At 42.0% G+C, this 70,468-nt stretch overlaps 6 protein-coding genes across 7 annotated transcripts in view; 1 reads left to right on the top strand and 5 right to left on the bottom strand.

Annotated features, from left to right (window-relative positions):
- Positions 1 to 6,351: 6,351 nt before the first annotated feature.
- Positions 6,352 to 7,856, bottom strand: kcns3a (potassium voltage-gated channel, delayed-rectifier, subfamily S, member 3a). Its single transcript, XM_053502897.1, has one exon. The coding sequence runs from the start codon at positions 7,825 to 7,827 to the stop codon at positions 6,352 to 6,354; it is 1,476 nt and encodes a 491-aa protein (XP_053358872.1). The 5' UTR covers positions 7,828 to 7,856.
- Positions 7,857 to 12,518: 4,662 nt separating this feature from the next.
- Positions 12,519 to 36,320, bottom strand: wdr35 (WD repeat domain 35). Its single transcript, XM_053502956.1, has 28 exons — positions 36,092 to 36,320; positions 35,717 to 35,834; positions 34,200 to 34,271; positions 33,649 to 33,741; positions 32,659 to 32,787; positions 32,309 to 32,442; positions 32,055 to 32,220; positions 31,785 to 31,930; positions 31,578 to 31,703; positions 30,256 to 30,441; positions 30,133 to 30,165; positions 29,040 to 29,100; positions 28,544 to 28,688; positions 27,470 to 27,539; positions 26,971 to 27,024; positions 26,239 to 26,348; positions 25,858 to 26,074; positions 25,401 to 25,481; positions 25,015 to 25,151; positions 22,230 to 22,433; positions 21,984 to 22,130; positions 21,660 to 21,792; positions 20,917 to 21,027; positions 20,121 to 20,285; positions 19,485 to 19,625; positions 18,804 to 18,960; positions 12,904 to 13,144; positions 12,519 to 12,706 (listed from the first exon to the last, which is right to left on the bottom strand). Exons 1-28 carry the CDS (start codon positions 36,113 to 36,115, stop codon positions 12,556 to 12,558), a joined length of 3,552 nt encoding a protein of 1,183 aa, XP_053358931.1. The 5' UTR covers positions 36,116 to 36,320; the 3' UTR covers positions 12,519 to 12,555.
- A 1,573-nt stretch (positions 36,321 to 37,893) lies between these two features.
- matn3b (matrilin 3b) lies at positions 37,894 to 44,798 on the bottom strand. Its single transcript, XM_053502896.1, has 4 exons — positions 44,580 to 44,798; positions 39,694 to 40,269; positions 38,708 to 38,836; positions 37,894 to 38,036 (listed from the first exon to the last, which is right to left on the bottom strand). Exons 1-4 carry the CDS (start codon positions 44,761 to 44,763, stop codon positions 37,894 to 37,896), a joined length of 1,032 nt encoding a protein of 343 aa, XP_053358871.1. The 5' UTR covers positions 44,764 to 44,798.
- A 1,061-nt stretch (positions 44,799 to 45,859) lies between these two features.
- Positions 45,860 to 49,017, top strand: mtres1 (mitochondrial transcription rescue factor 1). Of its 2 annotated transcripts, XM_053502484.1 has the most exons (5): positions 45,897 to 45,915; positions 46,992 to 47,040; positions 47,157 to 47,602; positions 47,748 to 47,820; positions 48,511 to 49,017. In XM_053502484.1, the coding sequence occupies exons 3-5, from the start codon at positions 47,172 to 47,174 to the stop codon at positions 48,691 to 48,693; spliced, it is 687 nt and encodes a 228-aa protein (XP_053358459.1). In that variant the 5' UTR covers positions 45,897 to 45,915; positions 46,992 to 47,040; positions 47,157 to 47,171; the 3' UTR covers positions 48,694 to 49,017. The 2 variants fall into 2 exon arrangements, with proteins under 2 accessions (XP_053358460.1, XP_053358459.1); XM_053502485.1 differs by lacking the exon at positions 46,992 to 47,040 and having other exon boundaries at positions 45,860 to 45,915.
- A 1,770-nt stretch (positions 49,018 to 50,787) lies between these two features.
- Positions 50,788 to 56,173, bottom strand: bend3 (BEN domain containing 3). The gene is made up of 4 exons (XM_053503015.1): positions 56,092 to 56,173; positions 54,158 to 54,212; positions 53,628 to 53,800; positions 50,788 to 53,409 (listed from the first exon to the last, which is right to left on the bottom strand). The coding sequence occupies exons 2-4, from the start codon at positions 54,207 to 54,209 to the stop codon at positions 51,199 to 51,201; spliced, it is 2,436 nt and encodes an 811-aa protein (XP_053358990.1). The 5' UTR covers positions 54,210 to 54,212; positions 56,092 to 56,173; the 3' UTR covers positions 50,788 to 51,198.
- Positions 56,174 to 67,056: 10,883 nt separating this feature from the next.
- The window catches only part of pdss2 (prenyl (decaprenyl) diphosphate synthase, subunit 2), a 31,066-nt gene continuing 27,654 nt past the window's right edge, over positions 67,057 to 70,468 (bottom strand). The window contains exons 7-9 of the mRNA XM_053502902.1: positions 70,234 to 70,362; positions 69,950 to 69,985; positions 67,057 to 67,642 (exon numbers count right to left, since the gene is read on the bottom strand). Of these exons, the coding sequence (XP_053358877.1) occupies positions 67,487 to 67,642; positions 69,950 to 69,985; positions 70,234 to 70,362 (321 nt within the window). The 3' untranslated portion in view covers positions 67,057 to 67,486. The remainder of the gene's footprint in view (positions 67,643 to 69,949; positions 69,986 to 70,233; positions 70,363 to 70,468) is intronic.

Raw genomic sequence — 70,468 nt, 5'->3', positions numbered from 1 at the left:
CATTTGTTACACAATACAGCACACTAAAGCTTTATAATCACCATGATAATTAATCACGACGCCTGACGGAAAGCTACTACAGGGACAGGATTAGCTGTAAGCGTTGGTCGTTTATTGCAGCGACAATGAAGTGTTATGTCACTTTTACACCTCGTCAAATCCAACACACTTGTGTGTGGATTATTATCCCTTCCTCGTTAAAAAATCCATTTTACTTAATCACATCAGCAATTAAAGCACGTGCTGTTAACCGCTGGAGTATAATGAACCTCAATAAAGAAAATCAAGTCTTTGCAGATAATAAAAATGATAGTTAACTAGAATTATACAACCGCGTTCATATTCTGCTACATGTGCATCTAGATTTAAAGATTAAATGCTCAAAAAGAGCAAGATTTTACTCGAATATATTGGCCATGTAAACACAACTGATGACATCATTGGTCTGAATCTGAATCCCACACACCAACTTTAGAATAAAAAAAAATTAAAAAATGATATTCCACTCAAGTGTTCCCTACTTTAGGTTACTTTTTTGTGTAACGGACAGCTGGCTTCTCTTTTTTTAGTCTTTATTTAAGTTTTACGAAAAACTAATGATAATTAAAAAAAAAACAGAAACAAAAACATTTATCTGCTATTGCTTCCTGTCACGTCCTCAACACTCCATTCTCAGCTAGCGACAGGACACGCTAACCAATTTCCTACGTGTGAGATGGGACTGACATGATGAGTAAATGTGTGTGAGAGTGTGTGTGTGAGAGTGTGTGTGTGTGTGTGTGTGTGTGTCAGAAAGACAAAATCAGTACACCACTCTGTTTCAGAAACACTATCACTTTCACCATTTTAGAATCAATGTAAAAGTTTAGCGCCTACGTCTAAGTGATTAGCATCCTTAATTGTGTTGGGATTTTCTTTAAAGGGTGACCTGCTATGAAGGTTTTGGTACTCACGTGGACCTCTAGTGTGTGTGTGTGTCTGTTTGTGTGTGTGTATATATATACACACATATACAGTAAAACCTCAGATTACAAGTAACGCAGCTTACGAGTGTTCTGCAAGACGAGCAAAGATTTTTAAGAATTATGACTTGAAAAACAAGCATTGTCTTGGTTTACGAGCACCGAGTATTATGTTTCACGCATGCGCTTCTTGTTTTGACCCCGAGCGTCACGTGATCACAACTGAGCCAATGGTTTTTCTCTCTCTTGCGCTGCAGAATCGTCTCCCCTGCTGGGTCTTAGTGCTCGCCTCTTACTGGTATAATCAACATCCGTGCACGCGTACTGTTTACTATAACACTGTGACCCTGTGTGTGTGTAAAACACACATTTTATTTTGTGTTCGGAAGTGGGTGTGTACAGCGTGTGTAATGTTTCTTTTAACACATGTGTGTGCGCGCGAGTAAAGCAAAAGAAATTCTCAGAGGTTAAAAATTAGTTTTCTTCCTCACCGCGATGTGTGTGTGTGTGTGCCCAAGCGTAATTTGACACTGTGCTGACTATGTGTGTGTGTGTGTGTGAGTGAAGCCCCCTTCACAAACACACAGAAATTAAGGCGAGAGACACACACTCTGCTCTTCGAAGAAACTCGCTAATCTTTTCAGAGGTGAGGTGCTGGTTTATTTGTTTGTTTGTTTTACTTTCCAGCAGTGATTCTGTTAGTTTGCGCTCACACGAGTGTCATTAGTGATGTTTATTGCTAATTTTCAGATAAAACAGTGTAGCGGCAGAGAGACGTTGATTTATGATCGCTGTTTATGTAAGTGTAGTCCAGTGCGGGAGATGCATTGTGGGTAATGCAGTCCGGTGTGTGTGTGTGAACGCGAATGCGAGATGTAAGCTAGGATATAGAGCCTGAGTTTTGTTCTTCAGTAGTTTTTTTAGTTGGATTTAAGTGCAGGATCCACACGAAAGTTTGTACTATAACCTGATAATGCAGCAAATAAAAGAACGGGCATCGACCAGTTTGTCCATCTCATCACTACACCAGCATGGATTAACAGGCTGTTACGCTGTCGCAAGCAACATTCAAATAAAGCGGAGAAGCTTTAATAATTTAAAAGAGAACAAAAGTCTTTCAGTTAATGTGTGCGAGTGTGTTTAAATGAGAGGAGAAAGTTTTAATGTGTAAGATGAGAAGGGGGAGATAGGAGGGGCTGAAAGCAAGAGTCTCCACTTACTCTAGCCTCACACACACACACACACACACACGCACACACATACACAGCGCCTGCGTGCACAAAGGGAAACTGCCGGGATTTATTTAAAAGGTAAAGTGCAGGTTAATTTGTTTAATTTTTACTTTATATTTTGTATTAATTATTTTTATATATTTATTTTTTTGGGCTGTAGAAGGAATAATTTAAGTTTCCATTATTTCTTATGGGAAAATTAAATTTGGATTACGAGTGTTTTGGAATACGAGCCCACTTCCGGAACGGGTTATGCTTCTATGATCCGTAGAATTACTTCTAAATTACTTCTATGTAATTTTACTGCACATACTTGTTACTTTAACTTGAGTATATTTGTAAAGAAGAAACGCTACTTTCACTCCGCTACACTCGACTTGTTACTTTTATAACCATTTAGTCTACACATGCAGCCGGTAGATCTACCACATGACTGCGTTTCACCAATCAGACGCAGCAACAATAATCACATGTAGTCACATGACCACACACCAACTGGAGGCATAGGGGGGGAAAAAAATTTAGCCGACATCCCTGGCATCATATACAGTACAAAGCATGTTTTGTTTACACAAAGTGCAAAACAACAGCTTCATACTGCGGTGTTTTTTCTGTCAGCATATAAAAACTCGACTTCTAACCTGAGGAAACGTGTCACGGTCTGTTTAGCTGTTTCTCTGAATGTTGCAATATTAGCATATATAATTATTATAATTATACTATAATATACATTTAATATAATATACTGTATATACTGTGTACTGTGTATATACAGTATATGTTGAAAGTTATATTTATTAATAGTAATATAATTATTATATATAATTATTATAATTTCTAAAAACTTTATTGGACATTACGATTGAGACAGTTACTCCGTACTCGAGTCGTATTTTCACTGAATACTTTTTACTTCTACTTCAGTAATATTATTTTAAAATACAGCTACTCTCACTTGAGCATGTTCTGGCTACTCTACCCACCTCTCTGTACATACATGCAAAAAAAAAAAACATAAACCACATCACCTTCCTCTTTTACATTTGTACAACATGCTAATTTATTTTTCTAGATATGGGACATGTTAGTTTTTCCATCTTTTTTCTATAAAATCCATCAATTCTTTACAGTATGAAAGTTGTTAACTTGTTGATTTGCATTTGCATTGTGTAAAAACTAATATTTTGTTATTAATTGAATAACTGATATTAAAAGCGGGCTTAAATGAAATGAATTTCTTTATGGAACGAATATCTTTACGGGTCTAGGGTTACTGTGTAAGTACTGCTGTTGCTGTCGTGTCTTTCTGGCTGGAATTTGTTTGTCTATTTATTAAGGTGTGTGTCTATATATTTGTGTGTGTGTGTGTGTGTGTGTGTGTGTGTGTGTGTGTGTGTGTGTGTGTGTGTGTGTAACTCAGCATCTCTAACACCGGTGCACGACACAAAATCAATCTCTGCGGGAAAAGATGAGTGGACACACAGTGAGAGAAAGAAGGAGAGTGGAAAGAATGCTTATGAGGAACATCACACACACACACACACACACACACACACACACACACAGACAGACACAGTTTTCACCAAAATTAACCAATGAACCAGAGTTAAGAACAGTAACTATAGACCCAAAATATATATATTTTTGTCTTCCTTAAAGAGGACAGGCGAGACTTCCGTCCCTCAGCACTAAATGCGAAGTGAATGGCTGATTTATGGGCGTCAACGCGCGCACACATCTATCGCGTTTGAAGCCGCATGTCCACCCACGTGCCTCTGTCTCGAGTCTGATGGCAGTTTGTGACGTTCAGACTTATCTTCATCCACTAACAGCCCACCCTCCATCCCTCCATCCCTCCATCAGAGCAGGGGGAGGGAATGAAATCTGCCTGGAGTGCATTAGCGTAATGGTGGATGGCTCGAGTTTCTTCTCCTGGAGCCGTATTATACATTTTACAGCCATAATCACATCGCGGGGCATCGTTCCTAATTGGGCTGATGTTTACTCCAAGCAAAACAGCCACCGCAAAAGCCTTTGCAAACCACGTCTTTTTTTTTTGTAGCCATCCTTACAGGAAAAGAAACTAAAATTAGCATTTTTCCATATGAACATTGGCTACAAAAACGTTACTTTGTTTTCTCACTTTTAATTTAGTCTCATAACTAAACGCTGGAATGTCATGGGCGGCCATTTAGACAAGTGTTTCCTCAATGGAGTTTGCCATAGCTCCACCCACTAGACCACGGGACAGTCATAAAGTTCGATAATTTCCATATTTAACTGGATTTCTAATTAGTTTTGAGGTTTTAAATTTGGTGCCAATGTCACAAAGACTTGTTGATTAAAGAGGAAAACTAACAAACACTTACGCACACTTTTGATTGAAGCCAAAAACGCATAAAGCCTTTTGAAGACGAAGACTTGTTGATTAGAAATCTACAAAAAAGTTACAGATAGTTTTTTGAAAATAAAGACTCATAAAGACTTATGAAGAGTTGATTGTGTTAAGACAAAGACTGACAAACTTGTTGAATAAAGATCAAGTGCGAGTGTCACTGACCAGATGAGTAGCTGCGGGTATGAATGAGTACATGAAACCTGATGTTAGTTTCCATATAACTTTTTTTTTTAAGCTAGCGATGATGTCAGAGGTCACCAGTAACATTATCGCTTGGGAAATATGATAAAGCTGTCGATCATATGTTCTCATTAGAATATCAAAAAAATTAAATATCAAACCCCGCCCACCTGGGCTTGGAACACCTTTCATGTTTCCGCCGTTTGATTAAAATGACACTAACATTTGATATAGTAAACACTTTTATTTCCCACCAGGTTGTCCTGGACAACACATTATCAAATATTCATTGCACTCTGGTGGATTTTGCATAGACGGACCTGGACCAAAGCCCAAGGTCAAGGTCAAAGTCATGATTTGAGCAGGTTTTAAAGCTTCCTTCCAACACAGCTGTGAAAACCTCAGCTCGCTCTGCATGCACTCATTCCATCCAGACGTCCACAGAGGAGACTTGAGCAAGGTGCCGTGAAGTGCGTTTCTGCCTTAATGTTTCTGCTCCCCCACGTGTGGAAGAAGGAGAGGCGTTCTATTCGGATCAGACGGATCGGACGTCAGGATGAAGTGTGTATTCAAACATTCACAGGCTGAAAGACGGACACGCTCTGACAGCTTCGTCGTCCTGAGAACTAAAGCGGAAAATACAAGCGCTTCTCACATTCCTTCACTACTCAGACGAACATTCAGATTTGTATAAGAACATCCACTTGATCAGATTTGACTTTGAACTTTAACCCCTTGAACGTACTCGCAGTGTCCACTTCACCTGATTCATGGTATTTAATTTAAAAGTCCTAATTAAACTTTGTGGCAGAGATCTGACGAAGACTGAGGCTCGGAAACACAATTACCCTACATATTTTTCTGCGATTCGACATTAAGAGTCGCCAGATAAGCTGAGATTTACCAACAAACTGTTTATCATGAAGCTAGCTAGCATGCTGGCTAAAGTTTGGTGTTCGCTCATAGAGCAGATTTCAGTGTGGGGGTGGGGTGTTGTTTATTTAACTATGTGCTTGGAAATCGTTCCGATAAACACAAACACATTTTTTGTGCAGTTCCATGTTACAAAAAGTGTTGCAGTAAGCTCGTTAGACTCCTGGCTAATCTCATGGCTAAGACTTAAACCCTATAAAAGCATCTGTTTCTTAGTTGCGCACTTCAAAGATCTGAGATTCTTTCGTTTTATGTAGATTAATAATCTCATTGCAACACAAATTGTGTAGCATGAAAAACATTGTTTTAGGTTTGCAATATACGTAATTGTGTGGCAATTGTGCGATAGCTAGAAGAATTTAGCAGGTGAATGATAATTTGGCTATTATTGGCAGGTTTAACTAATGTTGCTAATTTATTATATGGTTCTCTTGAAATGGAATATTTTATGCAAGCTCTGCCTCTGATTACCCAAAGATTCGCTCTATTTGAGAATTATTGATATAATGCTAAGGGAAGTTTGGGATTAGCGCTGTAACCTGGCTTCTTTCTGATTTTAGCAAGAGGTCTTTTGCCTGTGTGAACACTGTAATGACACTAACTAATTTGTAAACGCTAGGAATTGATAAAAAAAAAAAAGCTAAAGTCATGAAGTAACCCAAGTTCCATCTTCACTGTCCTGATTGTCTTTATCGTCCCTTTCACTTCCTGTGCTACTTCTGGTGGACAAACTGTCCAAAAGTGAGTTAATCGCATTACCGTTAGCATAAAGATCGTTCATGCTGAATATAGGAATCCCTGGAATAGGAATTTTTAAGTTGCTTTCATACTGATCCGACTCCACCAGAGCTTTCTGTCTCTCGTAATACTTAGAGAACTTGTTGAAGATGATGGTGATGGGCAGCGCCACCACTAGGAGGCCACACACGATGCACAGAGTCCCGATGAGCTTCCCGGCTAGCGTGACAGGATAGGTGTCTCCGTATCCGACTGTAGTCATGCTAATCGTGGCCCACCACCACCCGATGGGTATCGTCTGGAGCTCGGATTCATCGTCATCTCTCTCTGCGAAGTACACGAGCACAGAGAAGATGGAAATCCCGACGGAGAGGAAGAGGACGAGGAGGCCGACCTCGTGGTAGCTGTGACGCAAAGTCGCCCCGAGGGATCGGAGACCCACAGAGTGACGCGCTAACTTCAGTATCCTAAAGATGCGCATGAGCCTCAGGATCTGCACCACCTTCCCGACGTTCTCCAGCTCCTCGCTTTCCTCGGCATCTGCTGTTTCCAGTGCTAATGTGGCATAAAACGGTATCACCGAGACAAAATCTATGATGTTCAAAGCGTTGCTGGCAAACTTACGGAGGCACGGCGCTACCACTAAGCGTACCACAAACTCGAAAGTGAACCAGAGCACGCAAAAGGTCTCAAATGCGGCTAGAACCGGATCTTCCATGGCTCTTTCGTTCGCATCCACTTGGTGGAACTCGGGCATGCTGTGAACACACATGGCCGCGATGCTGATCAGAACCACGCTCAGAGAAACCACGGCTAGCAGCTTAGCTGTGAGCGAATGCCCCGGATTCTCCAACCTCAGCCACAGCTGCTTACGCTTCTCCGAGCACCAGGTGCCTTCAAACTTCTCCACGTCCTTATCCAGCTCTGAAAGCTCCTCCATGGAGGAATCAAAGCTCTCTTGAAGCTGCTCATCCTCGTTCCGGTCCCAGTCGTGATCCTTTTCACCTTCCTTCTGCTCGTGGAACTTGTTGCTGCAGCATGAATCCAGGTAAAGCTCCTTGATGCCCCAGTACTCGAGTTCCTGGCTGAAGCTAAACACACAAAGCTCCTCCATCAGATGGATCTTACCTGTGTGGTAAAAGTTCAGCACGTAGCGAAAGAAGCGCGGGTTACGGTCGAAGTAGAATTCGTGCTCGTTCACGCTGTAGTCGTCGCATAACTCCAGAATGGCCGACTCTGAGCTGCAGAGGAGCAAACGTCCGAGACGAGTGTGTGGGAAGCGCTGGAGCAAAGAGCGAGAGACTTTCTGCTTGAAACCTCCCACGTTCAGGTTGAGGAGGTTCTCGTCCGGGCCGCATCGGTGCAGGATCTGCCCATACACCATGATGGGACAGAGATGAAATCAAGGTTGTAGCTACGACTCCATCACCTGAGAGATAAAGCCAGAAAGACAAAACAGTTCTGAGCAATCGTGCAGAAGAAATTAACTTAACGTCGTATCGGAGTATCTTCACCTCGGGTGAAGTCTCTGAATATTATTCATAATTAGAAGTGCAGCATTTGTACAGTAAAATAACCAGGTCATACTGCTAGAGACATGTCTTTACAAAAACATGGAACAGACACGTTAAACAATGAGACGTTTATGGAAGGAGTCTCCAGTGTCAGCACTTTGTAACAATCAGAGAGAGTGAGAGAGAGAAAGAGAGAAAGAGAGAGAGAGACTGTTGAGGTGGCAAAAAAGGAGCTTGTTGTGTTCTGAAAAAATGCAAAGAATAAAAGTCTGTGTTTTTTCTGAGTATATACAGTGAGGTCCATAAATTTTGGAACAATGATGAATGAAAACATTGAAGATGTGAGCGAAGTCAAGTCTTTAATTCAAGCGGTTTTGCAAAAGTGTGACATTAACTATTCAGGAATTACAGACATTTTTACGCGCACACACACACACACACACACACTTTTGGTGGCTCATAAATAATGGAACAGACTATCATTTATGGACCTGGCTGTACATTTCAAAATGTTATCACATCTTATAACTTTTTCACAAAAAGCATTTGAGTGTGTGATACACACCAGGGAATAAAGATTAGGTTTAAAATGGCATAAATACTTAAATAGACATATTTAATTATTATATTAAAGATTAATATTCATGATAGTTTGTTTTAAAAATGAGACTTTAACGTGTAGAAGCATGCACAGTCCTGTAAAGTTCAGAAATGTCAATTTTAAAAATAAAATCGAAATTAAATTATTATTACCTTTATTACCAGAGTGTTATTGTGTATCTTGGGGTACGAATCTATGAACTGTAATGAACTCCGAAGTCTCAGGTTACATTAATCTGATCCTGAGCTCTTTCTATTTTTGCTCCACTTCAGTATCTGATTGCAGTGTAGAACTCCAGCGCAGCAAACACACCGAAAAGAGTGCAAACAATCAACTTCAGTGTGTTTAGTGTGAAAAGAAGGAGCTCTGGGGAGAACTTCCTGACGCCGGCGGAGTGGGACGCCGTGTGCGACTTCTGCCTGGAGTCTGACTGCACTGTAAAACTCAAACCACAACAAAACCAAATCCTGCTAATGGATATCGATTCCTCTGTGAGAAAGACAAACAGAAAGCTTTTTCACATCGTCGTGAGGGTTTGGGTCGCGTCCTGATCGGTCCTGAGGGTCTCGTCGCTCAGCTCACGAGTAGGAGTGGGTTAGTCTTCTCTCTCTCTCTCTCTCTCTCTCTTATCAGTAGTAAGTTTCACATAAGCATCAAGTGAAAAAAAAAAATATATATATATATATATATATATATATAAAATACACTAATCATGGGTTGTATTTAGAAAATACAGGACATGTCATTTAAAGTTCAAAAAAAGGTTCATGTGATAATAATAATAATAATAATAATAATAACAAAAATAATAAATTACCTTTAGCTCAGTCCATCAGGTCCATCCCCGAACCCTTCCTCCAGCTCCATCATCCCAGAACTCCTTACACAGACACACACACACACACACACACAGAGAGAGAGAGAGAAACACAGAGACAGACTGATAGTGAGGTGCTCTGGTCCCGCAGCCACCACGGAGCTGCTTTTGCGCATGTGCGTCACCCGTGAGCGCTGTTAGAAGCAGCAGCAGCACGTGAGCGCGCTCACTCGCGCCGGGAACGCGCATGGGGACACTTCTGACCAAAAAAAAAAAAAAAAAAAAAAGCTTAAAGATATTGGAGATAAGGAGGAAAAAAAAAAACATGTGAAAGCCAGAAAGACTTTATATGACTGAAGAGAAACTCGTGTCACCCCCATAACACACACACACACACACACGCGCAAACAAACACAAAAACATAGGATTTAACAACTTTGACGGATTTAACGACGTTGTGGATAGTTTCGCCGGCGATCATCATGCACATGTTGCCGAATGCTTCCGACATCTTTGTGAAGATCTTCCTGATCTCTTACGTATTGCAGCGTGACTGTAAACTCGCTGGATCATGTCAGACGTCACCGTGACAGATTCGCCCGGTTTCACACAGAATTTCATGTCCGCTTTTTGTTCTAACTTGCCGTCCATGATGAAATAACAGACATGGTAATGTACATGGTCAGAGCAGCACCAGTTGCACGGCTCAGGGTGTACACAGGACGATGTCTTTTAGCACACTGACTTATGAAGGTCGACGCCCCCTGTGACTGTGTGTGCAGCCTTGTGCTGCCATCTGTTGGCTTGTTACAGAACTGCCTTTAATTAGAACACCTTTTCTGCTTTAATCCGTGTATGGACAGGTGCATATGGTCTATTTGTATCTCTATCAGGTAAAGGCTGAGATTGTCCGATTTAAACTTTTGGTACCACCTCAGTCACTTTTCAGAGGGAAAACGACTCTTTAGTTCCCGTTTTAACTCTAATGTTTGGAAGCAGTTTCACTATATTTAAGAAAAGCAGACAAACTGCTTTAAAGGAAAACATTATCTGTCATTCATTAAATTACATCGAGCTTTATTCCACCAGTAGAGGTCACTGTAGTCCCAACGTTCCCTGATTACGCAGGTTTACGCGACGACTTCATCATGATCATCATCAAGCACGATTATGATAATTAGAGTGGCATTAATTAGTGTGCAGAAAGATGATTTGCTCTTAATGTCAATAGACAACACACGTGTGTCATAACATTTATCACCTCTGTGTTACGTAGGAAATGTTACTTTAAAAAAAAAGATATAAAGACAATTATAGATACACAATTGTTACAATTTTTATTTTAAAAATTTGTTTAGAAATTAATCAAAGCACACATATAATCTACACACACACACACACACACACACATATATATATATATACACACACAACAAACTGTGTGCTTAATAAATTTCTGTCAAAATGATTTAATTTAAAATAAAAAAGGACAATTTGATTTAGTTATGCTGTAGTTTTTTGTAAGTGTGCAGGTTATAGTAACAAATGCAAACTTAAATTATACATAAATTACTTAATTGAAATAAAGACTTTGAAGAATCCTTATCTCTAATTAGCTAATCATAATTAGATAGTAAGTTTATTTCACAGTCAATAACGCGTTTATCCTGAAACAGACAACTTAACTCTGTATATTTGCGACACACACACCTGGTCATTTCCTCCACAAGAGGTCAGTGTCGCTCCTCTAACGCGCACAAACACCACAATCTGGCTTTTTATACAGAATAATTACATTTCAGCCACTTTAATGTTCTTATAAATCACGTGGGTTGTTTGTTTTAGACACTGGATAAAGCAAACGCAGTTTATGATTATGAATAATAAAGAAAACAAAAACACAACACAACACTGTTTTTCCTTTACACCGTAGCGCTCCGCATGCTGCTAATCTCTGTTAGCTACATTAGCATTATAGCTGGAAGGCAAACACAGGAAGCTAAAAGTTAAAAGTGAGGCTGAGATTAAAACGAGAGAGAGAATCTGTACATCAGAGTTTATTCTGTAAGTATAAAAAGCTTTAAACAGGAGATACAAGTAAAACAGAATACGTGTACAGTACAAATCATCGTGCCTCATTCACAGGAGTGTCTTTTTTAAAAAAAATTATCACGCACTCAACAACAACTATTTTCCAACACAATTCTACAATGAGAATGTTTTGTATATAAACGGTTAAATAAACGTGTGAGCAGATTTTACACTCACACCAGTGACTCTTGTGCAGTCGAGTTATGATTTCACCTTCATATGATCAGAGACAGAGATAATGTTAATGAGCGTATGATCTATGATCTGAGGATACAGTATGGAGTGTTTATGTTCTGTATTTAATAATCCTGTGGGGAGAAAAAGAGAGAAATGAAAAGAACACACAGAACCTCAGCACAGCGAGTAAAACAGGTTCATGGAACGATTCGTGTTCTAGAGCTACTGATAATAACCAGGCTGATTGTCCACTGCATGAAGAATCAACAGAGAGACAGAGAGAGAGAAAGAGAGACATGGAGAGAGCGAGAGAGAGAGACAGACAATGGGGGCAGAAAGTGAGACAATGGGGGCAGAGAGAGAGAGACAGAGGGAGAGACAGAGGGAGAGACAATGGGGGCAGAAAGTGAGACAATGGGGGCAGAGAGAGAGAGACAGAGGGAGAGACAGAAAGGGAGACAGAGAGAGAGACAGTATCAAATGGGAGGAGGCACAGACAGATATGTAGACAGAGAGATATTATTAGCAGAGAGACAGAATCAGGTAAGGGGGGAGTAAGACACAGTCAAACAGACAGACAGAGTGACAGGCCGTATCAAATGAAAGAGAATTGACAGACAGACAGAATCAGGTAAAAGAGGAGTGACACAGCCAGAGACAGACTGAGAGACAGTCCGTATCAAATGAGAGTGAAGTGACAAACAGACAAAGAGACAGTATTGGCAGGAAGACACTCACAGAATCAGGTATGAGCGGAGTGACAGAGAGACAGAGAGAAAAACAGACAGACAGACAGACAGAGTGTCATGTGAGAGGGGAGTGACATACAGACAGAGAGACAGTATCAGGTGAGAGGGGAGTGACAGACAGACAGACAGACAGACAGACAGACAGACAGAGAGAGAGACTGTATCAGGTTAGAGGGGAGTGACACAGGGGACAGTAGCTGTAGTTGGTGATGTCCTGCTCGTGAGCGCAGTGTTTACACACACCACACATCCAGAACTGATAATCAGAGATACTCCGGCCTGTCACGATACATGTGGGCGGTTTCCCCTCCGCACTGAGACAGACAGACAGACAGACAGACAGACAGACAGAATGTGTTAGTCTCAATGCTGGTATCACTGCAGAGACAAAAGTATTTTTTGTACAGAGCTGAACTTGTTCCTTGTTAGTTGTTATAGCCTGGAAGAAACGTGTGTGTGTGTGAGAGAGGGGCGAGGGGCTTGGGGGGGGTGGGGGGGGGGAAACACATACCCATGGTCTGTGCTGTCCAGTTGGCTCTTGCGGTTGTCTTTAGGCGGATGTTTGGTGAAGATCTGCAGCGCGAGCTCCTCGTACAGCTGCCTCTGCTCAGCGCTCAGGCTCTCCAGAGACTCCAGCTTGATGAAGGCGCGAGAGCAGGTGGCGAAGGCGCGGTGAGCCGCCGAACACACGGCCAGCAGCGAGTAGATCTCCACGGCGGGGATGATGTCGTCGTAGTCACGCAGGTGCAGGGCTGGAAGGGGACAGGACGGACAGGACGGACAGGACGGACAGGACGGACAAGGAGAGAGAAGCGTCCTGTCTTAATGCTGATCAGAAAACCGTACAGCAAAAAATCCTGGATTTATTTTAGAGTGAAAACTGCAGTAACACCATGAAGTCGTCAGGAGAGAAATAATCGGAACTTTAGTGTCAAATTTATGATCTCCATAGAGTGTTTGCTTTTTCGACCACGGCGCACTTTCTGCGCCATTTACACCACTGGTTTCTGTACAGTCATATGGCAGCATTGTGTGTGTGTGTGTGTGTGTGTGTATACACACATGTGTATTATGCAAAGTTCCCGTGGAGCACAATGAAGCGCTACATGGAAAAATCATGACATAAATCTGAGCCGCTCTGACACACAAGAGCTACGTCTGTCTCAGAGAAGAGTAGAGATGTAACCTTAAGGAGAACATGTGTGTGAGGAGTGTGTGAGGAGTGTGTGATGTGTGTAGGGTGTGTGAGGAGTGTGTGATGTGTGTAGGGTGTGTGAGGAGTGTGTGATGTGTGTAGGGTATGTGTGATGTGTGTGTGATGTGTGTACGGTGTGTAAGGAGTGTGTGATGTGTGTACGGTGTGTGAGGAGTGTGTGATGTGTGTAGGGTGTGTGAGGAGTGTGTGATGTGTGTACGGTGTGTGTGATGTGTGTACGGTGTGTGAGGAGTGTGTGATGTGTGTAGGGTGTGTGAGGAGTGTGTGATGTGTGTACGGTGTGTGTGAGGTGTGTGTGATGTGTGAGGTGTGTGTGATGTGTGTACGGTGTGTGTGATGTGTGTACTGTGTGTACGGTGTGTGTATGGTGTGTGAGGAGTGTACTGTGTGTACGGTGTGTGAGGAGTGTGTGATGTGTGTACAGTGTGTGTGATGTGTGTACGGTGTGTGAGGAGTGTGTGATGTGTGTACGGTGTGTGAGGAGTGTGTGATGTGTGTACGGTGTGTGAGTAGTGTGTAATGTGTGTACGGTGTGTGAGGAGTGTGTGATGTGTGTACGGTGTGTGAGGAGTGTGTGATGTGTGTACGGTGTGTGAGTAGTGTGTGATGTGTGTACGGTGTGTGAGGAGTGTGTGATGTGTGTACGGTGTGTGAGTAGTGTGTGATGTGTGTACGGTGTGTGAGGAGTGTGTGATGTGTGTACGGTGTGTGAGGAGTGTGTGATGTGTGTACGGTGTGTGAGGAGTGTGTGAGGAGTGTGTGATGTGTGTACGGTGTGTGTAATGTGTGTGAGGAGTGTGTGATGTGTGTACGGTGTGTGTGAGGAGTGTGTGATGTGTGTACGGTGTGTGAGGAGTGTGTGATGTGTGTACGGTGTGTGAGTAGTGTGTGATGTGTGTACGGTGTGTGAGGAGTGTGTGAGGAGTGTGTGATGTGTGTACGGTGTGTGTGATGTGTGTACGGTGTGTGAGGAGTGTGTGATGTGTGTAGGGTGTGTGAGGAGTGTGTGATGTGTGTAGGGTGTGTGAGGAGTGTGTGATGTGTGTAAGGTGTGTGAGGAATGTGTGATGTGTGTACGGTGTGTGTACAGTGTGTGAGGAGTGTGTGATGTGTGTACGGTGTGTGTGAGGAGTGTGTGATGTGTGTACGGTGTGTGAGGAGTGTGTGATGTGTGTACGGTGTGTGAGGAGTGTGTGATGTGTGTACGGTGTGTGTGATGTGTGTACGGTGTGTGAGGAGTGTGTGATGTGTGTACGGTGTGTGAGGAGTGTGTGATGTGTGTACGGTGTGTGAGTAGTGTGTGATGTGTGTACGGTGTGTGAGGAGTGTGTGATGTGTGTACGGTGTGTGAGGAGTGTGTGATGTGTGTAGGGTGTGTGAGGAGTGTGTGATGTGTGTAGGGTGTGTGAGGAGTGTGTGATGTGTGTACGGTGTGTGTGATGTGTGTACGGTGTGTGAGGAGTGTGTGATGTGTGTAAGGTGTGTGAGGAATGTGTGATGTGTGTACGGTGTGTGTACAGTGTGTGAGGAGTGTGTGATGTGTGTAAGGTGTGTGAGGAATGTGTGATGTGTGTACGGTGTGTGTACAGTGTGTGAGGAGTGTGTGATGTGTGTACGGTGTGTGAGGAGTGTGTGATGTGTGTACGGTGTGTGTGATGTGTGTACGGTGTGTGAGGAGTGTGTGATGTGTGTACGGTGTGTGAGGAGTGTGTGATGTGTGTACGGTGTGTGAGTAGTGTGTGATGTGTGTACGGTGTGTGAGTAGTGTGTGATGTGTGTACGGTGTGTGAGGAGTGTGTAATGTGTGTACGGTGTGTGAGTAGTGTGTGATGTGTGTACGGTGTGTGAGGAGTGTGTGATGTGTGTACGGTGTGTGAGTAGTGTGTGATGTGTGTACGGTGTGTGAGGAGTGTGTGATGTGTGTACGGTGTGTGAGGAGTGTGTGAGGAGTGTGTGATGTGTGTACGGTGTGTGAGGAGTGTGTGAGGAGTGTGTGATGTGTGTACGGTGTGTGTACAGTGTGTGAGGAGTGTGTGATGTGTGTACGGTGTGTGTGAGGAGTGTGTGATGTGTGTACGGTGGGTGAGGAGTGTGTGATGTGTGTACGGTGTGTGAGTAGTGTGTGATGTGTGTAGGGTGTGTGAGTAGTGTGTGATGTGTGTACGGTGTGTGTGAGGAGTGTGTGATGTGTGTAGGGTGTGTGAGGAGTGTGTGATGTGTGTAGGCTGTGTGAGGAGTGTGTGATGTGTGTAGGGTGTGTGAGGAGTGTGTGATGTGTGTAGGGTGTGTGTGATGTGTGTACGGTGTGTGAGGAGTGTGTGATGTGTGTACGGTGTGTGAGGAGTGTGTGATGTGTGTACGGTGTGTGTGAGGAGTGTGTGATGTGTGTACGGTGTGTGTGATGTGTGTAGGGTGTGTGAGGAGTGTGTGATGTGTGTACGGTGTGTGAGGAGTGTGTGATGTGTGTACGGTGGGTGAGGAGTGTGTGATGTGTGTACGGTGTGTGAGGAGTGTGTGATGTGTGTACGGTGTGTGTGATGTGTGTACGGTGTGTGAGGAGTGTGTGATGTGTGTAAGGTGTGTGAGGAGTGTGTGATGTGTGTAAGGTGTGTGAGGAGTGTGTGATGTGTGTACGGTGTGTGAGGAGTGTGTGATGTGTGTACGGTGTGTGAGGAGTGTGTGATGTGTGTACGGTGTGTGAGGAGTGTGTGAGGAGTGTGTGATGTGTGTACGGTGTGTGAGGAGTGTGTGATGTGTGTAGGGTGTGTGAGGAGTGTGTGATGTGTGTACGGTGTGTGAGGAGTGTGTGATGTGTGTACGGTGTGTGAGGAGTGTGTGATGTGTGTACAGTGTGTGTGATGTGTGTATGGTGTGTGAGGAGTGTGTGATGTGTGTACTGTGTGTACGGTGTGTGAGGAGTGTGTGATGTGTGTACGGTGTGTGTGATGTGTGTACGGTGTGTGAGGAGTGTGTGATGTGTGTACGGTGTGTGAGGAGTGTGTGATGTGTGTACGGTGTGTGAGTAGTGTGTGATGTGTGTACGGTGTGTGAGTAGTGTGTGATGTGTGTACGGTGTGTGAGGAGTGTGTGATGTGTGTACGGTGTGTGAGGAGTGTGTGATGTGTGTACGGTGTGTGAGGAGTGTGTGATGTGTGTACGGTGTGTGAGGAGTGTGTGATGTGTGTAGGGTGTGTGTGATGTGTGTACGGTGTGTGAGGAGTGTGTGATGTGTGTAGGGTGTGTGAGGAGTGTGTGATGTGTGTACGGTGTGTGAGGAGTGTGTGATGTGTGTACGGTGTGTGAGGAGTGTGTGATGTGTGTACGGTGTGTGAGGAGTGTGTGATGTGTGTACGGTGTGTGAGGAGTGTGTGAGGAGTGTGTGATGTGTGTACGGTGTGTGAGGAGTGTGTGATGTGTGTACGGTGTGTGAGGAGTGTGTGATGTGTGTAGGGTGTGTGAGGAGTGTGTGATGTGTGTACGGTGTGTGAGGAGTGTGTGAGGAGTGTGTGATGTGTGTACGGTGTGTGAGGAGTGTGTGAGGAGTGTGTGATGTGTGTACGGTGTGTAAGGAGTGTGTGAGGAGTGTGTGATGTGTGTACAGTGTGTGAGGAGTGTGTGATGTGTGTACGGTGTGTGTGATGTGTGTACGGTGTGTGTGAGGAGTGTGTGATGTGTGTACGGTGTGTGAGGAGTGTGTGAGGAGTGTGTGATGTGTGTACGGTGTGTGAGGAGTGTGTGAGGAGTGTGTGATGTGTGTGAGGAGTGTGTGAGGAGTGTGTGATGTGTGTACGGTGTGTACGGTGTGTGTAAGGAGTGTGTGAGGAGTGTGTGATGTGTGTACGGTGTGTGAGGAGTGTGTGAGGAGTGTGTGATGTGTGTACGGTGTGTGAGGTGTGTGTGAGGAGTGTGTGATGTGTGTACGGTGTGTACGGTGTGTGTGAGGAGTGTGTGATGTGTGTACGGTGTGTGAGGAGTGTGTGAGGAGTGTGTGATGTGTGTACGGTGTGTGTGAGGAGTGTGTTATGTGTGTACAGTGTGTGAGGAGTGTGTGAGGAGTGTGTGAGGAGTGTGTGATGTGTGTACGGTGTGTGTACGGTGTGTGAGGAGTGTGTGAGGAGTGTGTGATGTGTGTACGGTGTGTGAGGAGTGTGTGAGGAGTGTGTGATGTGTGTACGGTGTGTGTGAGGAGTGTGTTATGTGTGTACAGTGTGTGAGGAGTGTGTGAGGAGTGTGTGAGGAGTGTGTGATGTGTGTACGGTGTGTGTACAGTGTGTGAGGAGTGTGTGATGTGTGTACGGTGTGTGTGAGGAGTGTGTGATGTGTGTACGGTGTGTGAGGAGTGTGTGAGGAGTGTGTGATGTGTGTACGGTGTGTGTGAGGAGTGTGTGATGTGTGTACGGTGTGTGAGGAGTGTGTGATGTGTGTACGGTGTGTGTGAGGAGTGTGTGATGTGTGTACGGTGTGTGTGAGGAGTGTGTGATGTGTGTACGGTGTGTGAGGAGTGTGTGATGTGTGTACGGTGTGTGAGGAGTGTGTGAGGAGTGTGTGATGTGTGTACGGTGTGTGAGGAGTGTGTGAGGAGTGTGTGATGTGTGTACAGTGTGTGATGTGTGTACGGTGTGTGAGGAGTGTGTGATGTGTGTACGGTGTGTGTGAGGAGTGTGTGATGTGTGTACGGTGTGTGAGGAGTGTGTGATGTGTGTACGGTGTGTGTGAGGAGTGTGTGATGTGTGTACGGTGTGTGAGGAGTGTGTGATGTGTGTACGGTGTGTGTGAGGAGTGTGTGATGTGTGTACGGTGTGTGTGAGGAGTGTGTGATGTGTGTACGGTGTGTGTGAGGAGTGTGTGATGTGTGTACGGTGTGTGTGAGGAGTGTGTGATGTGTGTACGGTGTGTGTGATGTGTGTACGGTGTGTGTGATGTGTGTACGGTGTGTGTGATGTGTGTACGGTGTGTGTGAGGAGTGTGTGATGTGTGTACGGTGTGTGTGATGTGTGTACGGTGGGTGTGATGTGTGTACGGTGTGTGTGATGTGTGTACGGTGTGTGAGGAGTGTGTGATGTGTGTACGGTGTGTGTGATGTGTGTACGGTGTGTGTGATGTGTGTACGGTGTGTGTGAGGAGTGTGTGATGTGTGTACGGTGTGTGTGAGGAGTGTGTGATGTGTGTACGGTGTGTGTGATGTGTGTACACACCCGTGTTCATGGAGGCCTCCACGCTGCCGCCGTAGAGCTGTCTCTGAGCCAGCAGGAAGTAGTGATAGGCCTCAGCTCCTCGCCACGCTTTATCCACCATGTGACTGTCGGCCGAGGCGGCGTCCTCTTCTAGTAACCCAGTCAGAGCCGAGGTGGCCTGACGAACACACACACACACACACACACACACACACACACACATCTTAATCTGGACTACAAATAACCCTTTTTATCTCTAATTACTACGTCAGTATTCAGTGTAATTGCCGACATCCCGAGTCGTAACCCAGCGTGCGTCACGCTGCTGTAGTAAAATAATCAGTGTGACTGTGGTGTGACGCTACTCTTGAGTAATTTACTATTTAAGTAAAGTGTCAATAAATTAAATGTTTAAAATAAAAAGTCACATTCTAACATTTCTTTTCTTCGTACATTCGCACAGATACACACAGTTGTTCTCTCTCTCTGCGCCCGTCTCTTTACTCTCTCTCTCTCTCTGATGAGGGTCCACGTCTCCGTCTCCGCTGTGACACTGGAGACTCATTCCATCAATATTAGAAAAACTTCAGCTGTTTAATTCTGTGTTTGAGCTGTTGCTATAGAAACGATAACTCGACGATAACTAAAACTAATCGGCGGGTTCCGCCCACTCAGGTCACCGGGTCATGAGATCGGCATTACCTCGGATTTCCTGCCCTTGGCTCTGCTCTGCTGAGACTGTTTGAGCTGGCTGTGGTAATTTTCCACCAGCAGGGCGGCGAGCACGTACAGCTTCTTCACCCTCAGCGGCCTCGTCCGCTTCCTCGCCTCGTCGTCTGCGATCTGAGTCGACACACGAGAGCTTCCTTAAAGATTTAATACAAGTTTTTTTTTTGTTTGTTTGTTGTTTTTTACAATAAAATGAACTGATTGAACTTGTTGTTGAGTTCATCAGGCTCTCGCTCAGGGAGAACAGCAGCCTCTCTCCCTCTCTTCCTCTCTCTCTTCCTCTCCCTCTCTCTCTCTCTTCCTCTTTCTCCTTCTCTCTTCCTCTCCCTCTCTCTCTTCCTCTCTCTTCCTCTCCCTCCCTCTTTCTCTTTCTCCCTATCTCTTTTCCTCTCCCTCTCTCCCTCTTCCTCTCTCTCCCTCTGTTTTCTCTTTCTCTCTTTCTCCTTCCCTCTCTCTCGCCCTCTCTCTCACTCTTTCTCTTGCCCTCTCTCTCCCTCTTTGTCTCTCTCTCCCTTCCTCTCTCTCTCATCCTCTCTCTCTCATCCTCTCTCTCTCATCCTCTCTCTCTCTCACCCTCTTTCTCTCACCCTCTCTCTCTCTCTCTCGTACCTTGAACATGAGCTTGGCGGCGTCGAGGAAGTGATGAGCCTTCCTGTAGAGCTCCACTGCCTCCAGGGTCTTCCTCTTCTCCAGCAGGTGTGAGGCGTACTTGGACAGCAGGGGACCGATCTCCTTCATGTTGTGGTCTTTAGCCAGTTCTACAGCTTTGTTCCACTGAATCACACACACACACACACACACACACACACTTTAGTGTTGTTGAAATAAGGAGTGAGGGAACAGTTACAGCTCTCCTCTGACACTGGAGACTCCTTCCACATACAAACTGTTCACGTCCCTGTAAACGAGCCGTTACTATAGTAACACTAACGCGGGTTGCAGCTGCGCCATCGTCAGAGCCGAGTTAACGAACTCCCTCGGCCCGCTCTATAATCAGGAGTGTGTCATCACGCCTCGGTGCCATGGAACAGGAAGGAACGCAGCACTGCGTCAGGGGGCGGGGCTGAAAAATTACACAGCACTACAACCAGATGTGAGTGTGTGTATGTGTGTGTATGTGTGTGTGTGTGTGTGTGTGTCTTCATCTTTAATGACGAGTTAGTGTTCTAATTCTAGAGTCTGTGCAGCCGAGGAAAAGCTGCGGTTCTAACCAGAGTCCCGCCCCTTTACCGTCGGGAGTGTGTTAGTGGTGGAGGGGCCAAAACTTTTGCACCTTACCCTCTACTGCTTCGTGCATACATGGGTGCTGGATTAAAAAGCTGCTAAATAATGTACAACATAAGCAGCTATTGCTTTGTGTGTGTGTGTGTGTGTGTGTGTGTGTGTGTGTGTGTGTGTGTGTTACCTGGTTCAGGTGCACGCAGGCGTCCACTGCTGCTTTGGGCCGGTTACACCTGAGGTAGGCGCTAACTGCCTGCTCACACATCCCCACGGTGACGAACATCTGCCCGATGTCCTGCAACACACACACACACACACACACACACACACACACACACACACATACTTGTCAAAAGCAGAAGACTGTATTCTTTGAAATCCTGTAGAACAATACACGGCAAAAGTGCAAAAGTTTTAGCCCCCCAACTGACAAGGTAGGAATCTGTATGTGGATGCAAAAGTTTTTGCCCCCGTCTGTTTCTGGGCGGAACAGACACTGTGTGGGAAATGAATGACGCATTCCTTCCATCACACCTCCTTAAATTATGACTTCCACATCAAAATCAATATGAATATATATTAATTAGACGAGTCGAATAAAAACCCTGATCTATTATTTTGCATTGTTTTTCGCAAAAATTAGTGGATCGAAAGTGTATCATTTTCTTCCTATATAATCTCATTTTATGTCATTTGAAGCTACGATATGATCCAGCACTTAATGTGAAAAACATCGACTTAATTTATGTCGCACTTTGAAGGTTTTCGTTCGACTCCCCATCATTTGTTGCGTCATTGTGCGTTACCACCACTAGAGGGCAACAGAAAGCATTCTGCGGTCTTGACAACTGTATAAGCTAAAACATTAAAGATAAAAAAACCCGTTTAAGGTGAATCCTAGAGACAGCTGGAGCAGAATAATGTCACCGGCAGCAGCTTGTGGTTCTCCGGTAGACCGTTAGCGAGACGCTCCAAACCGGCGTAATCCTCCAGCATGTAGTAACACTCCGCCAGTCTCTCCTGATTACGACCCTGGAGGTAGTACTGCACCGCATTCAGCCTGAGCAACACACACACACACACACATGTGAAAGAGTTTAAAGTTTAAACTCGAACATCTTCAGCACAGAGGAGTTTACACTTGTGGTTTACACACTTCTTGTGGTTTCTTACGGACATGACAAGCTGAGATTTTGTGTCTTATTAACGTTTTCTTGAGAGAGAAACAAGCAGACAGGCTGCTTTTAGTACCATTTCTGTCTGTCTGCGAAATAATCCCCGATGGCGTTGTAGGCCTGTTCCTGCAGAGCGTCGTCGCTGTCTCCTGACCCGCTCCGTAACAGCTGCAGAACCCGGAACCAGTCGCCCAGCTTAATCCTCAGACTGATCGCCAGATCCCTGAGACAGAGAGACAGTCAAGAGAAAATGTATAAGGAATCCTGACCCCAGGTGATGTGATGTTAAAGAGTGTGTGTGTGTGTGTGTGTGTGTGTGTACCTGCGGTCCATATCCAGGTACATCTTCTCAGCCTCCTCGAAGCGACCGAAATACGCGGCCACCTCGGCCTGCTTCATGTCCTCGCTCTGCAGCTTGTCCACTCTCTTCACCAGCTCGATGCCCTGATAATCTTTACAGCGTACGAACGCCTGCTCGGCCGTCTTCAGCTCCAGCTTCTGCAGCGCCGCCTCGGCCAGGAGACGCCTGCGCCAGGAATTAAACACGTGATGAGATGGTGTGTGTGTTAATGTTTCCCTGGACATCTCAAAACATCTGGGAGTTTTTTCTTCCTCTTACACTGCAGCAGTGTCAAAGATTACACGGTTTTGTTTTTTGGGTAAATATGTACAGTGGAACCTCGGATTACGAGTAAAGTGGTTTCGGGATTTATTTTTACTTTTTTTTTAAAGTAAAGTGCAGGTTAATCTGTTTTATTTTTACTTTATATTGGTTTATGGTTTATTGAAATACAAGCCCGCTTCCAGAACGAATTATGCTTGTAATCCAAGGTTCCACTGTATATGGCCTGTGTTTTCATTTTTGCATGTACATGAAACAAGACAGGAAAATTGCTTTTGTGGATTTTAGACAGAAACAACCGCCTGGGAGTCGCACTGTTACAAGAAGTTCATCAACAACTCCTGGGTGGTGAGACTCGAGAGCACCTCAGTGCTGTGACTAAAGCTCGGACAACACTCGTGGTTGACCTCTGACCTCCGGGTACGAACCGCACTCCTGTTTAAAAGAACATCGTTTGTGCTTTTCCAAAATACAATGATTCAGAGGACACACACACACACACACACACACACACACGCACGCATGCTCTTTCAAACATTCCTGCACACCTCAGTTAGATGACCTTTGCCCTCGTGGAAACTTTGAATCTTTGAAACACCGAGGAGAACGTTAGACTCACACTTTCTTTAAAAAGAGATGTGATTTCCTTTCATACAGATATGAGAGCTTTTCCAACACACACACACTTTACACTTTACATTACGAGATAGGAGATGTTACAGTTGCACAACTGTCTGGTGTGTTTCCTGGGCCTGAGTGGACGGAGTGTATTCTGAGAGGCGCTTGGTTTTTCCCCAGGAAGCTCCGAAATTCCTCCGTGTGCTGTGAGAAGTGTCGGGAGCATCAGAGCGCTGGAGAAAGGAGGAATTCTCAAGCATCACCAACACACACACACACACACACACACATACACACACACACACCGCCGACATGCCACACAAATCATCCCTCATCTTCAGGCGCCACAAACGTTCACACAAGACACACATAGACTGAATGATCTTCCTCCTCCTCCTCCTCCTCAGTGACTCCACCGTGAACACGGTTCTTCCTGCCGCTCCGGTTCCGTCACATTAATCTTTTACTGAAACACAAACGTGCTCCGTGTGTGTGTGTGTGTGTGTGTGTGTGTGTGTGTGTGTGTGTGAGAGAGAGAAAGAGATGGAGTTTCCTCCAGATGGAGCGTGCTGCGTTCTCATTCAGAGACGACGGTGTAAACTCGGAGCTCGCGCTCTCTACACACTGCGTCATAACGACTGGGAATCACGTCACTGAGGGAGGAGTGCGTGCACGGCACCGCGTACAGTCCAGCGCGCACACACACACACACACACACACACACCTGTGAACACACACACAGATGACATGGTTTTTGAGTCTGTGGGAAACTCTCCTGCACCACACACACACACACACACACACACACACACACACACACACTACACAATAGGACTGTTTGATTTCTCAGAGAACTGCTTTCTAAATGTAATTAGCTAAAAAAATTTATAAAAATGTAATTATATTAAATTATATTATTATATATATTTTGCTAAAATCGTGTCAAAATGACACAACTTCAGCAAAACCTGTTATTGAAAGGATCAGTTACTTCTAGCAAATTTTCTTTTCCAAATTTCAATAACAAGATTTAATTACACAATGATCATTAATTAAAAAGAATAAAAGTAGATGACTGGATTCGTGAACATGTTTTTATCAGACGTTCCTACAGTACGTCAGGTGACCGTCAGGCATTTACACAGTTGGAATTTACAGTCTACAGAGGCCACACCTCCTTTAACCTGACTGACACACGCGGAGGCCACACCTCCTTTAACCTGACTGACACACGCAGAGGCCACACCTCCTTTAACCTGACTGACACACGCAGAGGCCACACCTCCTTTAACCTGACTGACACACGCAGAGGCCACACCCTGTCCATTTGTACCCCGTCTCGTGCCCTAAGTCTCCTGGGATAGGCTCCGCCCCCGTGACCCTGAATACAGGATAAAGTGGTATAGAAGATGAGTGAGTGAGTGAGTGACATGTGTCACAGGGTTTTTGGGAGAGGGAACTTACAGTAGCGCGGCGATCAGCTGAGATACAGTCAGGGGGAACTCATTTGTAAGGCAAACGCCACTCACTACTTATTATATAAAATAATAATTTATGTAGCAGTGCAAGCCAAGGGACATATTTACAGATGTCCTCAGATATAAATGTTCTGGTCCTCGGTTCGGGATATATTGACTGATATTACAGGGACTTAAATTAAAAAGGACCCACTACTTTTCCACCTGTTCAAATCAAAAGAGGATTTAGTTCATTGCCCTCACTGCTGCCAAAAAGGTTTCAATTGTGGATAGACCCAGCCATACCAAAAATTAAGAATTACAAAAAAAAAAAATAATAATAAAAATAGCAGAAATACACACAATCAAATAAACTAAATAACACAATGACAGAGACAGATCCACCCTACCAGAGTCGGGGGTGAGGATTGTCCTCTATGAACTGTGAAGCGTCCTCTATCCCCACTTTCTCAATCAGCGCTCTGCTGTCTCTCAGAGAACGGATCTCGAAGTTGATCAGGTAGTCCTTGTTTGGCCGATCAGGGTTCTACAAATAACACACACACACACACACACACACACACACACACACACAGTCAATCATAATGATCTCCCCTGAACATGTGACTGTTTGAGAAGGAGAGCGGTACAGAGCGAGACGCAGCGGTGCTTCAGTGCGTCACTCTGTCCAGCTAGCGATACGTATCTAACGATCGCCGCTAGTTAAGGACTGTTTACGCTCTCTGCATGGCTGTGTGCTGTACCTCTGATAACACACACCCCTCTCCGCTTTTACCTTCATGATTTCATCCAGCAGCACAGACTTGATTTCCAAATCTTCAAAGTTACAGATGAATCCGGATGTCTGAATCGGCTCCTGGGTTCGAAAAGCAAAGACTACAGTCATGAAGAGGGAAAGGCTGTAACAGCAAATGCATGTGTGTGTTCGTGCTGAAGATAAAAATCTGCAGTTGAACCCATTTTTTTTCATTACGCTTTTCATGTGAGTGAGACGACCTGGACGCTCCATCTGAGTATAAACTTCTGATTCCCTCCCTATTTAATATTTATTGTATTTAATCCCGCCCCCTGCGCTATGATTGGCTACGTGTTCTCACTCCCAGACACCTGAACATTCAAAAAGCCAGATTTTGTAATATATAAACACGAATCAGTATCAGAATAAAAAAAATAAATAATAGAATCGCTGATGTGTGTACTGTATTATGACGTCATTGTGTCTTTGTCCTGACCTCTGGGTCCAGATTTCTGAAGACGTACATCCTGGTCTTTTCCATCATGGCGAACAGGTCGGGGTTGTCGTTGGCCCACTTCATATCCCACACGTCCTTGCGCTCGAATTTGGACGGGTCTCCGGCCGAGGCGCCTTCCTCCGCTTCCCCGGACGAGCCGCGCGGATCGACGTCCAGGAACGTCAGCACTCCGGTCATGTCGATGACGGCCAAGCGGCTGGAGAGGGACAAAAACGCGATACGATGCTCTAGCTCCGTGAATCTGGACTCGTTAGCTCATTAAACTTTGCAGAAACATGATCCTTTTAAAGCATTTTACAGGTTCTGTATTGATGTGTGGCGACAGGATTACCTGCGGCTCACGTTTAAACCGTCACACACCTGGAGTTGCAGTTCAGAGAGAGCTGATACGCTCGGCAGCTCAGAGAAAACTTCTGCGCCAGGCTGACGTTGGGCAAGAGGTATTTCTGCAGGATCCCTGATTCACGACCCTGTCCACACACACACACACACACACATATACACACACACACACACACAGACAGACAGACAATTAACATGACACAGACCGACTTTAACATCATGTCTAACAAAAATAGGTGCTTTACACATATTACCCAAGATACACAAATTACACGTACACTTTAAACACCTTAAGCAAATAACACAACAAGCAGTTATGCCGATTTCACAAAAATTCACGCATTTTGCACTAAAAAGTTACATATATTGCACTTTATCCATATTCCACATAGTAATGACAGGTTGTTGTCCGTGCACCACTGTGATGGCTGTCCTGGGTCTAACAGTTCACACACACACGAGTCATTGGGAGGACGGAGAGGGCCGCGCGTAGCTAACTTGCTGCTCCAGATGTGTCGGAGTGGTACGGTTGATATCGAATCCTATGTAGATTTATTTCCTCTAGATGTAAATTGATGTTGGTTGAAGTCAGACGGCGAGACTTACTGTCCTGTGACTCTGTACTGGTTTTACAGACGACTGCGCTGGGAGCTACTGGCCCATAGAGGTTTATGTTGGTGATGGTTGGTTTCTTGAAGTCTTTAGCTGAAATAAACACAGCATCTGGATATTTGTTCATTCTGTACGTACCACTATGAGGGTTCTGTCTGACGCCGTGATGCAGCAGATCGGATCTCTGGTGGCCTGGAAGGATACGTATATAAACACACCTACATGACAGAAGCGTATAACACACACACACACACACACACACACACTCTGAACTGTATTATGATTCATATCTCTCATTACACAGAGCAGGATCGATATTAAACCTCATATTAATCACATTAGTGTCCTTCTTCAGCTGGATGTGAAGTGGGCGGGGCTAATCTTGCTTACGTAAGGCCAGTTCCTCCCTGATATATTTTATGCTGACTGTTTGAGTGCAGATGAGTGTGTGTGTGTGTGTGTGTGTGTGTGTCTCGTGTACTAAGCGTGTGGTGTGATGACTTTTTAACACTAATCCTTTGACGAGCAGATGAAACTGCATGAGTGCTAATGTGAGTGTGTGTCGCTTTCAGTAGCACATTAGTGATTCTGGCAGTGTGTGTGTGTGTGTGTGTGTGTGTGTGAGATGGACACTCACTGCGAAGGCTTTGGTGAAGTCCAGCGCCCCATCAGCTGTGCCACTTGGAGTGTCATCGATGTGGTAAACCCTGTGTGTGTGTGTGTGTGTGTGTGTGTGAGAAGGAGAGAGGGAGAGGGAGTTTGACACACATGTTATAATATTACACCGTTACATCATTACACTCTGAAAAGTGTTTGTAAAATAAAACCGCAAAATACTGCTGACTAGTTAATAGACATGAGAGAGAGACAGTGAGAGAGAGGGAGAGAGGGAGAGAGAGAGAGAGAGTGGGAGACAGAGGGAGGGAGAGAGGGGGGTGGGTGATGGAGGGAGAGAGAGAGAGTGGGAGAGGAAGAAAGGGAGAAGATTAGATGTTTGAGATGTCTGTAGAGATGTTCCTACACCCTTTAGACAGGTGAGATCCATCAGAGCTTTATATATATACACTGTCTGTCTGTCTGTATGTATATGTGTGTGTGTGTGTGTGTGTGTGTGTGTGTGTGTGTGTGTGTGCCAAGGAACATGATGATCCTAGCTGTCCAGGACGGTTGCCGTCGTCTCCCTACACATCAGCAGCAAGCTTCAGACAGCAAGCAGACCCTGGCCGAAAATCAACCACAGTATCTTTCCTACTGCTGAGTAAGGCTGAGACAGCACACACACACACACACACACACACACACACACACACACATAGAGAGAAAAGTATGTGTGTGTGGTGGTGAATCCTTGTACAGCACTATGAACCGAAGCCTTGTACACACCTGTGGTGAGTGGACACAGTGTCAGTGTGCAGACAGACAGACAGACAGGCAGACAGACAGAGGGACGGACAGACAGACAGAGGGACGGACAGACAGACAGAGGGACGGACAGACAGACAGAGGGACGGACAGACAGACTGGCAGGTGGACAGACGGAGCAGAGAAAATAAACAGATCGTAAACTAACTCTCAGCTAGCCGTATCCCAGACGACCAAAGCATGAAGCTCCTCGCATTCCTTCACACACTTCAGCTAGACTAAACACAATACACACATTCTCAGGAACACAGGGGATGTTACTAAAAAAAAAATGTAAATCCTGTTAGACCTTTCACGGCCCTCCTTCCTGGTCTTGGCGACCTGGTTGATCTCCAGCGCCGTGAGCTTCTTGGCCACGCGGTACTGCCAGACGTAGAACGCCTCCTTAGACGCTGCGATGACGTGAGTCTTCGTCATGGTGACGAACAGCGGGTCTGCGAAACAGAGTGTGTATGTTGTAACGCCAGACACCTGCGTAACAGCTGACGGTTACAAAACTGCGACTTTCAAATTCAAAATATCCTTATGAGAAGCGTCTGGTGCACAGGGTTGAAACACAGCACATCTGTTAGTCAGTAAGAACACGTTCCTGCCTGAACTTGTGCAGCAAATCTAATGTACAAATACGTGAATAATTGAGTTGTTAAGTTAATAAGAAAAGAACAGCTGAGAATGTGTACTGCAGCGCTGACACTGGAGACTCCTTCCATCAGGTCCGGCAGCACATGAGAACCATGTTAGAAACGCCACAGACTGGACATTAGATGTTTTTCATCCGTGCTCACCGATTTCGATGTACTTGGAGTCCAGAGGAGTCCCGATGGAGTTACACAACACCAGCACGTACTGCAGGGACACAAACAGGAGTAATAACAGCAGGTTAGCGCAGCAAGGTGTGCGTGTGTGTGTGTGTGTGTGTGTGTGTGTGTGTGTGTAAAGCTGACCCGTTGGCTAAGATATAAAAAGGTTGCGTATTTGGACATGCTTGAGGTGGTAAAACGTTACAAACCCTATGACTATGGAGACTGGTGTATGTTAGCAAGAATCACAGCGTTCCATGTGCTACGACTACACTTTTTGCTAAGTTTGTTTAGAATTGTAAAAATAAATAAATAAATAAAAATCTATAGTGAAACAGCATATTTATAAACTCACGATACTTATAGAATAAAGACTGAATCGGCCTCGAGGGATCGTGATAATATCCTATCAGGATTACGCCTTAGCCGTAGCTACCTGCTTGAGACACCGATTAACCCCATCTTCACCTTCTCACGCGTTTTGTGTTGTTCGTGCCACATTCTTTACATTTTAAAGCAACAGATTCAATGACACTCACTTAGACTTTCAACAAGTTCAGGATTTTATTGTTTTAAGACTAAAATCCGGAGTATTTAGACTGAGGCGAGACCGTTACCCCTGACTTCTGATGGTAACTATTTGCTCAAACCCATCTGTGAAGACGCCAATATAATTCCTTTAGTAGTTTTCACGTGATGTGTGCACAGACAAACAGACAGACTAAACTCCCAAAAACCATCTTGATGTGTCCTATTACTCATCCTACATCACCACTAGTTATTTTCTCGCAAATATTTTTTATGTACAAACACCAGTTTTACAGTTTTATTATATAAAATATTAAATATATAGATAGATATAAACACTGTATGTTTAAACTGTGTTACTGATTCGAGGATGTATGTTAAACATTTAAAGTTAAAAATTTTAAGATGAGTTTTATTTTAAGGATGTGTAATTAATAATAAGATCTGCAGTTTGCACTGATCTACAAACTTTTACTTGCTAGCTAAAACAGCATCATAGATCCAGGACATGTTTCAGAGTAAAAACAGAAAAGGTTGTCGTCCTCGTTACCGTTGCGGTTGCTGCGTCGGGGTCGACGTCCTCCTGTGAGAGGAAACAGAAACCAGTGAGACGAGCATCATCAGAGCACCCGGGAGAATTATTTATTATACTGTACTGTGTGTGTGTGTGTACCTGTGGGTGAGAATCGTCTGCTTTAGTGGCCAGGATGCAGAAATCCCCACATGTGGTGACCGACATCAGACCCTTCACGTACTTCACAAACTTCTCGTTGTTCTTCGTGTCCCAGAACACCACGCTGTACTCCATCCGGTCTGGACGAGTGTACGCGTACACCACCGTGTTCAAGCAGTAACCCCACTATACACACACACACACACACACACACACACACACACACACACACAGGGTGAGAAGGCAATAGAAAGAGAGCTAGAGAGACCATTACAGATATTATTATTATTATTATTGACACATATATGTTTATTTACTATAATATCAAGCTGGGAGTGGCGATAAACCACAGCACCACCACTGGTTAGGAGCCATAACAAAGACCTTAAACATTCCTGTCAGTACACCTGCTTCCATAAAAACACAGGCGGAACCAAAACTAATGGCCCCCAGTCATGTGAGGAAGAACCCAGTAGACACTCCATCCACCTACTGTTCCTCTCTGTTTAAAGCCTTTAGTGTCTTTATTTCATTGTTTCTCTTTGAAATAATGTCCGTCTGTTCATCCGTCCTTCCTTCCTTTATTTCCATCCTTTCATTTTCCTCTCTTAAATGTATATTATTATATTATATATATTCTCATTTATATATTTGTTTCTGTCTCTCTTTCAAATGTTTTCCTTTTTCTTCCTTCCTTTCTCCTCTCCAATCTTTCATTTCATTTTTATTTAGTTTCTCTTTTTTATTTTGAAATTCTTTACCATTTTTCTTAAAATTTTATTCTGTTTAATTTTATTAATTATTTTCTCTACTTTACTTTTGACTTTCTTTAAATGTTTTCTTCCTTTCATACTTTCTTTTTTACTCGATAGATTTTTTGCCTTTCTTACATTTCTTCCATGTTTTATTTTTCTTCTGTTTAAATATGTTTAACTATTTCATCTGTTTATTTTTTCAAAAATCTTTCTTTCTATTAATTTTCTCTTTTTCCTTTCTTCTTTTGTTTATTGGTTTCACTTTAATTATTTTATGTTTATCTATGTTTATTTAGTAGTTTTTCATTAAATAATTTTGTAATATTTCTTATTATATATTATATAATATTTATTATTGTTTCTCTTTTTGCTAATTTTTTTCGATATTTATTCTCCACTCATTTTAAAGATTTACTTTTCTTAATCGTTCTCTCTTCCCTGCAGTCTTGCTGTATTTTTCTGCGCACAGAGACGTTTTCTCTAAAGAGACCCCCAGACACAGGGGGTCTCTTTAGAGAAGAGAACGTTGGAACGTGAAACACAGAAGCTGCTCTGGTAGCGTCGTACCTTGTAATCAGGTCTGATGTTAGCGAAGTAGATGTAGGAATCCACGGCCAGGCCGATCCTCAGCCCTCCACCTTCCCACGATACCGCAGTCACCTGTTTCCCAGGAACCTTCAGAGTGCGCAGGTGCTGCACGAGCATATTGGCCAAAGACAATAAATAAGCCGAACCAAAACAAGAACCGAGATAACATTCAAACAAGTTATTTACCTCTCCAAACGGTGTGTAGAAGTTCAAGACGTTGACATCTTTATCTCCTCCGGGGTTCCTGAGCGATCCGGCTATGGCGAGAACGTTGCCGCTGTGGTTCCACTGAATACTGGCGACGTTCATAAGGGTGTCGATGATCACCGGATCTACACACACACACAATGAAAGAGTAGAGGACAGCATTCTGTTTGCATGAGAGTGAAGCATGGTGGTGGGAGCATCACATATTTTAAGAATCGTGCAGGGATACGGGGCGATACAGGAACTCACTGTCGTCATTCTCGTAGCGCATGACCTGGCAGCGTCCGTTGTCGTAGCAGATGGCGAGACAGGGGCAGTCGGGCTCTACGTAACCCTCGGTTCCAGCGTACCAGTGGATCCCTGCGATGCTGACGGCCCCGGTCACGTTCATCAAGCAGTGCAGGGTCATCTTCATCTGAACACAACGCAGTAGCGTCAGAGCAATAAATCAGTGCCGCTCGTTATTTTCGTGCGATTGTGATTTGCGTGGGGTGTGTACTGACGATGAAGTTGCCCTGGTTGTCGTAGATGTGGATCTCTCCGTTGGCCATTCCGAAGAGCAGGATCTTGCTGTCAGGAGACCAGGCCACATGGGCCAGCTGGATCCCCTTTAGCTCCTTTCCCCAGATACGGTTTCCTGCAGAACATCCATACGAGAACCAGATCAAACTGGAACCCAAGGAACATTGACGGTGTAAAAGAAACCACCACATTTAATACTAATAATAAAAATAAAAAATAACACTTTTTAATTGGCTCAGTCATCAGACCCCTCCAAGCTCTACAATTTTGCAATAAACATCACTGTTTCTATTACATTTTGCTTAATATGTCAGTATTTTCTCCCTCTCACCGTCCACTGATCCCACAATAACGGCGCCGTCTTCATACACGATGCAGATCTTCTCACCGTCGGCGTTCCAGCTCATACTCCGCACCACGGACTTGTTCCTGTTATTAATCATCTCCTCGTACCAGGAGCCTGTTCCATACGCGGGGTGAAGAATATTTCTTACAACAGATATAACGTGAAGTGTTTTGTTCCTTTTACACCACAGCACTTCAACAGCCATTATGATATTTATTTCTTTAATTAATATAAAATGCTAAACGTGAGCAAATACAGAAGATATGGACTGGAAATTGGAATATGGAGGAGTTTTGTTGGGAGTTTGGGACAAAATTATAAACAAAGCAAAGCAAACAATAAAAAAAGAAAGAAACAAATCAAAGGAAAGAAGAAGTGGATGATTGAATGTCTAGACCAGATGTGGGCGAAGTACACAAAAGCTGTGTAAATCTTACTCAAGTAGAAGTAGAAGTCCTGCATTGACATGTGTAGTTGAGTAAAAGTACAAAGTGCTCATTTTCAAGTAGCAAAAGTGGAGGTTATGAATTAGCTTACAGTAGCCTTTCAAACTGTATTTCATGGTAAAATAACCTCTCTCTCTCTCTCTCTCTCTCTCTCAAAGTGAAAACTGTACTTAAGTATAGTAACGAGATAAACATACTGCGTTACCCTTCCCTTCAGGTATAGACAAACATAAAGGTTGATCGACACAGACCTTAAATGTTGCTATAGAAACCATCACATGCATTAATGTAAAGCTGTGATTTACGGCTGTGCTACCGCTGACCAATCAGAATCCAGAACGTATATACACTATATTTGAGATTTATTGCAATTAGGACCTGTAACATAACACTGGAACATCCTGTACTAATTCCGTATGTTGCATGTGATCGATAAACACATTCTGACGTGAATCTAGAAACACATTCTAACAGATTCACTAACTTATATAAAACTGTTTGTTGTATAACATTACCACCCACGCCCCACCTTTGTAGAGCATCCAGACGATGATCAGGCCGTTCTGGTCGCTGGTGGTCAGTTTCTGGTACTGCTCGTTCCAGGTCACCACCTGCACCGCACCTGTACACAACGTTAAGGTGGAACGGGTCGCCAAGAACACACTAAACAAGTATAAAACATCATAGGTCAACAAATGGATGCATGAAATTAATATACGTTAGCTTCCATTAGTAGTAAATAGTATTTACAAAATATAAGTTAGTAAGAATAACTTTCATTTGCAACCCTTGGTGGGCGTGGCTTAATATTATAGAATTGAATAATAATCAGTTGGACTAACAGACTCCGCCTTAATTACACTAGCTGGTACTAGTTGCTGATTTGTAAACAGATCAGCCAATCAGCTTTCAGCCAGCTTGATGAAGCAGAATCACTGCTGGCAGCTATACAATGTTTAAAGTTTGCGGTTTTTTTTATTTAAATATCGTACATTTTGTAACATGACGAACATGACTAGGCGACAATATGTTTTTGTTTATTATTGCTGACCCATGCCGTAAGGTACCACGCACACGTACCGGTGTGTCCTTCCAGCGTCTGGTTCATGGAGAGGTTACTCGGAGCTGCGAGACCTTTCAGCTTGGCATCGTCTGTAGCAGTACAACAGCACAGAGCGCGTTAAAACACATAAAGCACTACGGTATGGGTGGTACCTGTAAGTTCCACATAGTACCATTAAACAACGGATTGCTGAATAATGCTGCGAAACGTGAAACAAAGGACGGTTTTACAGAGATTCAACACAACACTTGACCTCGTCACAAGATCAGAGTAAAGAAGTAATATTACCACCAAGTGCAAAAGTTTGCATCCTACATGAAACACAGAAAATGCATTAAACAAAGCAACAAAGATGTGTTTAAAGGAGATCAACCAAAAAAAGTAACGTAAAAATTATATGGCTGTGAAGTACATTTAGTTATAGTTTTAGATTTTTTTTATAACCTTTTATTAAATGAGCCTCTCCAACACACATACACACACAAACATAACACACAGACACGCACACAGACGACAAGCTGCAAAATTCCAAACCATGTGTCTGAAAGCAGGCTGTGTGTGTGTGTGTGTGTGTGTGTGTGTGTGTGTGTGTTTGTGGGAGAAAAAAAAAAACTAAAATATGTTAAATATGTATTTTTTTATTTTGATTCATACACATTCACATTTCATACAAACTTAAATAATTATTTTGATTGTGTGAAGCTGCTTTGCGACAATGACAATTGTTAAAAGCGCTATACAAATAAAATTGAATTAAAAATGTAAAAATAGCACATATAAGCACACACATCTTGTATAATAACATGTAAATCTGTTAATTTGTAGATTTTAAAAATTTATTTTCTTCCCTTAGTGCATTTTTTTTTATTTTCTTTTATACCTTTTTATCTCCTTATCCTATTTTATATTTTCTTTTATTGAAATTTTAAAAAAGAAAGAAATTTAAAGAATGAAGCAAAACAGAACAAATAATCAGTGAGAAATAAGAGGACAGACACAGACAGACAGACAGAGGGACACAAAGAGAGACAGGGAGATAGACACACAGAGTGAGACAGGGAGACAGACACGAATACAGAGAGAAAGACACTTTATCTTTGACTGCAGAGCTCAATGTCTGTAACCTTTTATTTCATATACACTATATAAACACACTAAAGTATTTGTCCAAACCTGTTCAGGAGTTTCTATCAGGACGCTTATCCGCAGTGAAGGACAATCTTAATACTAATCTTAATACTAAGACATCTTGGACAATGCTATACATCTATCCAACTGTATAGTGTTTGGTGAAAGCCCTTTTCTATTCCAGTCCCAGTGCACTAAGCAATGAGTATAAAGACATGGTGTGATGAGTCCTGATTCCATATTGAAGTTTATGTATTTGGATTCAATGTCATTGCAGGTTTGGCCAAATACTTTTGTCTACGCAGTGTATATTTATTTAGAATTATTATATTTTATACTATTTTAATTTTTTTATCCATTTATTCCTGTTATTTGTTATTGTGTGTGTGTGTGTGTGTGGTTATACCTGTCTGAGTCTCCAGTTTGAGGACCTTCAGCAGCCCCTCGTCTCCTCCACATGCTATAAAGCCCTGGTTTCTGTTCCAGGACACACACTTCAGCCTGATGTTGTTGGGAATCGCGATCTGAGGAAGACACACAGCAGCACTGCTCATGTCCTGCTTCATCACTCTCTCTCACACACACACACACACACACCTCACCAGCTCAGGAGCTTTAGCTAGAGATTGAATTAATCATATCATATAGTATAACAGAAACCAGTAACTAACATCAAACACACACACACACACACACACACACATATCATTCTAACAGATGATGATGATGATGATGATGATGATGGTATTTCCACATGTCTGTGTGTCAGAGCTAACATTACCTTCTTACTCAGGTAAATAAACATGCTGGTTAGCTCTTAGCTGTTAGCATAAAAACCGTCCTCAAAACAGATATTCCTAAACAAAATAATTTTTCTTTGCGATGTTAAAAGTAAACAAGTTCCTCCTTTTGTTGTAAAATTACGAGCGAATCATTTAATATACATCTATAAAGAGTTTTCTCAGTTAGCAAAAACATTTCAGTGTAACGGGTCCAGGCGGCTTTCTTGGTTTCTAGGTAACCAGCAACCGGAAGTGACGTCATTCAGAGGCGACGACGTGCATTTTCTTTCCCAACCAATTATTATTATTTTTTCTTTTTTGCTTTTCCTCTAAATCTAAATTTACGGATTTTTTTCCTTTACTTTATATAACGATTACCATATACTATTGTTTCATTAATCAAGTCAACTTATTTTAATAATTACTTAAATATATATAAATTAGTAAAACATTATTATTATTATTATTATTGTTGTTGTTGTTGATGTTGTTGTTGTTGTTATTTTTATTATAAATTGGTAAAACATTATTATTATTATTATTACAAATTAGTAGATTATTATTATTATTATTATTATTATTATAAACATTACCAGTGATGATGATTATAATAACTATGAAATGTTGTAGGTTTTCTTCCATGTGCAATTAAAATATAATTAATAACTGGGGACAATAATATTTCCTTGTTGTTGCTAAGGTGTTCCATGTTGCTAGGATGTTGTCAAGTGGTGGCCATGGGATCCCAGGTGGTTGCTAGGGTGTTACTATGTAGAATAACACTGTGATGTAAGAAAAAAAATTAATTAACAAACACCTTAACCTGTTACTTCCCCCAGGTGGTCTTTAAGATGTGGGTGTGGCTAATTGGTTTCCATGTGCTCTCAGGTGGTTGTTAGTGTGTTGCTAAGTAATTGTTATGGTATCCCATGTGGCTGCTGGATGTTTCTATACAGGATACACACATTACACAAACCTCTTCTCTTGTAAGTATACAGTATAAAGACAAAAATAGTTTCACAAGCCACTTTTATTATCTACTAAAAATCTGTACAAAGAATCGCAAAACAGAGGAACACATTAAACATTCGATTTGCACACATGAAATCTTTCCTGGACACAAAAATAAAAACTTTCCTAAATAAAATCAAACCTTCATAAGGTTCACAAAATCTTTTATTTTTACAAAATAAAAGAAGACTGGACAAGCATGAAGGAATCGAAGGTTTATAAGATCGATTTCTGGCTACTTTACGTAAACTGGGTTACTTCAGTTTTAAATAAACACACTTTTTATGCAGATAAATGCAAGGCGACAGAGAACAGAGGAATGTCTAAGAGGCTCTGGCTACAAGGGGACGGTGTATTATTGTCGTTGCGTGTTAGCGAAGGAGAACGCCGTCGTGCGCGTGCAGCTTCAGCGTAGCTGGAACTGATCGACTCTTCTCGACAGATCGTCCAGTGTGAACAGTCAAGGAGAACACATCATAGATCAAAGACATTAAGCACCACAACATAAAATGCCAAACTTAGTGTCATTAATGTAATCAGTGTGTAGTGTATGTTTTTAAAGCCCTGTGTGATTATTTAGACTGATTTCCAATTGATTAAAACCAAGTGTTTCCCTATCAGAAAGGGTTCCCAGAAGAGGCCAGGACCCTTAAATCACCCAAACTACTGCTGATTATTTTTAAATGTTCATATCTTCCACCTGTCAGGAGTTTACCTTTGACCTACGGGTACTATACCAGGAATGCTTCCCGATCTCGTACGTTTTGCCGACTGGGCTGGTGAAATGCGTTCATGAAGAACAGGCAGACTTGCAGCAGTCACAGGAAAGGATATATTTGCCGTTTATCTGTTTAATACTGTGATGGACTTTCCTCTGGAACGCGATCTGAGCCTCACACATGCACGCGTCCTCGACCAAATCACTGCGAGCCTCTGCGAGAGAACCGAGAGACACACAGGAGTGTGTAAAAAACACTGTTTAAAAAGTCACATGTTTTTATAGTAAACATTAAATTAATATTAATTAAAATGTGAGAAGAGCTTTACTTAACTGAGAGTCATGGTTTAATATATACTGTATATATATATATATATATAAAGCTAATCAGCATCAGATATTTTTATATTAATAAATAGAAATTTAGTTGTTTTACTAGCTAGATTGAGCATTACTAGTAAGCTAGTTAGTATTAATTAATTAGTTATTAATTAGTATGAAAGCTAGCTAGTTTAAAAGCACAAAGTGTAAAGTAATCTAAATGTAAAAATAACATAAAAGCCATGTTCAATGTACTGCAATCCAATTGATTAGCACTAAGTTAGCATGCCATCAAGTCGTCTATAATACCGGCTAAACAGAGTTACTTCATTTTAATTAGTCTTTTTTTTTTAGCCAAGCCTTTTTTTAGAACCATAACAGAACGTTTGTGAGTTTGGAAGTAAACAAGACTGAAAAGGATCTTATAAAAATGAAAATATGTATATATAAAAGAAAAGTGATTTAGTAATTAGCACAGCAGTTAGCAATGACATTTTTTTAAACGCAGTCAGAGTGTGTGTTATTTAACAACCAGCAGGAGCATGACAGAGTCTTCAAGACGAACCCTTGGCTTGCGAGCACGTTTTCTTGTCCGGGTTAAGCACATGTCCCTCTCTGCACTTGCAGTAGTAAGAGTTGTATCTGTTCACGCATTCGTGCTCGCAGTCGTGTCCGAGTGCACATGCATCGATACCTACAGACAATAATAATGACTAGCAGAGTTAGCCAACAAACAAACACAAAAATATGTTCATCATTTATGCAATCAGACCACAGTGTTGAAAAGCAGAAAGAAATGAATACAAGAAATCCAAATAATCATCTAATGACCAAATGTTGGACGTGTGTATAAACGTTTCTTAATTTTTCCGCTCTCTAGTTTAGTTTGGACCAGCAAGGATCTGTGGTTTCATCTTTTCTCAATCTTATCGTTACAAAGATAAATGAAACTCGGAAGGAAGTAGCAGAGTTAACTGCTGCCGCTGGTGAGCGTACAGTACTTAGCTAGTACTTGCTTTGCTAACGTAATCTGAGAACAGGGCTAATATGGCGTCTAGCATGTGAATCAATTTACTTATTTTCGCACTGCACAGTTTTATTCTTTTTTTGCTCATCTGGTCAGCTTTATAAACTGTTTTTGTTTTATTAGGCCACATTCAAATGTGACAACACTTGTAACTTACAGTTATATTTATATATATTGTATAACAATAGTGACTACTTACTGTACCTGCTAGCATGAACACAGGATCAAGAGGCTATAAGGTTTACACACGCAAGAAGTCATATCTTCATATTCCTGCTTCAGACAACATCGTTAAGCTCCTTGATCATATATAGACATAAACAATTTACTGAAGCAATCATCTACGAAATAATTTACGCATAGAAGTTAAAAGAAGAACAATGTTACGTTGAGCAACATCAAGTTCAAGGTTTGTAAGAGCTTTTGGGCTTCCATTTCTACCAATTCTTTTGTGTTCTTAAAATAAAGATAAGCTTATATTTGGTATTTTAAAGCAAACGCTGCACTTGTATTTCTAATCTTACCACACAGAGTTTCCCTGAACTTGGACGTGAGCTTCTCGATCACGCCATACGTCTCCACATAGAACACGTGATCGTCCAGGGGATGGCTCGCCATGGCTTTCAGAGATTTCATGTCGGCCCTGTCCACTCCAACAGCGTAGATCTCGATCCCAGCAGCCCTGGCGGAAGCTGACACCTCCTCCACTTTATCCTGCGGCCGCCCGTCTGTCACGATGATGGCCACCTTAGGGATGTTCTTATTAGACGACCTGGCTCCGGACTCCTCAGTGAACGTGCGCTCCATTGTTGTTTTGATGGCCAGGCCGGTCATGGTGCCAGTGGAGAGAGGCTCGACTCGAGAAAAGGCACGTTTGAGATCTGCCTTGTTGGCGTACGTCTTCAGGAAGAACTCGATGCTGACCGTGCTGGCGTAATTGACCAATCCGATACGTGTGGCATCGACGCCGACGTCCAGAGAATCCACCATGTCTGAGAGGAACACTTTGACCTTCTCGAACTCGGCAGGACGGACGCTGCGAGAGCTGTCGATGATGAACACCAGGTCCAGCGGGCGGCTCTTGCACACCTCTGCCAGGGCTGAGGATTATGGGAGAGTTCAGTTTCTTTTGAACGGTAACACCAAGGCATTAAAAACATGGCAACAAACATTTTAACAGTGATTATGCTATTTCATTCTACTAAAAAGAACAACTACTGAGGTAGTTTATATTCTGAGAAAGAGAAAAAAGATAGAAAAGGGTTGGCTCATAATCAGGAAGATGTGCTAAACTAGCAGACGAAAAACATGTTAATGCATTATTAGACCAGTAGTGTGAACACTGGATTCAAGTTCTTCTCCTTCATCTTGGCAAGTGTAAAATCAATTCAAATCCAGTCAGCAACAATCTCTCAAAGTCAAGTGACCTGGGCACTAATAAAAATCCTCAAGATCCAGATCATAACACAAATGTTACATAAATGTCAACCAATTCAAGGTGTGAAGATCTGATGATGAAGCTCCTCTCGTAACTGTGTAGCAAGATCAAGTAACATCAAATCGTTACTTCAAAAAAGATGAAGGTCAGGTGTTAAGACTCATTTGAGGAGCTCTGTCTAGTTGATAGAACCTAAAATGATGAAGAACCTAAAATCAATGTACAATAAAACATTTACATTTGCATTTAGGCATTTGGCAGACGCTCTTATCCAGAGCGACTTACATTTTTTTTTTTTTTTATCTCTTTACACATCTGAGCAGATGAGGGTTAAGGGCCTTGCTCAAGGGCCCACCAGTGGCAACTTGGTGGTTGTGGGGTTTGAACCTGGGATCTTCCGAACCGTAGTCCAATGCTCTAACCACTGAGCTACCCCTGTCCCCAGGGGTAAAACTGATTATCCGACCCTTTGGGTTAATGGAATAGTCCTAAAGACATTTCTTCATGAACTCCAAATGCTCTGACAAATATGGGTGATCTGATGATACTTTGAAGATGAAATCAAAGCTCCTTAGATGAAAGAAGAAACATTTTAAAACATTAGTCTAGTATCTTGTATTTACTAGAACTAGACATTTGGGTTTCTCTTTTCAAGGTTCTCTAATGAACTGAAGAAGATTCTTAAATGGTTCTTGGGTGAAGATTTCTTGCGTGAATCTTCTTCAGTAGGCTCATGACAATCTAAAAGCCAAGTTTCAGTTGATTAGCTTCTTTGATGAAACACCTACAGAGGCTTGACTTTGAGCCCACTAAAGAAATTTATGAAAGTATTTTATCTTCTTGTGTATGAAAAACTCACACTTATGAAAAATAAAATCATAAATAAGTTAAAAAACAAGATCATCTTGAATTACTACTTGTAAATTTAATGCCTTACAATCTTAAACTCTCAGATAAGCAGTGAAACATCTTAAAATACCAATCCAGTGATTTTGGCAAGTCCAGTAGTTATCAGACATTTAGATTACCGCATGACTACTAAAGGACCTTCTCAGAAGGATCTCCAACCATCTAAGGAGGGTCATCATTCCCGATGAAGAATCTACAAGACCACAAGACTCATCAGATGAGCAGAGAAAGTTCAGTCATCCTGGGACATTATTCCCAGATATGTAACATCTTGGGATTTTACAGTCCTGAACCTTCTCTGTTCATCTGAGGTGCTTCACCAGAATGTTAATGAAGCCATGGTGAACTTTTTTAAACCCATGGAACTACCTAGGGAGGAAGAAACAGGTATGAAATGGATGTGTGAAAGATAATACAGATGTCATGAATCCCAGCATGCTCTGTGGAGGAAAAGAAAGGTGAAAAAAGAGGACTAGCTTGTCCTGGATCTACCTGGAGGAGTGGGAGGTGCAGCAGAGGAAGTGGTTGCACTCAGGGTAGTGAGTGGCAGTGTGGTGGGCATCGTGGTGGGTGTGGTGGTGGCAGGTAAAGTGGAAGAAGGGACTGGAGTAATTGTTATGGTCGGAGTAGGAAATGTGGGTGGCACTGTGGATGGCACTTTGGGAGGCATTGTGGATGGCACTGTGGATGGCACTGTGGGAGGCATTGTGGATGGCACTGTGGATGGCATTGTGGATGGCACTGTGGATGGCACTGTGGGGCGCACTGTAGGAGGCAGTGTGGATGGCACTGTGGATGGCACTGTGGATGGCATTGTGGATGGCACTGTGGGAGGCATTGTGGATGGCACTGTGGATGGCACTGTGGATGGCATGGTGGATGGCACTGTGGATGGCATGGTGGATGGCACTGTGGATGGCACTGTGGATGGCATTGTGGATGGCACTGTGGGGCGCACTGTAGGAGGCAGTGTGGATGGCACTGTAGCAGACATTGTTGGGTGCACTGTGTGGTGCACTGTGGGGCGAACTGTGGGCCGTACTGTGGGGCGTACTGTGGGCCATACTGTGATACACGGCTTGGGTAGCATTAGCTTTGGAGGCACCACCGGCACAACTGGATGCTGGGCAGGAAAGACGGGTCGATGGTGGGGAAACACAGGCCACTTCCAAGGTGGACGATGATGGAAATTCCCGTAAAACCTGGGGTTAATGGCATGAGCTTAGTGTAGTTAGACAGAGACAGAGAGAGAGAGAGAGAGAGAGGCAGGGTGGAGAATTAAGCCAAGCATGATGGTATCTCATATGGAGAGAAAGAGACAAGGCTAGCTGCTTATTAAAGTTCCAGCCCAAAATCTTTCTACAGTTTCTGTTAAAATGTCTGAAAAAACAACTGAAAGAGTTTGAAATTGCTATACATTCACCAGGAATGTGAGTTGTATGATATACAGGTAGAGTATTTAAATAATAATAGCCAAGTTTTTACAGTAATGACCTGAGTTGAAGCTATTTTTTATATTATATTTTATTTTATATTATATTTTATATTATATTTTTATATTTTATTTTATTTTTTATTATTGTGATTTATATACAGTATATATATATATATATATATATATATATATATATATATATAGTGTTTAGAACACTTTCTAACTCCATGATGGTTCCTGATTTTTATTTCTTTCTACATTGTAAAGGAATGCTGAAGGCGTCCAGAAAATGCATTAATCTCCTTCGAACAGTTAATGGTGAGATGTTTCTGCTACTTCTGCTCTGTAAAGACTTCATAACGCCTCTAATCTGAGGTGCTGGTTGTTAATTGGTCATTTTTCAGGCTGATAACTCTAAATGAACTTCTGGTCTGCGCCAGAGGTAGGTTTTGGTCTCGCCCTCCTGGGACGGCCTTCATGAGAGACAGTTTCATTATGGTGCTGGATGGATTTTGCAAATGCACTTGACAATACTGTTCTTGCAAGAACTATTACAGAAAGGCCGACCTCTGTGTCTTAAAATAACAACTAACTGTTGTTTTTCTTCTTGTTACGTAATGTACTGTATATATAAGTTGAATAATTATATATTTTAAATATTCTAATATACTCAATCTAACACTATTACACATACACTATTAGTAATAGTGTTAGATTAGTTCTGTTAGTAAAGTAACAGTTTGTCAATGCAAAGGGGGGAAAGATCTAACTATATACACACACACACACACACACACATATAAACCTATACACCTATTTACCTATTTGGACATTTATATTTGGACATTTTCATATCAATATATAAAATGTAGAGATGTTACATGATGCAGGTGATTTATTTGAAAATAAAATAAAATAAGATAATAATAATAATAATAATAATAATACAGTACATTTAAATAGGAATGGGGTAAAAACTTTATGTGTGATAGATGCCTAAATATGTTTTGTGTGGAAGCGTAATAAAAATATTACACATTATTAGCGAACTATTTGTTGTAAATGACCTCAAAATCACCATAGACTAAAATAAAATTCTAATGCTTTCACACAAGACATAATTAGGAAACTATCACAAATAAAGTTTATACCACATTCCTATTTACATATGAATTTTTCTTTTTTTATCCCTAATTTATTCATTACCTCTTGGTTTAATTTTTTTTTTTTTTTTATAAACTCCCTTTTTTTTAAGATGACTGCACGGTCAGTTTTCATAAACACACCTAACTTTATTTAAAGAAGGAAAATCAAATTGATGAATGATGCCTGTCCTGTTTACGATAACTACAATCTTACTTTATTATTATTATAATAATACAACAGGTAACAGTGCCGATATTAGCACCTGAATCCTGTTTATGTCACACTTACACATAATATTACTTGAGTATGATTGTGTATTAACATTATGAATCCTCTTAAATAAACTTTTTTAGAAATTATTTTTAGTTTTGCATAAATTTATCCTAAAACTACATAAAAAAAACAAAAACTTTGCACTGCACTAATAGAGAAAACCTTCCAGCCTTCTGATGAAGAGTGTCTCTCAGAGACCTGGTCCATACCTCCAAAGTTGATGTTGTGTCCGTGAGCAGGTCTGCTGTAGGTCAGTGGTCGGTGTCTTGCCGTAGATCTGTCCTGGATAAATCTGTACGGTCCGTATGTCGCCTCTACCTCCATCATCATCATCATCATCATCATCATCAGTGATGTCAAGAAACTAATCAACGAGCGTACAAACCAGGCCATGCTGCTGATGGTCTCGGGCTCTTCACACGTGTGTAGTGCAGCTCTGTTTGCTCTATTACACTACTGAAGGGCTCAGGATTTTTAAAGATCCAGGCTCCACCCCCTGACACACAGACAGCCAATCAGCACTCTGGGTGGAGGACTGGGAGAGTATAAAGACAGATTTACTGTTCAGAGAGAGAGAGAGAGAGAGAAATATTGAATGAAATGAAGTGAGCTGTACAGGACAGTAACTGTAGCTCTGAAAAAAAAAAAAAAAAGCTTCCACTCTTCTTGGAAGGCCGTCCACAAGATTTTGGAGTGTTTCTGTGTGAATTCGTGTCCGTTCATTCTGTACAGGATTTACGATGTCAGACCCTGATGTTGGTCGAGAAGGTCTGGCTCGTAATCTCCGTTCAAGTTCATCCCAGGGGTGCTTGATGGGGATGAGGTCACGGCTCTGTGTTCGGGCCGGTCGAGTTCAACTCATCAAACCGTGTCTTTATAGTCCTCGCTTTGTGCACTGGGGCGGAGTCACGTTGGAAAAGAAAAGGGCCTTAAAGAAGCTGTGTCCACGAAGCTGGAGGCGTAGCACTGGCAGTGATGTCTTGGTGTGATGAAGCATTAAAATTGCACTTCACTGGGGATCAGGGCCTGATTGAAACACCTGTTGTAAATAATCAACAGGTTTGGACAAATACTCTTGTCCATTATAATCATATATAGTTACTGTATTATATAAGATTATTTTTAAAAGCTGGATTATTACAGATTTCATTAAAAAAAAAACTACAAACAACAAACTTAATAAAATAAGGCGTACACATAACTCTGTCTTTAAAATAAGATGATTAAATATGACTTTGGCATAAGCGTAGATAGATATAGAGATAAAAATCCACCTATAAACATTTATAAATAAAAAACAAGACTATTTTAACTATTTTAACTGTCTATAATGAATGTAATCTATTATGTTCTGTGTTTTTGCTCATAAGGAGTTTGTGATTAAATTCTACTTAACATTAGTATGAATGAGCAGCTGTAGGTGTAGTTCCACCACCGGCCGCAGGGGTGCAGCATTACACATGACAGCTATAAAGACACTTCCGTTGTCGCGAGCTCTGCGAAATGGTCACTTCCTGTTTACAGGCAGACTCCAGGCTCGCGCACGTGAGGCTTTAAAACCCTTTTAAAAAATCCCATTTTAATTCAGTTCTGTGATTTTTATTCGGATTAAAGTAATCCGGAGTTATTTTACCGACTGTACAGGAGGGAGGTGTGTGTGTGTGTGTGTGTGTGAGAGAGAGAGAGAAGTAGCATCAGCATGTAGACTGTTAATTTAGAGGTTATCAAGTGTATAATAATAATAATCATGAGTCACGTGATGTAGTCTGGGATTTAATTTCCTTTTTTAATAAATAAATGCAAAAACAGTCTGTAATTCCAGCTGTGAGAATGAGTCGGTATTGTCAGTGTTGTCTCCTCCTTTTGTCTGCAGTTCACCCTGTCATGCTGTCAGTCAACTCCTGGGCCACACCCTGACTCATGGCACAACCCATTCCCATATAATCAGTGCCAGGATCTGTGGGGTTCATGTTTGGGTTCATGTTCTCTGATGAATCCCTCTTCTGATTATCCAAAAAATGAATAATAAAAACTTTTCAAGAGAAGCAAAGGTGAGCGTCACCATCAGTCATGCAGTACAGGACAGTAAAGCGAGACCATTCACGTGTGGTGTCTCTTCTCAGCCGAGGCAGCACGCTCACTCACAATTTTGTTTAAGAACACAACCATGAATAAAGAACGGTACAAATGCACCCTCCGAGAGCAGCTTCTCCCAAACCACCCAGGAAAAGTTTGGTGATCAACAATGCTTTTTTTTCTTTCCCAGCATGATGGAGCTCCTCGCCATAAGGCGAAAGTCATAATTAAGTGGCTCGGGGAACAAAACATGGAAGTTTTGGGTGCATGGACAGGAAACTCATCAGACCTTAATCCCATTGAGAACTTGTGGTTGATTCTCAAAAGGATCAATGTATGTTCATCCTTACATACATTGATTATGTAAGGATGGGCTGCGCCATCAGTCAGGGTGTGGCCCAGAAGTTGATTGACAGCATGTCAGGGTGAACTGCAAAGGTCTTGAAAAAGATCAACACTGCAAATACTCTTTACATTAACTTAATGTAATTATCAATAAAAGCCTTTAACACATGTTTATTTTTACTTTTGTAATTATACTTCAGTATACCAGAGTAACATCTGACACAAACGCACTGAAGCGGCAGACTTGGTGTAAATTAAAATTTGTCATTACACGTATAAATATTACAAATACAAATTATATTTTCTTCACTGTACAGAAGTATGAACAAAATAAAATGAATTAATGTGTGCGTGTGTCTTTGCAGTGAGAGGAGGAGAAGATGCAGAGTTTGTCTGTGAAGGCCCTGACCCTGCGCCAGCTCGGGAGACTCACGTCCCTGCAGGTCCCGTCCGCGTGGCACGGTGCGAGCGTGTGTCTGCACTGCCCGCGGGCGCTTCACGCTCGTCAGCTCTGGGGCGCAGGCGCTCCTCTGGTGCAGCGCTCAGCGGCGCTTCTCAAACCACGAGACGCCTCCCGCACCTCGCCGTATCAGCAGACCCGCTGTAAAGGCTACAAGCGGAGGAAGGGCCGAGCGGGAGGGGCCGAAGGGGAGGAAGAGGAGGAGGAGGAGGAGGATCCTGAGGCGAGCGATTACGAGGACGAGCTGCAGGACGATCCCACGTTACCTAAAGACTACAGAGACCAGGAGAGGGCGCTACAGTCGCTACGCTTCGATCTCGTCATGAAGACGGGACTCGACATCGCTAGGCAGTGAGCGGCACGCACACACACTGATACAAACAAACACCAGTAAACAGATAAACATCAAAACATGAATAAGCACAACCACATAATTGTAAGTAAACACGGCTAGTCGCGCGAGTCAGCGCTCTGACCTGTGGTGGTCTCTCCGCAGTAAAATCGAGGACGCCTTCTACGAGCACAAGCTGAGACTAAACGGACAGAAGCTGATAAAGAAGAGCAAAACTGTGAGTTAGTTTACACACACACACACACACACACACACACACACAAAGAAAACAAGACACTTTTTACATAAATTACATCAACCTGAACAATTTTTAGGAAGCCTTTACGCTCCGCCCATTTTAAAGTTGCACTGTGATGTCATACAAAAATCTAAATAAAAAAAAAAAGTTACAAACTGTTTCTTGATGTAGATGTACCGTTCTGAAATATGTAGATTTTTGCATTATAGACTGTTTATAAACAACAATAATGAGAAATTATTTCACATTCATCTTATTAAAAAATTTTTAGTTGAATCAAATGATGATCAAAAATATTTATTAATCATAACAATTAAATATATAATAGATAGATTGGTTTAAATTGAGAAATTGTATATTTTTAGATTCTGGATATATCCAGAGAGTAAAGTATGATTAACTGCTGAGGATTAATTCCAGTTTCCTTTTACAAATTAGCATGTATTTGGTTGTTAATTAAAAGTATTGGCACCCCTCTAACCTGCAAATATGTGTAAAAATTACTGCTATTGCTAAAGAATTTACTGCACTTGCTTGAAGTTTAGTGATTAGTGTGTAAGCCTTTGTTAGCATCTTTATAATATTTTAATAACTTTTAGTGACTGTGATGTATGCTACAGTGTCTGGTCTGTTTTGTTTTTTTTTCTTACTGTTTGGCTCCACCTGCAGGTCAAAGTGGGAGACACACTGGACCTGATCGTTGAGGAGGACAAAGAGAAGGACACGGTGACGCTGAAGAGGGTCGTCCTGAAGAAGATTGTCGGAGAAACGAACGACGGAGAAAAACAGAAAGTCCTGCTGAGGAGCTGGAAACATCTTCAGCTTCCCAAACGAGACGCCTTCAGGGAATAAACCGCGTGAACAACGCAACGAACAAGAGAGCTTTATTAGCACAGAGCGAGAGTGTGTTTCTCCTCCACGCCGATCTGGAAGAATGTGGTGCTGAAAACTGACAGAACGTAATAAACATTTTCACAACGTTGTAGAGACTCGAATCGAGGAAGTGCACAGGATTATTTATGGCTCGGTGTAAGATCATCTCGGGGGGGTTTAATATCTCACAGATTAAACTTTCACTGAGTGATGAGCCAAAGTCTGATCGTTTAGTCACATGAAATACCGTGTTCATATGCAGTAGGCTGTAATATAAAATAAATTAAAACTGTTTAAAGTGTGTTTACACTTCATTTTTATCTAATAAGGTTAAATATCCATGTCAATAACTGTCTCTAACTGTATATCCCTGGAAATGTCCTCAACAAAAGAACTTGTTGCTTGTGTTTACTGCCATCACCATCAAACTTTTTCTTGTTCCTGGGCAGAAAGTGTTTCCCAGTTATTTATGCCTAAAGTAAATGTGATTCGATAATGAAGTTTCAACTTTTCCAGAACATTCTAGGTTGCATTTAGTGGTGAGTAGCTGATGAGAACTTTCTAGAACTTAATAGACTTTTCTCTAGTAACCACATATTAATCTCGATTCATATGTTTTATTTGGACCTTATGGAAATGTTTAAATTTGCCTTTTTTTTTTTTTACATAGAAAATAGGTTAATTTCAAAATTTAATCATCCAGGTCAGAAAAGCACGCTAGCGGGGAATCATGGATATTTTCTATTTACAGTTTTACACCATAAACAATTAAGACGTACAGTACTGTCCACAAACTAAATTTGTTTTAGCTGTCACAAATTCAATTGTCGATGCTCCGTCACAAACCTGACACGTTTTCTTTAACACAATTGTTTTATAATATTTTGGTTTGCTAGAAAAATCCTTTGGACTCGCAAGTCGACTTTTTTTTTTAATTATTAAAAAGTTTATTCAATCCAATGATTTAATTTCCAGATCTAAAACAACTATTATTTTAAATTTGCTTTATATAATTTGTACACTATAGCAATTAAAAATAATACAATTAAATCAACAATTAGGATTTGGGGAAAGGAACAGGAAATAGTTTGGAATTTTATATAGAAAATTAAAACAAAACTACCATGAAAATTAATACTTTGTGGGGGGGGCTGCAAAACTTTATTTGGCTAAAAATAGCATGCAAATAATTTTAAATATTTTATACAGCTATACATTAGCTATATTAAAATAAATCAAAATAATATTTAAAGGAAAAGATGTAGCCGTACTTGAAATAATTTGTGGAGGGAAAATATTTTGCAAGGATTAATTTCTTTTATTATTATCATTAAATATTAATTATTATAAGAAAAAGATTTTAAGTAATATTAGGAAAAAATTCATTAAAGTTATGAGTTATACTTTGTAGATTATTTATATATATTGAAAAATATTAAATATAAATCTTTAAAAACATTAATTTAAATAATTTCTATTTACCCAAAATAAACATACCAATATTTACAAATAGTGAATATTTGTGATTAAAAGCAGCAATATTTTGTAATAATTTATAACTGATGAGTTATTTTTGAAGTCATTATAAATTCACCCAGTTTTTTACTTTATACTTGACTGACTGTTCAGCAATTCAGTCTTGAAGAACATTTTGATGCAGACGGTTAAACATAGACATTCCTTTATGTTCCTACTGAACCACAGCATGTTATTGCGTCATAAAATACAAGAGCCAATCAGGTTACAGTATGTAAATGATCTCTACTTAACCAGGGAAAGACGGAGCGCCGTCTCGGTCTCGGGGTGTTTGTAGTAGGCACCGCTTGCATAATGCGTCACTGACTGGCTGCCTTACCACGTGCATTATGGGAAGGACACACTCAGCTAGTGTTCATGTCAGAATGTTGCAATAGAGCAAACTAAGTGCTATTCAGAAATCAACTATTTAAGCGCTGATATGTGGGAGAGACTTGCAGGTATCGCCTCTGAACCGTCTCAAGTCCAGGATGAACAGAGCAGTACACGAATTTCACAACTGCAAACCATAAATAAATAAATACAGATCTGTTTCTGGAGAAACACAAACTTTTATTTAAAAATAGTCATTGATCTGTTTCTATATTTTAGTATTCACTGCAGCTAGAACATTAAGTTAGAAAAACACCAGTGCTGCAACTTTAGAATTAATTAAAAACAAAAAATATATAATATATCTATCTATCTCTGCCATTACTAAAGTGACTCGTAACTAAAGATGAAATACTTTCCACTTCTGTATTTGCTAGCCTAAGGCTACGATAGCTTATCTATTAAAAGTTAGTTTGGCAAATTAATATTACTAATCTGTCAATAGTGTTATCATAAATCAGATTCGCTGTCGTTGTGTTGAAGCTACATCAGATAAACGAGGAACCTGGATAAGGAGCTTACGTCTATGGTCTTGTGCAAAAAAGTTACAATTTTGTTTGAATACAATCCACCGGGTTACGAACCCGAGGCGGTGCTGTTCGATCTCTTGGCCTTTTTCAGGATGTCGCATTTCTTGCGATTCGGGCGTCTACAGCGCTCGTCGATGCTGGGAACGCATTCGTAGTGCCATACTTCCTCCATTTTTTCTGCGGGATACACGGCTTCGACGTAATGGCGGATGAGGCGGAGTCGCACGGGGTCGAGCTGTTTCTTGTTGCAGGCACCCGAATGGTTGTACTGAAGCCTCAGATTCTCGTGCGTAAAGAGTTCGGGAAAGAGACGGACGAGGAGCCGGGCAGCGAAATTCCCGACTGAGAGGCTCTGCTGGACGATTTCTCTCACTTCAGAGTCTGAGAGTAAGTATGACGAAGGCACTGGGAAGTCTGGACTGGAAACCTTGAGATCCTCCAGAGGAATCTTACAAAAGTCTTTACTACTTTTTTCAGGTGGCAACAAGGGCACTTCAATGTCCTCTTTCAGACGATCCGAGGAGATTGGGCCAGCGGTTACGAAGTCTCCAAAGTCAAGATCCTGATCGGAGATGTAGACTTTCCGCTGTTGCTGGTACGAGCGACGTTGCTCCGTATCTCTCCGCCTACATCTTTCGTCGAGCTTCCCTACAAACTCCAGGGTCCAAACTCGGTCATTTTTCGCTCTCGGGTAGAGCAGCTGGACGTAATGGCGGATGAGATTGACCCGAGTGGGATCCAGCTGCTTTTTGCCCAGCGAGCCACTGCAGTTGTAGCGCTTGCGAGTGTTTTCTTGAGTGAACAGTTCAGGGAACATGAGGACCAAAAGGCGGGAGGCGAAGTTTCCGATAGACAAGCTGCTGTTGTAGATGCTCCTTATCTGCTCCTTCGTGAGGAGGTACTCTTGTGGAACTTCAAAATCTGGATGAGGGAAGTCCATTTTGTTGAAGTCGACAGGTTCGAGCAACAACCTTTTCGACCTCCGGTTGCACTTTTCATAGTCGGAAAAATCGCTGATCTTCACAACGGACACATCATCAGGCAAAGAATTGTAGATCTCCTCAGGGTGGTTTTCCTGATCGCCACCATTGGACGAATTGTTCTCAAGCGCTTCCTCTATTCGCTGCGCGCACAATTGCAGCCACGTGTCTTCGGTCGTTTCTGGAAAATTTGCCTCCATGTATTTACGAATGATCTCCAGTCTGTCCGAACTGACCATCAGCTCTCCGACCGTCCTGTGTCCGTCTGGAAGTCTGCCTTCCTCAAACACTTCGGGAAACAGCCTGTTCAACAGGAATATTACAAACTCCTCAGCTGACGTGATGTCGTCGGGATTCTCCGCGCCTTCTTGGGAATCAGCAAGGAGGTCCGATTTGACGTGGCCAAAGTGGGTCCCGTTGAGGGCGGGGTTCTCTCCAGAATCCAGCGACAGGCTCTCGTCTTGTCCGTCCTCGTTAATGAAATGGCAGCCGTGATTTTGGTCCACGTCAAATCCAGTCTGTTTGACACAGACTTGCCCACTCTCCATGTCCTTCTGAGCCCAGAAATGGTTAAAAAAGTCGTTGATCTGCGGCAGGCACTCGTTCTGCCAAACGTTTCCGCTTTTGACCAGCGGGTAGCAGGACTCCACGTAATTGCGTAGGAGTTGCAGGTGCAAAGAATCCAGAGCGGGTTTGCTAGCGATGCCACAAGCTCGACACCCGTGGGCGCATTCTTTAGCTGTGAAAAGCTCTGGGAACAGCTGGACTAGCAGCCTGCACCCCAGCTCACCAGCAGTGGAGGCCTGCTCCATCAACTGACCCAGTTCCTCTCTGGTCAGCTTGTATTCCGGCGGAGGATGGAATTCCATTGCCATCTCTGGAGGCTTGATCTGTTTCTTGATGCGCGTCACTTCTATGGAAAGCAGGTCCACCTTACTGTGCAGCTGAGTCATGCTCGAGTTCAAACTGTTGAGAATGAAAAACATCTTTTCGAAAAGCGGGTACAGATGAGAATCGGGAGATACTGGAGACGTAGAGGATCCGGAAGACGGTGCTGCATCGAACCTTACATGAACCGGGCTGTCCAACTTCGGGAACAGGATCCCGTTACGGCTGACCGGGACCCCGGGTTCGTGCTGATCCATGCTGGACGTGGCCTTTTTCTCAGTGATCCGGTGCGAAATGCCATACAGAGGCTTCCTATACGACGATATGGTTCTGTCCTGTGGGGATCTGGTCGTTTCTTCTGAGCCACCATCTTGGAAAGGTTCTCCAACCTATAAAAAGAAACAGAAAAGTTTGTGCTCAGAAAAGTGCATACAGTCGTTTGCACGCGCAGGAAATTCCCCAGGGTTGAAATAACACTTAGAGTGATAAATGCACACCCAGCAGTGTTTATACGAGTTCAGTTAGATTTAAATAAACTCTGAAGGTGTTACATTTTCACTGTGTGGATTTTAGTTGCTGTTTTGCATTAGCTAAACCCGGAAGTTACCTTGAGCTTCTTTCTGTCCGCCGACTGGTTCTGCTCCAAATGAACGCCGACGACGCTGTGTGATGCAGATCTCTTGCCGATTCTCTGGCTGAAGCAGTTCAAAGACTTCTCGTCCAAATTCTGTTTCGATTCAGCGTCTGCAGTGTCGTCCGTGTCCTTCTCGACTTTGATCTCTGACACAAAAAAACGTGCACCTCAGTACACACTACTGTTCGCTTATGGCTTCTACAAGTCTTGTCCCGAAATTTCTGACTTTTATTTAAACTTAAAAACACTAACATTACTGTGACAACGGAAGTCCTGCTCATGCAGTGAAAACAAACAAGGCTTAACTGGTTAAGGTTCGTACACTTGATGCACAGAGCAAAAAGGATTATATTGTGTAACTGAGCCAAAAACAACAACTTTTAACCGGCATTATGAATTATTATTATTAATCATTATTACATGCTTTTTTAGGAAGACTGTCACACCAAAGCAAGCACCTACTTACCACACACACGCACACACACACAAACAAAACATTTTACCTTCATCAGGTGTGTGTCCATCCGATTGTGTGCCAAACTCAGACGAGCTCATTTCCTGAGGACAAAAAGTTTTTAAAAAAATGTATTTATTACTGATTACAAGTTAACACAGTTATATTTTGTACATCACTGCATTCTGCGCTGCAATTAGCCAGCCGCCACCTCGTGAGATATTTCGCTTCACGGAAACCTATAAACTAATACACTTTACACATGGCATACTGTACATTAACTGTAAATCCTAACTAATTACACTTTATTAACTTATAGCTAAAGTGTTACGTGAAGCGGTGCAACAGTGTTACTGATACAAACCGCTAACATTGGAGATTTCTTCCACAAATAAATACCTTTACCTAACACCTCGAACAACTCTTCACCCCGTCTATGAATATCAATTAACAACTCATCATTAATGAATATCAATCAACACCTTCTGACCAATCAGAATCCTGAACTAAAACTCTCTGTCACATTTGTTGTTGTTGGTCTTTCAGCTGATCCTGATCCTTGGCACAGGTTTTTACGCCAAATGCCCTTCCTGATGCAACCCTCCCAATTTATCCGGGCTTGGGACTGGCGCTGCATCCAGTGACTGGGGTTTTGCCACTGGGACAACCTACCACTAAGCCACAGGAAAAAGCACAGAGTGTAAGCTCGGGTGCGATCACGTGACTGCTGCTTAAATAGAAGATCAGGTCGATCTGGTCCAAACTCTTTAATTTTTTTTCCTTTTTTCGTCCGATCGCCTTGCGAAGGGGTACTTTAGCAAAGAAATTATAGAATTTCATCCTATATTTAGCTGATAATAAGACTTGTTAAGAATGATTAATAATATTCGTTGAGAATGGTCCAATGACATGAGCCCAAATATTTAAAAACAATATTGATTCGCTAAAAACAAAAGTGTGAGGGGGTTGGGGGGCGCACAGTGCTCCACCCCAAGGATGATTTGAAAAGAACCCATCAGAGCTCAGCCCATAAATTACATGCGTTTCATAAATTTACGTGCCTACATCGACACCCGTTTGTCCGGCGCCCCGCGTACATGAACGCAAATGAACGTAATACAGTTTAGATTTTTTTTATTGTAAATAATTTAATTTTAAGAAATACAGCGGAATGTTGTGACCATATGACTTTATTTCAATATTAAAATAAATAATAATCATGTTTATAATTACGTGTTAAAGTAGCGTTCTTCTCTGCCTAACTTTAATGGGCGGCGCCCCATTATTGACCAGCCGCCACTGCCGTCTGTGTGTAACTGTGTATCAATATCAAATCAACACCTTCTGACCAATCAGAATCCAGAACCGACTGTTTCACAATAAAACCACTAAAGGATATTATTTTTATAGTATGTAAATTAATTATGAATTATAAATTAGGTTATTTGTATATCCTCCTCATTAGAAACGCGTTCCAACCAATCAGCGTGCAGGGAGGCGGGGCCTGTCGAAATACGGGTGGTGGATCCAAAACTAAAACCACTTCGTCATACTTAAGAGCTGAAGTGAAAAACCCGCAGGAGCTCCAGCGCGCGTGAACAGTCACACCGTTACAATGTCACGAAAGCGCTGATGTTTTTGTTTATTCGGACCGGAAGTCAACCCGCGCGTGACGTGTGCGTTACAATGTTGCCAGATTGGAGGAGGAGGAAAGAAAAAACCCTCCACGCGCTTTAGGGATTTTTTGGGGGGGTTTGTTGTTGTTGTTGTTAATTTGACGAGGTCGCGCGGATGAAAGGCGTGTCACGCGGCGTGATCAGTGCGTGTAAAGCTTCAGACTTTAGAAAAATAAATCTAGTGCACCGAGAGTGGTCGGAGGAGGGACACACACACACACACACACACACAGCGGACGAGTTTCTCTCTCCCACACACACACACACACTTCATGAGAAACACAAACGGAATAAACTGTGAACTCACCCCGCAGTCGCGCGGCTCCACGCGCCGTGCCGTGTCCCTCACGCGGCCATCTGCGTCTCCGTGCGTCTGATCCACGCGTGACTCCCCCCTCCTCCTCCTCCCCCCGCCTCGCCTCCCCCCGCCTTTCCGTGTCCCGTGGTCGCGCGTGACGTGACGGCCCTGTCGGTGCTGTGTCATTTCCGCAGCTGCACGCGCGCGCACACTGTGGACTGTGGAGGGGGAAAGTGGGCTAAAGGCTCCGTCCTGAACCTCCTCCCCACTGTAGGGCACTAGGTGTAGGGAACTAGGGGTAGGGGGCGCACTAGCGTTACTATAAACATCAATAAGCATCATCATCATCATCATTATTATTATTATTATTTGTAAATGCATTTAATCAGTGAAGTTAAAACAGAAAAAATACTCTAAATGTAATTATAATAAGTAAAATCACTCCTATAATAATAATACCTGAGTAAATACAGTAAACTCTTGATGATGATGATGAGAAGACAGTCCTAAATGTGATGCTTATTTATCACCATTTAATATGTCAGAAACAGTCTCAGTGTTTAAGTCCAGGCTAAACACCTGTTTATTTAGCCAAGCATTTTTATAAATAGATTAGCCTTAGGTAAGGGAGCAGATCTGGGGGACTCATGGACATACAGTAGAGTATTATGGTGAACTGGTATGTTTAGATGCTGTCCTCCCCACTCTCATTCATCACTCAGGTTTGTTGTCTGTGTTTCCTTCTGGCTCCTCCATTTTATTCATGATGTCATAGTTCCCTGCTTGAGCCCCTGCTTGCGCTCTGCACTAAATATACACTACCGTTCAAAAGTTTGGGGTCATTTGCAAATTTCTTTGTTTTTGTTTAGTGATTTATTTTCTACATTCTACAACAATACTCGGGATTTTAAAAACTATAAAATAACACATATGGAATTAGGTAATTATGTAACAACAAAAACAACAGTTAGTTGTTATTTTAAGACACAGAGGTCAGCCTTTCTGTAATAGTTCTCGCAAGAACAGTATTGTCAAGTGCATTTGCAAAATCCGTCAAGCACCATAATGAAACTGGCTCTCATGAAGACCGTCCCAGGAGGGCGAGACCAAAACCTACCTCTGTCTCAGACCAGAAGTTTATTTAGAGTCATCAGCCTGAAAAATGACCAATTAACAGCACCTGAGATTAGAGGCGTTATGAAGTCTTTTCAGGGGCGGAAGTAGCAGAAACATCTCACCATTAACTGTTCGAAGGAGATTAATGCATTTTCTGGACGCCTTCAGCATTCCTTTACAATGTAGAAAGAAATAAATTTCAGGAACCATCATGAAGTTAGAAAGTGACCTCAAACTTTTGAACGGTAGTGTATATTCACCTTATACATTATGTAACTGTGACCAGACCTAACTGTTCTCTCTCTTCCCTTTCTCTCTTCTCTCTCTCTGTCGAGCTACACATGTCGTTCCTGAGCTGTCAGTGATCCAGACTCCCTCTGCCCTCCGGACCTGTCCGACCCATCCTGGTGCCCCGCTTCTGGTTGGAGATCTCGTCACATGGATGTCCCGTGTGTCTCTTTGGGATGCGTCTGGTGTTTGGGGACGGTTTCACTCTACCATGAAGACGGTTCTGGCCTCGACTGATGTTGACAGCTGTTTCTCTGAGGACTTGACTTGGCTGTAGTTGCTCGATAGTTCAGGACTGGAATTTCCTACGAGTCTACCAGAGTCTTCAATAACTACCTGGACTCCATATTAACATCAATTAACATCTCCTGTTATACTGAACTTCCAGCCTCCTAACACACAGTATGAGTGCAGATCAATCCATGCTATCTGTTATCACCCAGATGAGGATGGGTTCCCTGTTGAGTCTGGTTCCTCTCAAGGTTTCTTCCTATTACCATCTCAGGGAGGTTTTCCTTGCCACTGTCGCCCTCGGCTTGTTCACCAGGGACTATCTGACCATTTTGATTCATACACATTCACATTCCATACAAACTTAAATAATTCTTTTGATTATGTAAAGCTGCTTTGTGACAATGACAATTGTTAAAACGCTATACAAATAAAATTTAATATGTTAAGCTTTTTTTTCATTTTAATAACTAATTCCTTTTAATGACTTATTTTGTTTTCATTTGATTTAATTTACAGTGCTTTGCAAAAGTACTGTGGAATTTTTCCACATTTTAGCACGTTACAACCACAAACATAAATATATTTTTATGTGATGGATCAACACAAAGTTGCACATAACTGTGAAGTGGAAGGAAAATTATAAATGGTTTTCAATTTTTTTTTTTACAACTTTACAAGTAAATCAAATAAATTTGCCCCCCCGAGTCTATACTTTATAGAATCTTGTTTTTCTGTAATTACAGCTGCAGGTATTTTGGGCGTGTCTCTACCAGCTTTGCACATCTGCCAGTTCTTCTGTGAACAGCAATTTTCAAGTCTTGCCACAGATTCTCAGTTGGGTTTAGGTCTGGACTTGAATATGCTTTGATCTAAACCATTCCATTGTAGCTCTGGCTGTATGTTTAGGGTTGTCTTCCTACTGGAAGGTGAAGCTCTGCTCAAGTCTCAAGTCTTTGCAGACTCTAACAGGTTTTTTCATCCATCTGTCCATTAACTCTGACCAGCTTCCTTGTCCCTGCTGAAGAAAAGCGTCCGCACAACATGATGTTGCCACCACCATGTTTCATGGGGGATACAGTATGGGGTGTTTGGGGTGATGTGCAAAATTTTCTCATTTAAACAGAGCACATTAATCCACTCATTTGCTGTGTCTCCCACATGGCATTTCGCAAACTGCAAATAGAACTTTTTATGGATTTCTTTCAACAATGGCTTTCTTCTTGACACTCTTCCATAAAGGCCAGATTTGTGAAGTGCATGACGAATAGTTGTCCTGTGGACAGATTCTCCAACCTGAGCTGTAGATCTCATGGGCCTCCTGGCTGCCTCTCTAATTAATGCTCTCCTCACCCGGCCAGGTGGACGGCCGTGTCTTGTCTTTACAGAACAGCTGTATTTATACTGAGATTAAATTACACACAGGTGGACTCTATTTACTAATTAGGTGACTTCTGAGGGTAATTGGTTCCACTGGATGTTTGTTAGGGGATTCAGAGTAAAGGAGGCGAATACAAATGCATGCCACACTTTACAGACTTTTATTAGTAACACATTTAAAAAACTATTTATTATTTTCCTTCCACTTCACAATTATGTGCCACTTTGTGATGTGGAGTCAGTGAGTCAGTCAGGCAAGTCAGACTATTCAGTTAGCAAGAGTCACTGAGTCAATCAGTGAATAAGTCAAAGAGTGAGTGACTGAGTGAATCATTTGGAGTAAGAGAGTGAGTAGAGTCAGACAGTGGTTTTAAGAGAGTCAGTGAGTCAAAAGGGCAGTCAGTCAATAAATCAGAGTGTGAGACGATCAGAGAGTCAATGAGTCAGAGAGTCAGTAAATAACAAAAGTCATAAAGTCAGACAGTGAATCAGAGAGCCAGGCATTGAGTCAGAGAGTTAGACAGAGAGTCAGAGAGTCAGGCATTGAGTCAGAGAGTTAGACAGAGAGTCAGAGAGTCAGGCATTGAGTCAGAGAGTCACAGTGTCCTATCTCTCCTTTTTTATTTGCCTTGGCCATTGAACCTCTCGCTGTAGCAGTAAGATCTCACTACGGAATAAAAGGAGTTAAAATCGGTACTAGTGATCACAAAATATCTTTATATGCGGATGATTTGCTGATATATCTGACCAATCCGGAACTCTCTATTCACCCTTTATTAAAAACATTTAAAGATTATAGTAATACATCTGGTTACAAACTGAACTATGATAAAAGTATAGCTTTTCCCATTAATATATCAGAACAAGAAAAACATATAATTAAACCATTAACGCTATGCAATAACGGGTTTAAATACTCAGGAATTCATATAGAATCAATATTTAACGAGGTATTTAAAAAAAACTACCACACACTCCTAGAAAGAGTAAAAGAAGATATGCAGAGATGGAAGGAACTACCGATATCATTAATAGGCAGAATCAATGTCATCAAAATGAATATTTTGCCTAAATATATGTATAAGTTCCAGTGCCTCCCTTTAAATATCCCAAAATCTTATTTTAAAGAATTAGATAAAGTTTTATCAGGTTTCCTTTGGAAAGGCAAAACCCCTAGAGTAAAGCTCCTTAAACTTCAAGCACCGTATAAGAAAGGGGGACTAAAACTTCCTAACTTTAGACATTATTACCTAGCGTCACAACTTCGGCCTATATGGATTTGGTTACACCCTGATAAGGTTAATGTTAGATGGTTATCAATAGAACAATGGGAGATGAGTGCTATTTCATTAAAGACTATTCCGTTTTTCGAATAAAAAAAAAGATTATCTACATTCACTAGGAACCCATTAATACTTAATACTTATGCTACTTGGGTGGAATCACATAAAATATGTGGTCTTGACAACATCCCACTTAGAAATTTACCATTATTAGAGAACCCCGTCGTGCCCCCAGGCATTATTGATGGAACCCTCAGAGCATGGGTACATAAAGGGGTAAATACGTTGGAAAACTTTAATAAGTTTTGAATTACTATTCCAGATATATGGTATCCCAAGAAATAATTTTTTTAAATTCTTACAAGTTAGACACTGGATTAAAGAAATTACTCATAAAACATTTCCCAAAATCCCAATAGCATCACCATTTGAAAATATCATGTTTAATGAGAAAATGACCTCTCCAAGTGGTATAGCTTCAGTAGGATATAACATTTTAACAACTAATTTCAAGCCATTTGATAATAGTATTTTGAAGCAGAGGTGGGAGGGGGATCTTGGCTGCACATACAATTTGGTTGAGTGGGAGTCACTTGTTGAGAGGGTACAGACTACGTTAATAGCTACTAAACACCGTCAAACTCAATTTAATATTTTGCACCAGACATATTATACTCCCCAAAGACTGCATATGTTAAATGGTAACATTTCTTCAAAATGTCAAAGGTGTATATTATATGAAGGAAATCTACTGCACATGCTTTGGAATTGTCATATCCTAAAAGCTTTTTGGGAATATATAATTGATGTTTCCTCAATGGTGATAAGTACCGCAATTCCTGGTGACCCTAGAATCTGGATATTAGGAGATATGGAATTTCTAAATATTTCTAATCATAAAAAATATTTCATCCTTATGGCTGGAACTGCAGGAAAGAAATGTATATTAAAGAACTGGAAATCGACTCCCTCCCCTGCAAGGAAACAATGGATCAACGAACTTGTCATACTGCACTCCTGAGAAAATACTTTTTAATGTTAGGAAATCACTAAAAACTTTCGAAAAAATCAGGGGCTCATTTTTGGAGCATTTACCGGTTATTAAAGTAAATTAGATGCGGGGGGGACTTTTTATGTATGTATATACAAGTATATATGTATGTATGGACACATGTTTATAATTTTATTATTATCCCCATTTGTTTTTTTTGTTTGTTTGTTTGTTTTGTGTGTTTTTGATATTATTTACCCTGTTGTTTTTTTGTTTTTATGGAAAGAAAAAGAGAAAAAAGGTGGTTGTATTGTTACAAGTACACTATATGTTATGTTTTACATATGTTTTTTTTGTTTTTTTTTTTTAAATAAAGCTATACAAAAAAAGAGAGTCACAGTGAATCAGAAAGCCAGACATTGAGTCAGAGAGTTAGACAGAGAGTCAGGCATTTAGTCAGAGAGTCAGACAGTGAATCAGAGAGCCAGGCATTGAGTCAGAGAGGCAGGCATTGAATCAGAGAGTCAGGCATTGAGTCAGAAAGTTAGGCAGAGAGTCAGGCATTGAGTCAGAGAGACAGGCATTGAGTCAGAGAGCCAGGCATTGAGTCAGAGAGTCAGGCATTGAGTCAGAAAGTTAGGCAGAGAGTCAGGCATTGAGTCAGAGTAAGATATTTTAAAGGGTTATATAGTTAGAGTCAATGAATCAGACAGTCAGACAGGGTCAGTCTGCTCAGGTGAACCCGAATTCTGGTCATTAATGGAGTTTAATTAGCATAATTAGCGTTCCCCTCGCTCTCTAAAGCACTCAATGAAATCATCATCATCATCATCATCATCTCCGTCTGTCCACGCTCGGCGGCTCTGAAGCTCATCAGTGACGTCTTCATCACACCGAATCACTCCATCAGCCGAGAGAGAGAGAGAGAGAGAGAGAGAGAGAGAGAGAGAGAGAGAAATCATTCTTCAACTAATGGAGCATGAGATATTACTTTGTGTGTGTGTGTGTGTGTGTGTGTGTGTGTGTGTGTGTGTGTGTAAGATCATTCAAACAATGAAGCTTAAAACTGCTAAAACCTGGTGCTGGTGATCATCAACATCATCATACACAGCTCATTAATGTCATGAAATATATATATATATTTTTCATTTGAACAAATAGCTATTATATTATATTATATTATATTATATTATATTATATTATATTATATTATATTATATTATATTATATTTACCCTTACTTATATACAATAGTGTTTTATTAAACATTTGAAAATACACTGACAAATAAATGAAAAAAGCAATATTTTAAATAATAATTATAATCCATCCATCTACTGTAGGAACCTTTGGAGCCCAACCATGGAGGCCAACAGTGACCATTATATTTATTCTCATTTTTAACGTGGTAGGACCTCCGGTTAACACGCGCATTGACACACTACAGGCATCGTGGTAACACCAGGTAGCCGAATCTGTATATCTTTGGAATGTGGGAGGAAACCGGAGTACTCAGGGGAAACCAAGCACGGCGAGAACATGCAAACTCTACACACACACACACACACACACACACACACACACAGTCTCCTGGGGTGGGGGGGAATGGAACCCAGGACCTGCAGTGCGACAGGGTTAACCACTAAGCCACAATAATAATAATAATAACATTGAGAACAAATGTTACTAAAGAAATTATTCTGAAAAAAAATATAAAATTATTATTATTATTATTATTACAATAATATCTGTATCATTGTTTATGATCATTTTAACATGAATACAATTTCATTTTTCAGCTACTTCTATTTCTTTAAAATGCTTAAATAAAAATAATATTTACAGTGAATGAAGTTTTAAACCATGACATAAATGTATGTATAATAAAATTCTTATTATTGATAAAAAAAAAAATAAGTAAACCCTGCAGTGACACTGAGCCGAGTCGAGGTGGTGCTGCTGCCCCATGAGCTTCTAAGCACGTGCACACACACACACACACACACACACACACACACACACAGGTGTGTTCTCAGACTGCTCGAGTCTCTGAATCTCCAAACCGCAAAAAATCTCCATCTCCATGAGCAAAAACAGAAACAAGCTCCTGTTACAGAGACCACACACACACACACACACACACACACAGGCCGAAAGGACAAATCTAAAAATAAATCTAAACAGTTAAGAGATTAAATAATCCACATTAAAGTCCACTTTAGGTTTCATGTAGCTCAAAAAAATTTCCATACAATTTGCATAAACTTTCCATAACATTTGCATAAAATTTCCATAATATCCCGTCCTGATTATTCAACACCGCGGGACACAACAGGTCCTCAGAAAACGCTCACTTCCGATTGGCTGGATGGTGTGTGTGATTAGAGACAGTGATTAGGTTCTGACCCTCTGAATGTACGTGTGTAACCATGACGACAGTCAAACAGAAGCCTGTACGGCAGGCGGGTGACGATCCCTTCTGCTGTCTCGCCGCTGCTGAGGTGCAGTGTGTGTGCATGTGTGTGTGTGTGTGCATGTGTGTGTGTGAGTGTGGGAAAGAGAAAGAGAAAAAGAACGGAGAGAAAGAAAGATGGACAGAGTCAGGGGAAAGTAAGCAGGAGATAAAGTAAGAAAAAGAGCAAAAGAAAGTCAAATGAAAAGAGAAAAAAGGAAATGAAAAGAAAGCGTGAGAGAGAATAAAAGAGAAAAGAGTGAAAGAATGAAAGAGTGGGAGAGGACATGAACGTGAGACAGTGAGACAGTGAGAAGATGAGAGAAGCTCTATGTGTGTGTGTATGAGCGCACGTGTGTGTGTGTGTGACCCGCCCGGCTTCACACCCTGAGCATCCCGATGCGGTCGCCGCGGAAACCACAGGCCACCCAGCCTGGCGCCGAATAGATCGATACCACAGTGCTTCCTGCCCATCTGCGCACACACACACACACACACACACACACACACACCTCTCATAAATAATTAGTGTCAGTCTACACACACAAATACAGGTAACTCTCCGTACTCACAATGCATGCTCACACACACACACACACACACACACACACACACAGTTCGCACAGAGAGCAATACACAGTGTTCTTTAAAACATCATGTCCTGGATGAGTTTAAAACAGTCTCAGGTGTGTGTGTGTGTGTGTGTGTGTGTGTGTGTGTGTGTGTGTGTGTGTGGAGTTTGCATGTTTTCCCGGTGCTTGGTTGGTTTCCTCTGGGTTTTCCAGTTTCCTCCCACAGTCCAAAGACATGCAGATTAGGACACTTTTGTGTTTTCAAACTGTGTGTGTGTGTGTGTGTGTGTGTGTGTGTGTGTGTGTAAAACTCCTGTAATGGATTTCAATCTGCTTAACATTTGTTTTATTACCAACCTGCTGAGAAATGACTGAATATTATAAGAAACTCGCTGACAGTCGAGATTTTTTTTCTCACTTTCTGGACGTTTTTAAATTTACATCTGAACCTTTAAAACTCCGGCAGCTCAGTGCAACACCGCATCACTCGTCGTTCGAACCCCGTTTTTAGCTGGTAAAAATGAAATAAACTCATAAATAAATGAACTTTTTATCATATTGTCTAGATAATAATAATGATGTCACTCTATACTGCAAAATCCTAATCTCCTGATATATACAGTATATTTACTGTATTAAAACACATTTTAATTTAATTTTAATGCTCTGAGTTCTAACGGCTACGTTTGCTTTACATCCAGTTTTAATTCTTTTTATTTATTCCTTCGTTCCTTTATTCCTCCTCAGCGTCAGGTGACGGCGCTCAGACGTTTGGACCAATTTGTAAAACACTGGATTTTTTTCCCCCAGTATATTACAAAACTCATAAGCATTCATAAGTATTTACCCCCTTTAACATCGTCACATTTTGTAGTGATGTAACCATGAACTACAGTTACAGATACAGTCGAATGTAATTTAAGCTTCAAAATATTATTTAAAAAAAAAAAAGGAGGGGGCGGGGTTTACAATTTTGCCATGTCCTATTTAAATGTCTGCAAAACACACTTTGGCAAACTAGTCTTTAGGATTTCTTTTTTTTATCGGGCGTGTAGTGGGTGTGTAGTGGGTGTAGTGAGTGTAGTGGGCGTGTAGTGAGTGTAGTGAGTGTAGTGGGTGTAGTGGGCGTGTAGTGAGTGTAGTGAGTGTAGTGGGCGTGTAGTGAGTGTAGTGAGTGTAGTGGGTGTAGTGGGCGTGTAGTGAGTGTAGTGAGTGTAGTGGGTGTAGTGGGCGTGTAGTGAGTGTAGTGAGTGTAGTGAGTGTAGTGGGTGTAGTGGGTGTAGTGGGTGTAGTGAGTGTAGTGAGTGTAGTGGGCGTGTAGTGAGTGTAGTGAGTGTAGTGAGTGTAGTGTGTGTAGTGGGTGTAGTGGGCGTGTAGTGAGTGTAGTGAGTGTAGTGGGTGTAGTGGGCGTGTAGTGAGTGTAGTGAGTGTAGTGGGCGTGTAGTGAGTGTAGTGAGTGTAGTGGGTGTAGTGGGCGTGTAGTGAGTGTAGTGAGTGTAGTGGGTGTAGTGGGCGTGTAGTGAGTGTAGTGAGTGTAGTGAGTGTAGTGGGCGTGTAGTGAGTGTAGTGAGTGTAGTGGGTGTAGTGGGCGTGTAGTGAGTGTAGTGAGTGTAGTGGGCGTGTAGTGAGTGTAGTGAGTGTAGTGGGTGTAGTGGGCGTGTAGTGAGTGTAGTGAGTGTAGTGGGCGTGTAGTGAGTGTAGTGAGTGTAGTGGGCGTGTAGTGGGTGTAGTGGACGTGTAGTGGGCGTGTAGTGGGCATGTAGTGGGCGTGTAGCGATCCAGGGTTTTTATAAACAGCTATGATTCATCCGAATACGACAAAAGTCCGAGTGAAATGAAATTGTGTGCACTGTATCTACAGTATCCTCTAATCTGTAACTGATTATTATATCGCTGAATATCTTTAATCGCTTGTCCACTTTCAGCCAATCAGATTCATCCGAGGACTCCTTTTTTTTTTTTTTTTGAGCTACAGTATGTATCGAGACAAGAACTGGCCACTAGGGGCGCTCTCCACAAGGAGCACCTGGATGGCTGCGCAGGACGACTTGGTAACTGAGTGTTGGTTTGACATCCAGAACCAGAACCAGAGCGAGATCTCCTCAGGCATCTCGGAGGAAACAACACCGAGCTCATTATGGTGTCGAGTCCATGAAACTCTCATCCTCGTTCCAGTTCACACACCCCAGTGGGAATGTATTAATGAGCTGATGGGATGAGTCAGGTGTGTGTGTGTGTGTGTGTGTGTGTGTGTGTGTGGTTGGAGGGTTAATAAATATCTTTAACAAATACTTTATCATTTTCAACTGACTGTAACTTTATTCCTGTGTATTTCGTCTGGCTTGTGTTTGATCCTCCTAACCAGATTAAAGTGTGTGTGTGTGTGTGTGTGTGTGTGTGTGCGCGTGCTGTATTAATGTCTTTTGCGTGTTTCTCTTTGGCCTTGTGGTATAATTTGTTTCAATACGGACTCTAAACTTCAGATAAAACCTAATAAAATTAATTATTTTAAAAAAGAATCTAAATACAACTTTTAATAACTTCTAAATTTAGACGTTTTGTACTGAGGCTACCGTGGGAGACGCACGCACACACACACACACACACACATATATATATAACTATACTGCAACTCCTCAGGAAGCAAGAACTGGAGCATCACTTGGGGGCGGGATCACATTTTATTGCCATGGCAACCAAAGTAACATGATACAAACAGTGTGTGAGAAGAGTTTCGTCAACCTGATGGAAACAATCTCTCAGCGTCTTCGGCGTGCTAGCAAATTCCCGCCAGGAACAAACAAAACAAAACATTTAAAAAAAAAAAAAAAAAAAAAGCAATAAAAACACGCAATCAATGTTCTCGGTGATGTCACTGTTGCTACGGCGACCCTCAGCACCTTTAGAAATACGAGTACGATCTGCATGACATCGACCGGCGGTGCTTCCGTAGATCCGCTCCTCCCCTCGGCCACGTCACAGACGGAGTCGACGAAAAGAGAGAAAAGTCCCAACTCTGTCGACTCCAGATGTTCAGATCTGAACTGAGGTGATGAAGGCGGAGCTCAGACTCCGGACCTGACGTGGTTCGATCAGAACCTGGTGACGGCGCCGGCGATGTTCTCGAGAGCGGAGCGAGCCTCGGATGGAGGGAAACGCCGGATGGCTTCCAGCGCCGTCGTCCCGTGCTGAGTGCAGAGATCAACAGCCTGTTTGACTCCGCCCCCGGATCTGATCCCGGTCCACAGCTGGAGAGAGGGCAGTGACATGGTGTTACACACACACACACACACACCTGACCAAATGTGGAATCTGATTGGTTGAAATGAAACCCAGCAGCCGCTCAGAAACTCTTAACTGTCTGATCCGTCTGATCTAGTTTGGTAATCTCTTGTTAATCTTGTTCGTCCGTCTTTAACTTTATATCTGTCTGTTTTTTTTCTTGTCTGTCTGGTCAAGTCTGGTTCTTGACTGTCTTGTCTGTCTGGTCTCTTTGCTGTATCTGCGTTTTCCTTGTCTCTCCAGTCTGTCTCTTTTATGACTGTCTTGTCTATTTGTCTCTGTACTGTCTGGTCTGTCTGATCTCGTCTGGTCCCATTTTGTCCTGTCTGGGCTTTTTATTCCTTCTCTGTCTGCCTGGTTTCTCTCTGTCTGATCTGTCCTTTTAGTCTGCCATGGGTTGTTAATCTTGTCTGGACAGTTTGGTCCGTCTCAGTCTCGTCTGGTTTGGTCTGTCTGTCCGATCAGATCTGGTTACTTTAGTCTAGACCTGTCTTGTTGTCTCATGTCAGGCCTTGTCCGTCTATTTATTTTTATCTTCTGGATCATCTTAGTCTTGTCTGTCTGGCGTACTTGTGAGTTTTCTGTCTGATCTCTTTCTCGCTCTCTTTTTATGTCTGTCTGCTCTTCGCATCTGGCCCGTCTGTCTGTCTGTCTGTCTGTCCTGGTCATTGTGTCTACTTCTCATTTTAGGAGCATTACACAAACTCTCTCACACACACACACACACACACACACTTATAATGTGCTGTGGGTTCGCTGAAGGCAATTTGGAAATGTGATTTGCAGAAGAGCGCTTATAGCTGATAAGTAAAAAAAAAAAAAAAGTGAAAAACTTAGAAATCCATCCATCTCTCCATCACTCCTTCACTCTCATTTACTTTCTCTCTCTGTCTCACAGTTTTCACAGGGCTCTTAATCTAAGCCTGCCTCAGTGTGTGTGTGTGTGTGCGTGTGTGAGAGAGAGAAAGAGAATCAGAACACTCACACTGACAGCATGGATGGAGAGAACAAGGTGAAGTGGGATGTGCAAGGTTTAGAGTGTGTGTGTGCACATGCTGAAGGAGACCCACCCATGCTGTCGCTGTCACAACGTCTTTCTGTCTCCTCTACAAATAAGTTGATCCTCCCGTATCTCGTTTCCACGGCGACCTGAGCTCTCTCTCTCTCTCTCTCATCCCTCCATCTCTCTCTCTCTCTCTTTTCTCCCCCTGACTTTGGAAACCAAATTTCTAAACTATCAGTTACAGAGAGCAGACACCTCTGATACCCTAACACACACACACACACACACACACACACACACACTGCATTTTTGAGACATTAAAACATTCCAGACGCTTGAACCCGAGTCATTTTTCTCATTAGCTGTGTAATTACACCAGTGTTAGTGATTATCATATCACTTAATTAATGTTAAACTATTAACAGCGAGATTAGTAACAGACCCAAAACGAACGCAGAATTAATTATGGATTTGTTAAACACCACATTAACGTTATTAGGACAAACTCTGTGATTACCTTTTATTCTTTAATTCATGATTAAGCTCTTATTACAGCTGTGAATATTAAATACAAAGCTTAGCGATAAATATAAAGATTTTCCCCTCAATATCTCATCTTTCTCCAGACAAATGCAAAAATTTGTACCCCCTAGCTTTCGGAGTGAAAAGAAAAGTGATGAGGTGTCGTACGATGAAGAGCGTACAATCCTGATGTTTTTTCTTTCTTTGCTGGAAATAGATTTTTAATTTTAAAATCTCATAAAAGCGTACAAATGTACCAGACATTTGTAAACATGACTGGCGTGTGTACTGACTGATGCCGAATAAAAAACTAACCAAATAAAAAAATAAGGTAAAAAACACATCGTATCACTAATGATTATAAACATTCAATTAATTTGTTCGTGTTGGACTTGAAATATAAAACCTACAAGTTTGTCATTTTGTTTAACATGTTTATTTTATGACTTTATAAAAAAGGATTAAATCTAACAGCATCAGTCAAAATCTCCTGTGTCTGATTCATAATTATATGCTAAAAAAAACAATTTTACTTTTATTTTAAAAAAGCAAAAGATCATCTGACAGTTTATTCACCTTTTTTTGAATGTTTGAAGTCATTCATGTCATTATTTCTGAAAGCCTCTTTTATTCCCATCTCTTTGCGTCATTCACATTTAGCTATCTTTTGATTCATTTTTATCTCATCCCTTTTGAGGGTGTGTAAACTTTTGCACTCGACCTGAATCGACACACTCGACACACTCACCTTGGAGTAATCCGCCTGCGTGCTCGCGCTCTGGGCCTGTAAGGAGCGACAGAGACAACGTGAGTCAAACAAACTATTCAACAACTCCTCTGTTACTTCAGCCTTAGCAGACCGTTACTGGAACTGGAGACTCCTTCCCCAAATGTTAAATAAAACTCTCTTTGCAAAATATTACTCGTTATCTGGAGCGATGTTGTGTGAATATAAACCCGCAATGGCACTGAATGTTAATTGTGACTCTCCTGACCAATCGGAGAGCAGGACCGCGGCATGGCGTGGCGTACCTGCTGTAACTGCTGCGTCCAGACCTCCTGTCCCACGATCAGACGGTGGAACACCGCAGGAGCCGAATCCAGACAGAAGACCACCGGCTCAGAACTACGCCTCATGAACGGCTGGAGGTCCGAATTCAGCTACAACACACACACACACACACACAGAAACATGTAAAAAACTGCATGTTCACTGTTCTAGCCCTATGTTGGGTTACCATGGAGACGGTGATGTCAATCATGATGT

Source organism: Clarias gariepinus, chromosome 8, assembly GCF_024256425.1.
Source record: "Clarias gariepinus isolate MV-2021 ecotype Netherlands chromosome 8, CGAR_prim_01v2, whole genome shotgun sequence".
NCBI classification, from domain to species: Eukaryota; Metazoa; Chordata; class Actinopteri; order Siluriformes; family Clariidae; genus Clarias; species Clarias gariepinus.
The sequence above is the reverse complement of the archived record's forward strand: the minus strand, read 5'-3'. Positions and strand labels throughout refer to the sequence as shown.

Bases quoted from the DNA above. Each gene is read 5' to 3' on its own strand.
- kcns3a (XM_053502897.1), bottom strand. From the start codon at position 7,827: ATGGTGTATGGGCAGATCCTGCACCGATGCGGCCCGGACGAGAACCTC.
- wdr35 (XM_053502956.1), bottom strand. From the start codon at position 36,115: ATGTTTATTTACCTGAGTAAGAAG. The intron at 25,152-25,400 runs GTAAAAGCGGAG...TGTTATTTGTAG, and splicing joins TGCTGGATGAAATCATGAAG to AACCCTGATCGGCCAAACAA. The intron at 19,626-20,120 runs GTACGAGAGAGA...GTGTCGACTCAG, and splicing joins CCGCCAAGCTCATGTTCAAG to ATCGCAGACGACGAGGCGAG.
- matn3b (XM_053502896.1), bottom strand. From the start codon at position 44,763: ATGGCCTGGTTTGTACGCTCGTTGATTAGTTTCTTGACATCACTGATG. The intron at 40,270-44,579 runs GTATGGACCAGG...CATAATCCTCAG, and splicing joins ACACAACATCAACTTTGGAG to CCCTGGCAGAGGTGTGCAAG. The intron at 38,037-38,707 runs GTTCGTCTTGAA...GTTCTCTCGCAG, and splicing joins AACGTGCTCGCAAGCCAAGG to AGGCTCGCAGTGATTTGGTC.
- mtres1 (XM_053502485.1), top strand. From the start codon at position 47,172: ATGCAGAGTTTGTCTGTGAAGGCCCTGACCCTGCGCCAGCTCGGGAGA. The intron at 47,603-47,747 runs GTGAGCGGCACG...GTCTCTCCGCAG, and splicing joins GGACTCGACATCGCTAGGCA to TAAAATCGAGGACGCCTTCT. The intron at 47,821-48,510 runs GTGAGTTAGTTT...CTCCACCTGCAG, and splicing joins TGATAAAGAAGAGCAAAACT to GTCAAAGTGGGAGACACACT.
- bend3 (XM_053503015.1), bottom strand. From the start codon at position 54,209: ATGAGCTCGTCTGAGTTTGGCACACAATCGGATGGACACACACCTGAT. The intron at 53,801-54,157 runs GTAAAATGTTTT...TTTTTGTGTCAG, and splicing joins TGGACACACACCTGATGAAG to AGATCAAAGTCGAGAAGGAC. The intron at 53,410-53,627 runs GTAACTTCCGGG...TTCTTTTTATAG, and splicing joins CGGACAGAAAGAAGCTCAAG to GTTGGAGAACCTTTCCAAGA.